This window comes from Thunnus albacares, chromosome 10, assembly GCF_914725855.1.
Source record: "Thunnus albacares chromosome 10, fThuAlb1.1, whole genome shotgun sequence".
NCBI classification, from domain to species: domain Eukaryota; kingdom Metazoa; phylum Chordata; class Actinopteri; order Scombriformes; family Scombridae; genus Thunnus; species Thunnus albacares.
The window spans coordinates 32,223,347-32,295,435 of record NC_058115.1 but is presented as its reverse complement, the minus strand read 5'-3'; the positions used below and the strand labels follow the sequence as shown (position 1 = coordinate 32,295,435).

Here is a 72,089-nt window from a genome sequence, read left to right as displayed (position 1 = left end):
AAAATCTCTCGTTTCTACCGATAAAAACAGATTGTAGTGAAATTAAAATAAAGAAAAAAGATTAAATGAAAGAGCTGAGGTCAAAACCAGAGGATTAGAGAGAGAGAGAGAGAGAGAAACAGCTGTTTGCTGCACACACACACACACACACACACACACAGAAACAGAAACACACACACACACACACACACACAGAAACACACACTGAGAGCTAAAGTGCTGCATTTGAGGACCCGACTGAAGCCTCCTTAAATGCTTGAATGAAGATCCGCTCCACAAACCAAACCCACTGATCCCACGCATGAAATATTTATAAAAAAAATAAAACGTGCAGAGGAAGTGAAAAACATACATGTGCAGCACGATGTAAACGCTGCCCGTAACAATCAACACTCATAAAGCTGATGATGAGGAAGCTGTGGATGAACGCTGCAGCTTTGGGGAAATTTAAAATAAAGCTGACATCATGCTAAAGAAGTGATCCGGGGTTGCATAAAGAAGTGATCTGGGGTTGCATCACCCCCCCCCCCCATGACATGACAAATTAATAGGCACTGACTACCGTTTTTATGCTGATGATACGCAGCTAAAGGTCCCGGTGAAGCCTGAAAAAACCTCCCTAACGGCTCGTTCCGCCCGTAAATGAGTGTCTAATTGACATTTAAAAAACTGGATGTGTGCTAACTTTCTGCAGTTAAATCCAGATAAAAGTGAGATCATTATCATTGACCCTGACAATCTGGATACAGATTTAAAAAATCCCCTTTTTTTTCCCAGAACACTATGTCTTCTGTCAGAAATCTCAGTGTCTCCTTTGATTCCTGCTTTAATTTGTCATCCGTTCACGTCAGAGCTTCAGAGACACATGCTTTCATTTCCTCACATTTAGATTACTGTAATAGACTCCTTCCAGGCATAAATCAGAAAACACTTCATACTCGACTCCGAATAACGCAGAAAGCAGCAGCCAGATTACTGACAAAAAAAAAAAAAAACAGGAGAAGATATCATATTACTCCTCTCTTAATGTCTCTACATCGGCTACCAGTTTATTACGGGATCGATCTTCAGATTCTGCTTCAACTTTTAAAAGCACTTCATGGCTCGGCTCCAGACTGTATTTCTGAATTACTCGCCCTCCTATCAGCCTGCACGTACTCTCAGGTCCTCAGACAGGAATTTGCTGGCAGATCTCACCTCAAGATGTAAGAATGAAAGAGGACAGAGCTCCACAACTGCAGGAACAACCTGCAGGATGAACTCAGACTTATAAAAATCAACCCACTCTGCACTCTGAGGTCTATTCTTTTTCTCTTCTCTGTTGCGTTTAGTGAAGCGTAATCTGATGTTTAAATCACACAAATACACAGCTGAACTTATTAATCATCTATACAGTGATGTGCACCATCATGGAGGCGTCTGATCATCATGCAGCAGGACGACGAACCCAAACATCCAGCCAGTCCTGCAACAGATGGTCTCAACATCACGGAGTCAGTCTGTGATTAACATGAAGAGACAGAAGAAGAACTTCTCCAGGATGCAGGACCTGCTGAGTCCCCGAAACACCGAGGAGAACTTTTAGGCAAAGCTGCTCACAGCAACATATTGATTTACTTTATGTTTCTGCTGTTTACTCAACTTTGCATCAAGTTAATTGATAAATAACATTCTTTAAAAGCATCCTTGCTTTACTTTTAGCGCCTAAAACTTTTGCACATTATTGATCCATCGGCTCCTGGTTCCCCCTACAGGCAGATTCCCCTTCGATCGCTACGGCGAGCGAGCGGGGAAAAATAAAATCAGTGAATCGATAAATACAAACACTGTTGATTTGTTCGTGTGGAGCCGACACGGAAACTATTTTAGTTCAGTAAACTTGTGCCGTCGGTCAGCAGCTCACACGTCTCGCTCACTGTGTAGATTCCCAGTGTTTTAAATCCTCGTTTACTCGTTCACTACTTCCTATATATCAAACAACCAGCAGCTTCCTCAGTAGCGTGCAGTAAATTAAGATTTCGGATGTTATTTTGCAGAGTGGGACATGTTGGCAGCAAAAACACTGAACTCCCTCCTCTTTATATTTATATATATATACATATATTTACTTTATATTCTTGTGACTGGATACAATGAAGAGGAAGAGTAGGAAAAGGAAGAGGGAAGCGTACGGCGCTGAGTGAGAGGATGAGGAATGGCGAGGAGATAAAGACGGAGAGGTGATAAGAGGGAGAGATAAAGAGAGAGAGAGAGAGGGAGAGAGAGAGAGAGGGGGAGGAGGAGACGAGTGTTTCCCATCCAAACAGACACTTCAGATGATACGCGGAGAAAACGCCTCGTAAAGAACGACAACATCTCTCTCTCTCCCTCTCTCTCTCTCTCGCTCCCTCTCTTATCTCCGCTCCACAGTCTGAGCGGAGGAAGGAGAGGTGATTCAAGGTGAAGAACGAGGCGGCCATATTAAATAAAAAAAAAAAAAAAGTAGAGGGAAGGGAAGGAGGGGGGGGAGGAGAAGAAAGGAGGAGAGACGGAGGGAATAAAAAGGATGAGAGGAAGAGAAGGATAAGGAAGAAAGTGGGAGAGAGAGGAGAAGAAAGAGAAAGAGAAAGGAAAAAGAAAGGAAGGTGAAGAGAGTAGAGGGAAGCGAGTGAAGGCAGGAAGGAGGAGAGGAGACAGAAGGAAAGATGTAAAAGAAAAGAAAAAGGACAGGTGGGAAGAGAAAGGAGAGAGGAAAGGAAAACAAAAAAGACAGAAGAAAAGAGGAAGGAAGGGAAGGAAAGAAGGAGGAAACAGAAGGAAAGAAGCAGGTTACGATGGAGGGAGGATGGAGATCCTCCTGTTCTATAAAACCTCTCTGAGCTCAGCCGACCGCTGCGTCATTTTCTGCCTCAGCGCTGAAGCAGTTAACCAACACACACACACACACACACACACACACACACACACACACACACACACACGCAAGCAAAAACACACACACACAAACTCCTCTGCCAGTCATAAAATCCCTGGACCCTGCAGGGCAGAGCATGACGAGGGCAGAGGAGGGCGTCCCAGGGTGTGTGTGTGTGTGTGTGCATGTATTTCTGTGTGTGTGTGTGTGTGTGTGTGAGTGTGTATTGCTGTGTGTGTGTTTATATGTGTGTGTGTGTGTGTGTGTGTGTGTGTGTATTTGAGAGAGAGAGAGACAAAGAGACATATAAACTAGTTGAGAGGTAAAAACAGTATTTACGGTTAAAGTCTGCAGAGTGTAAAATCCTGCCTGGCTGAGAGCAGAGGAGGAAGAGGAGGAGGAGCAGGAGGAGGAGGAGGATGAAGATTAATGGGGTGATGAAGATGAGGATGATCATTTTATTAGATGGTAAGATGATGAAGATAAACACGACGAAGTTGGTAAAGACGAGGAAGTAGAGAATGAAGGGGGGGTGATGAGAACAGAGGGGAACAAGATGAGGAGGATGATGAAGACAAATATGAGGAAGATTAGAGTGATGTGCATAATTAAGATGTAGATGAGGATGATGAGTAAAACATCAGGCCTCATGCAAGAACATTTTCTTCTTAAACTCTTAAAAACTGACTTTTTTTTTAAGTGCCGTTTGCTTCAATAAACTCTCTGAACGTCACAAACTCGTAGTAAAACTCTGCAGGATGAAGGTCGCTCGTTCACGAGGAGCCGAACGTTCACGAGCATCATCAACACCCCTAAAACGTCCATACGAGGCGACGTGCTCCGCTCCGTTCGTGGGCGAGTTTCAATTCACAAAAATGTTCCCAAAAAGACACGTTTATCAGCAGTCGTGTCCCACTTTTAAATACGAAGTACGAGAAGTCTTAAATCACTCTTAAAAACGACTCTGTTAGTTTAAACGGTTACTGCAAGAGGCTCAATGAAAACAAACAAAACGAGAACTTTCATCGTAGCGACGTTTGCAACAAGATGACGTATGAAGACGTAAACAGAGACAGATTTTTGAACACTAAAAGACTCTTATCAAGTCATTATGTGTCCTAAAAGTCTACGTCTTTCAAACACTTTATTCTGAAAAAAAGTGTGTTTGTATTACAAACACTTGCAGATTATTCCGCTTGTTTAAAGAAACAAAATACTTTGAGGGTTTAGTGATAAACAGAAATGACATGATACAGTCAGGGAAGGTCATATATATATATATATATATATATATATATATATATATATATATATATATATATATATATATTTGTACAAACAGTCAGAGTTCCTGTTTGTTTGTGTTTAAATCAAACAGTAAAAAGATGAACTCTGAGCAGACAGACAGTGATGATGAAGCCGCTCGCTGATTCTGCTTCTTCTTGTTTATCGGCTGTGTGGCGGAGAGAGTCCAGAGCTGCAGGAAGTAAACACTAAACAGGAAGTTACAAAGACAAGGTACCGCAGCAGACCCGCATCACGTGATCAATTACTGTACAGAGACGCTGTTCTAATTAAATAAGACGAAGGAAGGGAGGAGCTGCTGGTCATTATGTTTTATTTCCTGATTGATTAAGTCATGTTTGCTCTTTCTCTCTCTCTCTCTCTCTCTCTCTCTCTCTCTCTCTCTCTCTCCCCGGTAGCTGTCACTTCCCTCGCAGACACCTGTCAGTCAGGATGCAGACGGAGGCGGTTGCCGCGGTGACTGCCAGAGACTGTACACTTGGCAGAAGGTCCTCTAACACGCTGAGTTGTTCTGTCACTCTCTCCTCGCTCGCTGCTGACAGTCCTGATCGTCACTTAGCATCTGCTGCAAATTACTGCACTCTGTACCCTCAAATACTGTATTACTACTAGTACTGTACTAGTACTACTGGTACTAGTACTACTGGTACTGATGCTGATTTCGGTACTGACACTGTTAGTGTTAATGATACTGATATGATACTGGTACCGGTACTGTTAGTAGAACTACTGCTGATACTGACTCTACTACTTCTACTGGTACTACCTCTACTGCAGTGAAACTACTACAACTAATATTGCCACTACTGCTGATACTAATACTGATACTACTACTGTTATTGGAACTACTACCACTATGACTACTACTGGTATTACTACTGTTAATGGTACTACTGCTACTGCTGCTACTAGCGAACCTCTGCATCTAATACTGCCACTACTGTTAGTACTCCTCCTCCTGCTACTACTACTACTGTTAGTACTACTACTACTCCTGCTACTACTACTACTGTTAGTACTACTACTACTCCTCCTGCTACTACTGTTAGTACTACTACTCCTCCTCCTGCTACTACTGTTAGTAGTACTACTCCTCCTGCTACTACTACTACTGTTAGTACTACTCTTCTTCCTCCTGCTACTATTACTACTATTAGAGGAACTACTTCTGCATCTAATACTGCCACTACTGTTAGTACTACTACTCCTCGTGCTACTACTACTACTGTTAGTACTACTCTTCTTCCTCCTGCTACTATTACTACTATTAGAGGAACTACTTCTGCAACTAATACTGCCACTACTGTTAGTACTACTACTCTTCTTCCTCCTGCTACTACTATTACTACTGTTAGTACTACTACTACTGCTACTCATGCCAGTAAAACTACTACTATAACAGTAAAACTACTACTGATACTATGATTATAACCAGTGTTGCTGCTACTGCAACTGCTGCAAATACTACTGCAAGTATTACTACTGTTAGAGGAACTACTTCTGCAACTTATATTACCACGACTCTTATTACTACTACTCTTCTTCCTCCTGCTATTACTATTACTACTGTTAGTACTACTACTGCTGCTATTCATGCTAGCAAAACTACTACTGATACTAGTATTTATACTACTGATACTATGATTATAACCAGTGTTGCTGCTACTGCAAATACTACTGCAAGTACTACTACTACTACTGTTAGTGGAACTACTACTGAGAATACTGCTGCTGTTGCTGCTACTTCTAGTACAACCTCTGCAGCTACTACTGAGACTATTACTGCCAACACTACTACTGTTACTGCTTCTACTACTACTAGAACTGCTACTTGTATTAATACTACTGCTACTACTGGTTAAACTACTACTAATTCTGCCACTACTGCAACAGCTTAAATCTGCTTTTTCATTTTTTAACACATTTTAGTTTCTCTTCAAACTGGAAGAAGCTGAATCAACACAAAGAATCTGAACTGATTAAATATAAAACAACCTTTTGTTCTTCTGTATTTCTGTTCTCTTGTTCTGCTGCTGTCCTACAAAACAACACCGTCACACTGCGAGTACATTAATGTTAGCAGCATCTGGACCGCTGCTGCTGCTGCTGCTGACAACAACACGCAGCCATGTTGTCTCTGCATGTTTGTGTGTGTGTGTATGTGTGTATGTGTGTTCCTGCAGACAGACAGAGTCCAGCAGCCCAGTGTACAGAGCAGCTGTACAGCATATGACCTCTGACCCCACCTACAGGTGTGCGTGCATGTGTGTGTGTGTGCATGTGTGTGTGTGTTTGTGTGTGATGCAGGGCAGTGACCTCCTCCTCTCCTGAGTCATACCACCTGCTACCAGCCCTGTTTGAGACACACACACACACACACACACACACACACTGAGCTCCTCTCTCTCTCCATCTGTACGCATTCATGCCCCATTAATGCATGTTACTAACTTGGCATCTTCCCCGGAGTTTTGTGCTTTCTCATCTCGCAGGTGACCCGTGGCTGCCGACCGCCTTGCTGTCCTCTCGGTCCTGCTTGACGCCCACTGCTACCACTATTATCATTAGTCACATTTCTATTGTTATTGTTGTTATTGTTATTATTATTGTTGCCGTGCACCTGTGTCTTTCTCTCTCGACCCGACCGGTCGAGGCAGATGGCCGCCCACCTAGAGCCTGGACCTGCTTGAGGTTTCTTCCTGTTAAAAGAGAATTTTTCTTTGCCGCCATCATCGCCGAGTGCTGCTCATGGCCGAATGTTGGGTCTGTATAAATTGAAGAGTACAGTCTGCTCTATGTAACTTCTGTTATGATTTGGTGTTATATAAATAAAACTGACTTCCAAAACTTGAGGTTAAAGTATGTAGAAAAGCTGCCTGCAAGTCAAAATCCAGGGTTTAAACCTGCCCTGAACACTTCATTTGCAACGTTTTTTTTCTATCTTGCTGATGAGCTGATGTCAGATCGTTGCACATGCTCATAAATGGCCTTGGTTGCTAAGGTTGTTGCTAAGGTTTTTCCATGTGTTGTTTGCGTTGTCCACTCTCATATTTCGGATTGGACTCTGGCTCGAATATGTGCGGATGTATTTGAGAAGTTGACTTTTTGAGTAAACAACGAGAAAAAGTAGTGACATCCAGCTACTATGGTTTGTTGCATGGTTTGTTGACGTAGCCTGTGGATGTCTGCCGAGGGGCAGCTTCCAAGATCTGACCAATCAGAACAGAGTGGGCTCCTCGGGAGGCGGGGCCTTAAAGAGACAGGAACTAAATTGGCCTGTTTCAGACAGAGGCTGAACTGAGGGGCTGCATAAAGGGCCAATATAAGATAAATAAGGAGTTTTTTGAACTGTGAATCATGCAAAGATATTCTAATAGAGCCCCAGAATGAAAGTATAGAGCTTTAAATGTACAGAAAATGTTGCTTTTCAATATAAAGTCAACAGGTTGTGATATGTAGTAGCATGACAAGCTAGCAATAGGAAGTGCTACTGCTATTATACTGCTAATACTGGTTAAACAATTACTGTTAGTACTACCATTACTACTACTACTACTACTACTACTGTTAGTGAAACTACTAACTACTGCCTCTAATACTACTAGCACAACCACTGCTGCTACTAGTGCTACTAGCTACACAACAAGCTAGTGAAGCTGCGTTCCTGCACGTGTTCAGTGACGTCTGCCTCCAGAGACTGACTCTTCATGATGAAGGAACGTGTCACTCAGTGCAGCGGTGCGGCTCATTGACGTGTTTTTAACAGCTTTTGGACGACGACGGAGGTCGACGGCACAGAGGAATATTGTTGGTTTGGTCGTATCCTTTAATGTTAGGCTTGTAGTAATCGGGGCTGAATGAATGTAGAGCTGCGACGATAGATAGACAGAAAATTAACCAGCAGCTATTTTGATAATGGAATAATTGTTTTTGTCATTTTTTAAGGAAGAATGCTAAACGTTTGCTGGTTGCAGCTTCTCAAATGTGACAATTTTTCTGTGTCATACATGACATTAAACTTTGGATTTTGGACTGTTGATCAGACAAATCGACATATGATGACGTCACCTCGGGCTCTAAGAAATAATAACAAACATTTCTCACTATTTTGTGACATTTTATCAATGAAGAATCACTAGTCGCAGCCTTAAATGAATGTAATGTCCTCTGAAGTGATGGAAACACAACTGTATGTGTGTGTTAGGTGTTTTGTACTCCCCTTCATCTCCTCCTCCTCCTCCTCATTTTCTCCCTCTTTACCAAACCCACATTCCCCCTCCTCCCCCTCCTCCTCCTCCTCCTCCTCCTCCCCCTCTTCTCTCCATGGTATCTCGCCTGTTTTGTTCCTGTTTATTTGTGTGTGTATGTGTGTGTGTGTGTGTGTGTGTGTGTGTGTGTGTGTGTGTGTGAACCCTCAGGCGTGATTCCGTTCCACTTCGCTTGTGTTGCTGGAGCAGGTGGCAAGACAACACGCACACGCACACACACACAAACACACACATACACACACACACACACACATAAAGACACACACACACACACACACTGAACACACAATAACAAAATTATGTTTCTTGTGTTTTTGATTTCTGGCTCCACATAAAAGTAAAACACACACACACATACACACACACATACACACACACACACACTGATCTTTGTATTGAGTCGTCTCAGTGGCTCAAACACAATCACAGGCCTGAGGGGGCGACCGAGATAGACAGAGACAGACAGAGATGGAGAGAGAGAGGCTGAATAGGAGAGTTCCTTCACAGTTCTCGAGGTTCTGTATAGATCGGTTTAAATAAACCGCTACATCTAAATAATAGAGAGCAGGCTGAGAGAAGAGGTTTTTTTTTTGTTGTTGTTGTTGTTGTTTTGTTTTCGCTTCATGTTCTATTTTTTCCTCCGACGTTCTGCCTCTCTGAGAACATGTGTGTACAGTATGTTCTCGTGAACTCTTTGCGTTGTGCTGCTGGAGTCACAACCGATCTGACACGAGTCTCAAGTCATTAAACACGAGTCTTAAATCGTTCGACGTTAATCTGGAAGGTAAAATATTTGAGGTGATGTAGTATTTATCTATTTATTTATTTATTTATTCTGATCTCCTAGAAACACCTGATTGTCACGAGCATGCTCAGTGAAATCGCATAAAAGACTGTTTACATGATACATTGTCACCTGTTGAACAGATTCTGATGCTGCGGCTTCATTCACCTGAGCCTGTAAGCTCCGCCCACTGCCGTCTGACAAACACCTTGCTGTCTGACACACACACACACACACACACACACACACACTGAGGGCTGAGAGGATTACATTCTGCTGAGTGATGTCGGTGTTCAGGAATGTGTGTGTTGTTGGAAAAATAATGTCGCTCTATGTGTGTGTGTGTGTGTGTGTGTGTGTGTGTATTACAAAGGCCCCTTTGTGTGACCAGGTAACCCCCCCCAATCCCCCTCCCCCTATCACCACTGGAGATAAAGCATGTATCTCCATCTCTCCATCATACCTGTTCCAACCTGTGAATACATACATGACCTGACTGGGTACAACAATACTACTCCACTACTGTAAATACTATAAAACTACTACTACTACTACTATTACTACTACTACTACTACTACTATTACTACTACTGCTACTACAGCTGCTGGTATTATTTATTCATGAGCTGAGTTATGTTTTAGATACATTATCCAATAACAGGTAGATCAAGACATTTACATCAAAAACTGTAACTAACAAAAGAAACATTAAATATTATTATGCTGCTTCTAATAATAAGTATCATATAATACAGTAATATTATCATAAGTGGGGCTATTAAACTAAATTAGTAGGCGGTTTTGCACATTCCTGTCTGTCAGATTGACCAGATTAAAATCTTTCTTTCAGATGTAATTTTCCTCACACACACAAAAAAAAAAATACAACAACACAGAGTCATTGTGTAATATTTTGTAACTCGCATGAGACGTGTTAATGGACTTTGGAAAGGAAAATGTGAGAAGGTGGAACAGAGGTCGACAACGGCAGAAGTGATACTTCTGAGTTTTTCAGTTTCAGTCTCAGTTTGTTACCATGTTGAAGACAACAAGTGCTGGTTTCATTTCTCTGGATATACATATATATCTATCTATAACTTGACCTCTTGACCTTCTGGTTTCATGTCAGTAACTGAAATGTGAGAAGTTTAGAGGGGGAAACGTCTCTTTGACATCTGAAACTACACACTTCGTTTTTTTCTTGTAAGGTGTCACAAGCCAAAAATACTTTATGAATGTATTGTATTTTGTAAACTTAAAGTCAGTACAGCTGTCAGATAAATATGGTTATAATGTGAAGTATAAAGTATCATAAAATGAAAACACTCAAATAAAGTACAACCACCTAAAAGCTGCACTCAAGTCCGACACCGACACGCATCACATTATCTATAATGGCTGATAGTTTCTGGGTCTTTCATCAGGACCAGCAGGTTCTTTTTGAGGTAAAACCTGAACAAAGGAAGTCCAGTCTGCTAACTGTGAAATCAGGAGAACTGCTACTTATTCTGTCCTGGTTTTACTGGTTTTACTTGTTATTCAGTGTACTTATAAGCCTTCTCTGCTCACTAAAAGGTTTTTTTTTTAAATTTTTCTTTTCTTTTTCACACCCTACCGGGGCTAAAGAACCAATTTTCATTCTTGTTGCGTCCATTTAAAAAAGGCGAGTAGATGTGACGCGTTTAAATGAAGATCTAATTATTTTAAATTGATCTACGTTTCCAGCAGTATTTGTACTTGAGCTGGAGAAACGTCCGAGTATTAGTACTTCACACCTTCCTCTCAGCTGTATCTGACTAATGACGGACACTTTCTTGCTGTCTGGACTATTTTTTTAGCCGCTGCAGTGAAATTACTGTAATTTTCTGTGGAGAAAAAGCTGCTAGCCAGCCTCGGCTAATGGCTGCCATTACATTTTCTTTTTTTTTTTTGTCCTGACAGCTGGACCGCAGAAGAAACATAAATGTACAGGAAGTCTTGTGTGTGTCAGACTGCAGAGCCGCCAGACGTTTTTCATTAAAGAATAAAAAAAAAAACCTGTTTTAAACCAGTGATCATTTAATGGACTGAAACTGTCGCTGAGCAAACTGATTATGAGTATTTAGTGTGAACATTAACAGGTCTGGTGACGTGGAAAATACTTTATCGAGGTTTAACTGTAGCGCCGGGTGTTTCTGGGTGTGTCGCTCTGCTGTTGCTCATTTAAAAATATTAACCAAAACCATTTTTCCCAGAGTGAAAACTTATGAGGAGCCTTAACTTGACTTTGTGAGAGCATCATGTTCTTATTGTCAACAAATCCAAGCCTGATATATCTTCTATATCCTCCAAAAACTAGTAACTAGAAAGACTGTGGAGCAGCTCAACTTATTAAAAAGTGATGAAATTGAACAGTTTAACTCCAGATGCTGCATTGAGAGTTAGCGAGCAGATGAGTCCAAACAGAGACATAGTTAGCATAGTTTAGCTTTCAGCTGTTTATAACAGCTGGATTTCATTTTAATTGCGGCGCTGAATTGTTTTAATTTTGTACTTTGTAACACTCTTAAAATATGCTGTATAAATCCAGTATATTATTCTAATTACTATTATTACAAACAGATGAAACAGTTAGCTAAACGTAAATCTCTAAAAGTGTTGAATAAACGGTTAAAATAGTTAAAAGCTAAAACTGTTTATAACAGTAAAAGTGTTTTAATGCTACAGTATGTAAAATACTTTGTAACTCTGTGCTATATAAATAAATAAAGTTCATTATTATTATTATTATTATAAACAGTTTAACTGTTTATAAACAGTTTAACTGTTTATAATCCATTGAAATAGTTTTTCTTGATGGATAATTGAAACTGAGAGGCCTGTATGTCGTTATGGTTACCGACTCTCTCTCTCTGCCTCCCTACACGGCCAGAAAAGAGGCAAAACACACAATAAACCAAGTTAAAGATGATTTGACTGATAACATTATATCTGAGTTTATTTTGAATTCTTTTGGCCAAGATAATCTGATATCATGACGGCGTTAGAAGGATCCAAAGATCTCGGAGCTGAAAGCCAGAAACTGTTTAGAGACGAGAACGTTACCGTTTTGGGTCTTTTTTCATCGGAATCGTTGACGATAATAAAAAATATAGAATACCAGTGAACTTCATGTTAGCCTACTTGACCTTTCCGCAGCCTGACTCGTACGGTGCTCAGATACCGTGTAGCTGTGCTCGCGTCCCGTAACACATCATGAATCAAACAAAGTAAACAGCAGAGGGGGAGAAATGACGTGATCTGTTCTCCTTCAAACAGCTGATAGGCAGCGAGATATGAAGCAGGAACTGTGGTTCATATGCTGGTCAGCAAAGAAAGAAGTCGTTCCAAGATTGTTTGAAAAAAAGGGCCTGACGGGGGACTTTTAAACATTTTTGGACTGTGTTTTGCCTCCTATTTGCTGCAGCTCATTATGGAAATCTGCAAAACAGCCAGAGCTCATATCACACACATCGATCTCTGTATTTGTGCACACACACACAAAAAAAGGAAGTTTAAACACTTTAAAAAAAGGTGTATAAATGTTTAAAACGCTCTTTTAAATAATAAAACTGAAACATTTTGACGTTTCTCTGATTGTTTACATGCAAATATGTCACTTTAAAATCATGTAATCATAGACTTTATGTGGGAGAAGAGAACAAACACTCGACTCAGGGCTTATATAAACTGACTGACAGGCAACACACACACACAAATACACACACACAAATACACACACACACACTCGTCTCCTCAAGGGCAGAGCTTTGTGTTGGACTGGATGGAGGCGGCGGTGGTGGCGAGGAGGATTGGGAGGGGAGGGGTAGAGCCCACATTGCCAGGACCCGTATTTGCACACAGCAGCGGTGAAATAACTTAAAAGTACTTTACAATTATTCCAGATAAGCGTATTCATGTTCACTGAGCCGTGTGTGATAATTTACAGGAAGCTTTTGACACCAGCAGGACTCTGGAGCTGCAGATAGCTATAGTTATAGCACCAGTTATAGTAATAAATGCCAAAGAATGAAATGACTCAGCACAGCCGTGGGGGGGGGGGTTGAGGGTTCTCCCCCCCAATAAAATTACATGTTATTTGACTAAAAACTGCATTTTCACATCACATTCAGTACACTCAGACATTAGCGAGAAGAAAAGAGAAACGAGTATGCTCACTGATGGAACGACGTGCGATGAGGTCATCCTAATTCAGAACAGGATTAGGAATTGATTTATATTTAAAAAATATAACTAAATATTGTTTCCAGAGCTGCAACAGTTATGTTTAGAACAGCGAAAGTCACTTTATAAACTGAATATCAGTAAAATAAATAATATTTCTGACATGAACATGCTGTGTTTAGAGAGAATGAGTCAGTATCAATCCTTCCTCTTCCTACTCCTCCTCCTCACTGGTAGAGAGGGGGGGGAGGGGGGGGGGTCTCAGCCTGTAGCTAAGTTCACAAGAATTTGCGAGAGTTTTAAGATACGTGGCAAACTAAGATAAACCGTTAGAGAGCGTTTAAATACAGACAGCGTTTGTTTTAGCTTGTTCGCACCAATTAGCTATTAGCTTAACCAGTGTGTTGTGGTTGTGTGAAACACACACACACGGCGGTAGATGGGAAAGCCGTCGAAAATATCGCTTTTTCACTGGTTTATACTGGTTTACAGGTTTTTACTGCCACTTACAGTAACGAGCGTAGTCGTCAGTTGGTTTAAATCGTTATGTTTCACTGATAGAACCTGGTTCTCCACTGCGGCCTCTCTGCTGCTGCCCGCTCTGTGTGTGTGTGTGTGTGTGTGTGTGTGTGTGTGTGTGTGTGTGTGTGTGTGTGTGTGCTTTGCATTCGTCGTGATTGTTATGTACAATGTGAAATTTCAGCGGTGGCGACTATCATTACGCTGCTGTTGAAAGCATATAGTGGAAACACTAAGGTCAGCACACGCACACACACTCACACACACACACACTCACACACACACACACACACACACACACACACACACACACACACGTCGTCGTGTTACCATAGAGACGGCTGAGTTGGTCAGTATAAAAGCAGGAAGGACGCTGCTGGACTATTAATGTGGCGTCCAGACAGGCGAGGGAGTCAGAGAAAGAAGGGGGGCTGGTAGGACTGTGACCTCATTAACCTTTGACCTCTTCACTCTTCGCCGCTAATAATTGTTTCTGAGTGATATTTGACCTCTGACCTCCGGGTAGGTTCTGCACCTGCTCTGTGTTGTTTTGAATTCTGTCCTTTGTGTTGTTTGCCGCAGGTTCAAAGTGCAACGTGTGTGTGTGTGTGTGTGTGTGTGTGTGTGTGTGTGTGTGTGTGTGTAGGCTACATGCCAACAGGTAGGATCTGTAAATTTAAAGTGACAGACTCAGACAGAATGGGTTGATGGGTTCATATGGAGCGTTGTGGAGAGAAAATGCATTCAGAACAGGTATATTAGGCCCAGAAGGAATGAACTTCAATTTGAAATCACCTTTTTTGGTCTGAAAGCAAGTCTGCAGCTAACATGCTAACATGCTAACATGCTCACAATAGGTGTGTTTCTATCTAACTGAGTGGAAACACTGAAAATTGTCTGAGGTGTAAAGATAGTTGAGTGGATAAAAAGCAAACAGACTGAGTGAATAAATGATGACGTACATGAATCATGTGACTTAAACGTCACTGAAGAGCTGAAAACATCAGATCTGTGCGGAGCGATGATGAAGAGATTTAATGGCACCGACTTTTAACAGTAGTGGAAGAAAATGCGCCTTAATTTGATTTTTTTTTCTGAAAAAATTGGTTTAAATTTGTACTAAATTTGGATGGAAACCAAACTAAAGACAATGCTAACATGCTGATGCTAAGCAGGTGTAATGTTTACCATGGTCGCCATCTTAGTTTAGCGTGCTAGCATGCTAATTTGCTACTTAGGACTAGAAACAAAGTACAGCCTTTGTTGTTTTTCAGGTGTTTGTTCACAAACCAACTTAAATATTTGACCATATGATAGCGCTAGATATCAAATCAGAGGATCAGTAAAGTTTTTACAATCCATCCTGAGGGGAACATGAATATCTGTGATCCATCCAGTAGTTTTACATTTTACTCAAAACCATTAATGTCAACATCATGGCGGCATCAGAAGAAAAATCAGGCGATCATCAGTATTATTCATCCTCTGGTGACCGTTTGTGCCGAGCCGCTGAGTTCAGTAAATCCTTACCTTGAGGTCAGGACTCCTAAAGGGGGTTTCAAAATAAATCTGAGTGGTCACAAGATTCTGTTTTTAGACTTTCCTCATATTGTTGCTTTTTTTTCATGCAAAGTACTGGACATTTTCCTCTTCGTCAGAGCTCTAAAAGTGCTTTTAAATAAACAAATTGAGGCAAAAACTCTGGTTGAACCGCTCACACTGAGGCCTTCATCTGCAGGGGGGAAAGTAGAGGTCGGTTCATGGACGCAGTCAGACGCCAAAATGGTTGAAGACCACTAATCAAGTAGAAATATTTAACTTGACTTGTCATTCTGGAGCACCACTGCCATCCGTAGAGCTGGCTAAAATAAAATTATTCTTGATTAAGGCTGTGAATATTTTCCTTTTTTTTTTTAAAAACAAAGTAAAATATTCAGTTCACAGGAGGCACAGCAGGGAAATATATAATATTATTCTTTGTGGTAATAAAATTATTACAAACCTCACAAAGAGGAAAAAATCTAAAAATGTACTTTTAGTCAGATTTAAAATATTTAAACATTCATCCTGTGGTGTAAATGTGTGACAAACACATTTTCTCTCCGTGTGTGTGTGAAGGATGGAAATGAAAATGGAATACCAAACCAAACCAGTGAATGCACAGAGAGCGGCCACTTTAACATTTAAACATGATGTTTATTGAAATAAAATCTGCTTTTAGCTGTAAAAAAAAAAAAAAAAAAAAAAAACCAAAAGAAAAGAAAAAAAAAAACACTGTACATTTATTTCCCCAGAGAAGAAGAGTACATGATTGAGCAGAGTTGATATGAGCTTTAAATCCGACTAGAATGAAGTGTGACGCCTGCGGGTTTGTGTGTTAACAGGCTAAATATTAACCCAGCAGGAACGCTAGCGAGCTGCTAACACTAGCAGGAACTCCGCTACACCCACTGAAACAAGGAAACAGTCTGAACTTCAGCTTCATATATATAAGATGGTGATGACAGTGAGTACGCAGGTGTGTGTGTGTGTGTGTGTGTGTGTGTGTGTGTTTGAGTCTTTGGTAACGGTATTTAGATGGTGAACACAAGAAGTCAAGGGAGAACAATGAAATGCCTCGTGTTAGCGTGCGTCACACACACACACACACACACACATACGCACATGACACAGTAATGTTGCAACATAAACAGCAGATGACAAAAAGCACAAATTAAACAAAATACACACATCGTTCACATATATGTACAGTCTGAACATCACTACAACACCTTAATGTGATTGTGATTGTCTCCACGTTTTTTTTTTTTTTTCACAGTGTACGTGATGGCCCCCATCTCCACCCCAAACCCCCAACCCCCCCTCCAACCCCCCTAAACCCTTTTTGTACATTAAATAGAATAGAGCAAGGCACTCTGGGTAAAAGAAGGCGAAAGCGGGCGCCTGGAAAATTACCTGCCATTAATCTGTGCAAACAATTGACTTTTTAGCCCCGGTGATTGGGAACACGGCAAAATTAAAAGTCGTATTTCAGCTGACCTGACAGGAGGTTAAGAAATGGTTGCATTTAGTCTTAGTGTACCTTTTCCTTCATAGTGTAGTAGTTTTTTTTTTTTACAACCCCCACCCCCCCCCCTTCCCTCCCTCCCTCCTCCCTCTTTGTCCCCCTTTTCTTTCTCTCTTCACTGCTTGGCTCCCTGACCGAGCTGGAATTACCTTAAATTGGTCTGAACTGGATGGTAACACTCTAAAGTGCTGCTCAGCCAGCCTAGCTTCTGGCCAAAGAAAGCCAAGAAACAATAAAAAATGGGTAAAAAAAAAAAAAGGAGAAACTAACTCAGGAATTCACAGTCACTCTTTGTCACACTTCAACAAGCTGATCCGGCCATAAAGCAGCTTTAAAACTCGAGTCAGCTCTCTCTCTCTCTCTCAAAAAAAAAAGAAAAACACATTCAGACTTAATGAGGATGTCAGCATGAACCTTTCAATGGTCGCACAAAGAACTCCAGAATCAAAACACTTGTGAATAATAAAAAAAAAAAAAAAAAGGGGGGGGGGGGAAACTCATAATCTTCTTCATTTAAACCACCGTGAAAGGGAGAAACTAAACACAAATGAAAGGAAAAATATATAGAAGCTTAAGGATAGACCGATATGGGATTTTTCCTACATCCAACATATCTGCTGATATACAACATAATGGTGCAATTTTCCTTTGTGCTTTTCTTAAGACTTGTAACTCTCAAACTCTTTGGTTGTAATAAACAGAAACTCCTAATTAAATACTGTAAGTAAGAACTGAACATTTTGATGTACAAGTGGGGAAACACGAACAAATGCATCAACACAAACATTTAAAACCGTGTTCAGGGAATGTTCTCAATCAATGAGAGTTCATTCAAATATCAGCTGATAAATATCGGTAAACCCATATGTGGTCTATCCCTTCGTGTAATCCTTCATGGTGTGAATATTGTGATGTCCATGTAGAGATGAAAACAAATTAACGGAACAAAAACAGAAATGGTGAACAGAACCAAAAACAAACCAAAAAAAAAAAAAAACCAAAAAGGGGAATATCAGCCGTTTTTGGAAGTGGGTGCTGTGCAGGGGTATCAGTGCAGCTTTGGTGGAAGAATATCGGCTGTGCCAAATAAGTCCCAGCGTGACTACCACACCCGGTTGGTCCAATAGATGTCTCTGTTGTACATTGCCGTGTTTGCATACGGTCCTACCTGTTTGTTGCTGTATTTGGGCGGGTTGGCCTTGTAGCTGTAATCCGAATATTGGTCGGAGCCCGTGGAGTTGTTGTCGCCTGTTCCGACGAAGGTGTTGGTAGCGGGGAGGTCCTGAACGGCCTGGTGCTTCTTGGAGGCGGAGGGTGACTGTGGCTGCAGCTGGATGGAGGGCAAGGGGGAGTTGGAGCGGTAGTGACGACCCAGGTCGGGGCTTCCCGGCGGGTAGTTAAGAGGCAGGTGGATTCTGGGACTGTCGTTGACGTTGTCGTTGATGAGGTTGAACTTGAGGCCTTTCTGGAGGCTGGCCTCCTCGTCCTCCTCTAGTGGCTTGGCGGGTTTGGGAGCTTTTCCCTTCTTGCTCTTTTTCCCTTTGCCATTTTTGGGGCCTTGCTTAGGAGCGTACAGGTCCTTGCTCTCCTTCTTGCCGGCCTGGTAGCCGCTCTTGGTGTCCTTCTGTAGCCGATGTCTGATGACCACCACGGCTACGATGACCAGAATGACGCCCGCGATACCCGCCAGGCTGCCATACAGGATGTTACTGCGCTGAGCGAGGGCGTTGTTGGGATCTCCGGCAATGTCCCTATCGAGAGGGGTGTAGAGGCTGTGTCCCACCAGAGCCTCGATGAGGGAGACGTTGGCCTTGGTGTCGTTGACAAAAACGTGGACCAGGGCGGTGGTGTGGCGGGGAGGTTTGCCTTTATCGCTGACTCTCACCACCAGGCGGTGCAGCCCATTGTGCTTGCCGGTGAATTCCTGCGCTAGTGTGATCTCCCCACTGGTGGGCGAGATGTGGAAAAGGCCATACGGGTTGCCGCCAGTGATGGTGTAGACCAGCTCAGCGTTGGGTCCATAGTCAATGTCCTCCGCCTCTACCACCTCCACGCGAGTGTCTGGAGCGGTGACAGGTGTCAGGTATGTGTAGGAGGAGTTCGCTGGTTTGGTGACATAGGGGGCGTTGTCATTCTCATCGAGGACATTGATGGTCACACCCACATAGGAGGAACGAGGTGGGTCACCAGCGTCCACGGCCTTCAGGCGGAAGGTGTAGGTGCTTTCCTTCTCGCGGTCAAAGGAGATGCTGGACAGGATGGTTCCCGTGCCGTTCTGGATCACAAACTTGCCATTGTCCGGTTCTACAAACAGCCTCACCCTGGCGTTCTCACCCTTATCAGCATCGGTGACCGTCACTACACCAACAGGATTCAGCGGAGGCATATTCTCGATGACAGAGAAGCTGTAGCCGCTCAGCATAAACTTGGGGTCATTGTCATTGCGGTCCAGAACATTGATCACCACCGTGGCGGTGCCAGTTTTGCTAGGAAGGCCCTTGTCTGCTGCAGCCACACGGAACTCATAACGCTCCGTCTCTTCCCGATCCAGCAGGTTTTTCACACGAACCTCTCCGGTGTTGCTGTCAATCTCAAAGAGCCTGGAGGCCGAGCGCTCGATGATGCTGTAAGCCAGCTCTGCATTGGTGCCACTGTCTGCGTCTGTTGCCACGACATCCAGCACCTTGTCACCGGGCTGGTTGCCCTCCGCAAAGTCCACCTCGAGCATTGTAGGTGAAAAGCTTGGCGTGTTGTCGTTCATGTCGGTGACCTGAACTTTGAGGGAGTTGGTGCTGGACAGGGCCGGGTTCCCAGAATCCACGGCAACAATTTCAATCCTGTAATCCTTCACACGCTCATAATCCAGCAGGGTAGTTGTCTGCAGGAAGTACTTCCTCTTCCGATCATTGGCAGACTCGCTCGCAGGTCGCAGCTGAAACGGGACGTCACCAGCGACCACGCATGTCACCACCGCATTTTCCCCCTCATCACGGTCCGACACCTGGACCAACGCCACTGGTGTACCAATCGGCATGTCTTCAGAGATGTTGGCCACACCATCCTGGTGCGTCACCAGGCCGATACCTCGGATCTCGATGGCCGGCGCGTTGTCGTTGACGTCCCTGACGTTGATGGTCACCAACACTTTGGAGTTCTTGGAGTTGGGCCCGCGATCTTTGGCAACCACAAAGAACTTGAGGAAGTTCTCCTCTTCGCGGTCCACCAGACCCTTGACGTAGATGATGCCAGTGGATCGGTCGATGCGCAGTAGCCTCTGGACGGTCTCTGACGCCTGATGGAGGCTGTAGTCAATCTCTCCATTGGTGCCGGTGTCTGCGTCATTGGCTCTGACCTACAAGAACAAAAACGAAGATTTACCCTTTCATGATCATACACTGTCCTGCTAAAACCGTGGATACTTTAACACACATAAAGGTTATTCATAGCTTTAGCCTGAAACCTTCTGGCGAGATGAAAGTCCCTCCAACTGCTATAAGTATTTTTAATTTTAGTCAACTGTCAAAAATAATATCAAAAATTCAAACCCGGTCTGCCAGTCATGACACATGACCTGCACACTTCTAGTTTGTTTTTAGCACACGTTAGCTAGCGGCCTCCGCCTTACTGAGTGCTTCCTGTTCATCTTAATTTATCCAATCTTCAGACCTTTGACTTCACAATAAAAGTGTTTTAATTTTTGCATTTTTGCACTTCTCCACTTCTTGTGTCACAATTAGAGCTGCAACGATTAGTCAATTAATCAACAGAAAATTAACTATTTTGATAATCAAATAATCATTTCAGTCATTTTTAAAGCAATAATGACACGTTTTCTGATCTCTGTTGCTTTTCTTTGTCATATATGACAGTAAACTGAATATCTTTGGGTTTTAAATTTTAAATTATAACAGACATGTTTCACTATTTTCGGCCAATTGATAGACTTCAAAACTAATGGATTGATTGAGTGGCTTAATTCATAATAAAAATAATCATTAGTAGCCCTATGTACCATAAAAGTTTAAGTCTGACTCCAATTTGAGTAACTTCTGTCAATTTATAGTCACAATTGATGGTTTATGGCTAACTGGCAGCTTTAACGCACCTCATTATAACCTCAGCTACATTTTAATAGATTCTGTGACTTACAAAGACTCATGGTCATTACTACAACACTACAAACATACAACACCACAAAGCCCTTTGTGCTTTCCTGACAGGGAGGAGTTTTTCTGCTGCGTGTGAAACATAATAGACGATCAAAGCTGAGTGCGCACACCCACACAACAACATCTAACGGCCGTGCAGCGGGTCATTGGCATCTAATGGGCAGATGAGTGAATGTTAATGTTCCTCTCATTATCAGAAAAGCCACGGCTCCTTGGGGCCCATTAGGAGACCGGAGAGGACAGACCAACATGGCCACGATCCGGCTTCAAACGCCCAAATCCAAAGTAAACGGAGGTAATTAGTCAATTAGGAGGTACAAGCAGTCAGCAGAATATCACTTACGATGTACTCGTTAGGACGCCTTTCTATCTACACGTCTAATACTTTTTAATTGCTTTTATTCAATGCCACGGTTGCTGTTAGGAAATGTAGGTTGGCGTGTAGTTTCAAATGAACTCGCTGTTGAACAGCTGATTTTAATGTCCCAGGTGCTGCTGGTCCAGCCACAGATTTCACTTAGAGTAATGTAATTTGGGTTTTTAAATTTTAAGGCCATTATTTCTTTAAAGCAGGACTGGATTTGGACCAAGCTTGTACTAAATCTGCCAGAAGAGGTGAGATTATTTGAGCTTGTTCAAACAAATAATTAAACTCATATTGTTTAGGTCGAGGACACAAAAATATAAATCAGAGTTTCCAAAGTTTCTATTCACTTTCTTGCAAGTTAGCTGAGAAGATCTATATCGATTTCATGTCTGTACGATAAATATGAAGCTACAGCCAGAAGCGAGTTAGCTTAGCTTAGACTGGAAACAGGAGGATGCAGCTAGCCCGGCTTTGTCCAAAGGCAAAAAAATAAATGTGTCAACATTCTGTTACTAGCTAATAAAAAAGTTACGTCTAGTTTGTTTAATCTGTACAACAACCAAAGTTGTGGTTTTATGGGGGGTTATGTGTGGGACTATTTTTTGGCTAGGTGCACTGATTTCCATAAACCACAACTGCAGCTAATGATTATTTTTTATTATCTATTAATAAAATTTCCCAAAGCTTAAAGTGACCTCAGATGTTGTTATGTCTCCTCCAACAGCCCATAACTCAAAGACATTCAGTTTACTATCATAGAGGACTAAATAAACCAGAAAATATTCACGTTTGAGACGCTGGAGTCAGAGAATTCTTTGTTAAAAAATTAAAAATTTGGACGGGGCCAGGCTAACTGTTTCCAGTCTTTATGCTAAGCTAGGCTAACCATCTGCTAACTCCAGTGTGGTATCAATCACCAATTGATATTCAATAAAAAAATGAATAAGGCTGTTTCCCAAAATGTTGAAATCTTGCTTTAAGATTCCAAATATATCAGGTTGAGTTTTGATTTCCATGTAATGCAAATTTTCCATTTGATGGGACGGTGCAGCCATAAAAACATGTTGAGTTTGAATATTTCACTCGATATAAACATCATACAGCTTCAATAAAGAGCCAGAAACCATCTTTGTATTTCTCACACAAGCATTTAAGTGAACATTTACGTGGAAATCAGAGGTTTTAAAGGTTAATGCAGTCAACAGGATCTCTGAGGGATTTTCTTTCTAACACAGACTCTAGTTCGTACTGACACATAATAAATATCTGGTTTCCTGCTTGCTCAGGATCACAGACTGTGACAGACCGTCACCGGCACCCAGGTGGGTGGGGGGGGGGTGACCGTGGAAGTCACTGATCCAAGTCGGAGAGGTTAAGGTTAAAGAAAGCATGAAAGTGAAATTATAATTTCTCCTGCCCATTGATTTCCTTTCCTCCGGTGCGGCTTCACGCAGCAGACATCACCAAACAGCGTTGAATTATTGACAGCTTCTGAGAATTGTGTATTGAACAGTCGAGCTGCTGGAGCGCAGTGCCGCTGTGATGAGGCCAGAGCTGCGCTGGCTGCTCTCCAAGGCCGCTCTGTCCAAGCGAAGAACAAATATAAACACTGTTTATCTCCCGGTTAACAATTAACCAGCGAGACTGACTTGGTTTCTTAAATGAGCGGACCGGTTTTTCTGCATGTTTTTGGCTTTTTTTTTTTTTTTAATACAGAAAAAAAAAACAAATTTCTCCTGTTTTTCCCTCTCCAAGCAGCAATTTGTTTAACTTCATTTCTATTAAATCAGCTTGTACAAACTTGACACTTCAGATGGATAATCCATCAATTTTAATACCCTGACAATTACATTATAATTGTAGTTCAGAGTGTGTAGACTCTTCAAGTCATTTTTGAGCTGCCTCTTTTCAGATTAATGATTAATCAGTTGGTTGTCAAAGAAACATTTGAAGTGTTTTTATCATTGATGAGACTGTAGCTGTGAGTCATTACTGTAGAAATGACTTGACATCTGAATACTATTTACTTGTGTTCTTTGTTCTTCAATAAGCTCTTGATTTGATGGAGGAACAATATGACACATTTGTAAGAAATGTCATGATAATCAGTCGATTAAAGGTCCTGAAAACCTTCCCTCCTCTCAATAAGACTGTTGCTACGGTTACAATCTGTTACTGTTTAGCGACTGTTAGCGACGTGTCCTATATATGAACGGAGGTGTTTTTCTCTTTGCTTTTCCTTACCGGTCTGGAGTGGGCGGGGCTTAGACAGAACAAGCTGATGTCACATGCACCTGTCTGCACCAATCAGGATTCAGCAACATTTGAAATTCAAACAGCTGAGAGTTTGTTTGAGATGTTTTATGCTGACTGTAACGTCTGGTGCTGCTTATTTAATCATGAACATTTAATTTCATTTGCTGAGGAATACTGTGAGATGTGGTTGAAAGCTCCAAATAAAGCTAGTATTATGATTTCTTTGTCAAATTATATATTCATTAAAAAAAATAAATAAGCAACAGCCAAAGTTGAAAGCTCCAGAAAAAGTGGACCTTGAGATAAGATTTTTTTTTTTTTGTCACAATAAAGTCTCCGAGGTCAAAAATGAATATTTAAAGTCATGAATATTTAATGCTACCAAGAAATACTGTAAGAAAATAAATAATGGAAATAAAAACCGAGCCCTCCGGGGGGTTTATGATGCTTTTGTTTACATTTTTCTTTATATTTAATCATCTGTTCATTTATGTTATTGTGGTGGAAGATGTTCACTGCTGCTAAATGACATATTTTGTGTTTATTTGTCTGTTTTAAGATAAATATCAGAGATAAAGAGAGTGAAAGAAAGACCTGATGATGTGAAATGAAGTGACTGTGTGGAAGATGGAAAATCAATCCAAAAAAAAGTGATTGTTTGATTTGGATAAATGGGAAAAAAGCTGTGTTATGCTCCTTTTTAAAGAGTAACATGTCTGCGCCGCCATTGGACGATTTAAGCAGGTCAGGGTCGTCAGTCAGCGCCGTCCCGCCGGCCTCTAAAGCATCACTCTTCAAACGCAACGTTAAGTGAAATGAATTCTGCGGCTCTCTGAAATGCAATGAGCCACATCCAGAGCAATAATACCAATAAGCCCCGTGGATAATCTCATGACTGACTCAGATTAAGTCATGCACGGCTCGCTGGAAGCCTGGCTGGTCGCACCGCAGTCATGGGAGGGATGGGAGGAGGAGGAGGAGGAGGAGGAGGAGGAGGGTGGGAGGATGATACGGCGGAGGTGGGGTTCGTCAGGACGTAGAGGAAAGCCAAAACCCTTTTCCCAGCTCTCTCTCGCCGGCAAAACCTCCAGTTCCCGACGCCTCAAAGGCGGGCTCAAAGGTGAAGTTGAATCAGTGGTTAATATGTGACTACATGCGGCGATCCCACGGCCTGCTTCACCTCCACCGCACCATCTGTCTGTGTACGGATAATTGAGCAGCATATTATGTGCAGTCACTGCGCCGTGTTGTCCTGCAGCTTTCAGTGTTATCACCGACAGGGCCAAAGGTTCTGTAGCAACGTTTTGGTGGACAAGAAAAACTTCCTGAGCGGCATCAGAAGCGGCGGCGCTCAGACATGACGAGGGGGCAGATTGTTTACATCTTTAATCCACAGAATCCTCATTTATTTATTGTCATAAGAGTCAAAAAACAACATGACAACTAAACACAACAGCTGGATTATCAAGACGTCTGTCGGCCTATCAGGTGTCGGCTGTTGCCTGTTTAAGGTGGCGATGGTTGTGTTTACTTCCTGGGACTGATTTTGGTTGTTTTCTTGTCTGTCATGATGATATTTTGCTCGTTAACGTCGGTGCAGAGACACGTGTGTACTGTATTTATGTGTGTGTGTGTGTGTGTGTGTGTGTGTGTGTGTGTGTACTGACCTGCAGCACCGAGTGTCCCAGCGGGCTGTTCTCCGGTAGTTCGGCCTCGTAGTGACTCCTCTCGAACTTCGGAGCGTTGTCGTTCTGGTCGGTGACGGTGACTCGCAGCAGAGCGCTGCTCGCCCTCGCCGGCCTCCCGCCGTCCACCACCCGGATGTTCAGGTCGTACGAGTCCTTCTTTTCGCGGTCCAGGTTGCCCATGACGACCAGCTGCGGCAGCTTCTCCTCCGTGTCCACGGCGACCTGCAGGCTGAAGAGCTGGTCGGCGTCCAGCCCGGTGCTCAGCGAGTACTCGGCCACGCCGTTGGTGCCGGAGTCCCTGTCGGTGGCCATGGGGATGGAGAAGAGGGCGCCGATGTGCGTGTTCTCGGGGATGGACAGGGTCAGGATGGGCGAGGAGAACTGCGGCGTGTTGTCATTGATGTCCAGCACCTCGATGCGGCCCTCGATCAGCCGCGGGCCCGAGCCCATGCCTTTCACCATGTCTGTGATGGACACCTCGAACTCCAGGAAGCATTTGTCGCCGTCAAACAGGTTGCGGCAGTCCCTCAGCGTCTCGCGGTCGATGGGAATCTCGGTGGTGTAGATGTCGCCGGTTTTGCCGTCCACCCTCAAGTACGGCGAGCCCACCTCCAGCTTGTAGAGGTGACCGGTGTCGGGCAGGCCCTGGTCCGCCGCCAGGCTGCCGATCAGCGTGTTGGGCGGCTGCTCCTCAGGGACTCGATAAAGGATGTCAGATGGCGCGGCGCCGCAGGAGACCAACAGGACCGCCGCCAGGAACAGCAGAACCTCCCACCTCAGCGCCGCCATGTCTCCGCCAGACAGCACCGCTCTGAAAGACACAAACAAGAGAAAACAGATTAGCCAGACCGCCCGTCACTCATCCTACATATGGCGTCCAGACAGCGCCCGAAAAACAGAAAGTTGACTCGGAATCAGCAGAGCTGCTCCTCATTCAGATTTATGTCGGCGCTGCTCAGGAATAGATTGTCGAATTTGTCTCCTTGGGGCACTAAAAGTGTCCAAAACTGTTATTTGCGAGACCTGAAGGCGACGAGGTTTCGGGGCTTCGGGCTGCTGTGTGTGGAGAGCAGCCGAGCAGCAACGAGTGATGAATTCCTCCTGCTGCCAGTCCGCCGCTCTGACAGGAAGACAAACCGAGCGCTGCTGCGGGTGACACTCCACCAAAAATACTGACGAGAGGCAGCGAGAAGGAACGGGACACCTGTGAGTCTCAGTAACTTAGACTGAGGACTTTATAAGCAGGAAAACATCATGGAGGAGGAATGCACTCATTCAGACAAAAAACAGAGCCGAACAAGTTGATTTTGTTATTTATTAGATGATGGACGTGTTGTAGCCCTCTGCATGAGATCACTGTGTCTAAGATGAAGGTTCAAATAGAGGTGAGTATTTTAATAGGTCCACATACAAATACATTTTAAAAAGAGGGAGAAAATACTAAATGATGATAAGTGGAAAACAAAACCAGATGGAGTTCACATTAAAGTAAGAAACACTACATTCATCATTCAAGTCACCGAGTAAAACGCTACACAAGATCCAGTGATTTTATTTTGAAAATCACCCCAAATGACCCCCCCTGCATTTCAGAAGCTGAACAAGTCTGTTTCCCTGTTTAAGGCGGGAACGTCACGCCGTCATTCCGTACGCAAGGTAGAGACGTGGATCGCCATAACGACGGCTCTTCTTTCTTTACGGCGGTATTGAAGGATCTCCTTATAAAAAGGAGGTCAAAAGTGTTTTTTAAACGAGCGATACGACTTTTATGGAGCCTGAGGACGGAATAAAAAGTGAATGAGATGTTTTGAGTTGTGACGTGAGTTTTGATTTTCGAACCCTTTGGATGGATCTTCAGGATCGTGTGAAGGAAATTAAATTTTTTATCACCTTCTGACCCATCAGGCAAGAAAAAAACTAATTTGCTGTCTGCTGCTGTAAAGTTTCTTTGACTTAGATTTAAGACGTTTGAATATTTCAGCGTGGTCTTGTACTTCATACATCAGCGAAGGCCTTGAAATAAGCCTTTATGTTTATTTATAGTAGATTTGTCCAGACTCTCCCCTTTTTTTTTTTTTTTCCTCCTACCGAGCTGATGAGCACCGGCTTTCTGATCAAGGCTGAATGTTTTACTTACAAACTGACTTTTCACCCGCTGTCTGGTATTCATAATGCCACATTTGAGTCTTACTCTCTCTCCTCCGTCCCTCCACCTCTTTCTTCTCTCCCGTCTCTTCACTTTATATTTTCTTTCTTGGCAGTAATTCATCTCAGACACACACACACACACACACACACACACACACACACACACTCCGCTGTAGGAGTTTCTCGGCTGCAGGTCGTCGGGGTTAATCTGAAGAGAGCTTTTTTTTTTTTCTTCTCCTCACGTCCTTGATTTGGAGAGGAACACACACACACACACACACACACACACACACATATACACACACCGACATGGACCAGCATACTGAGCAGGAAGCAGGAAGTCTTGGTACTCTCCTCCTCCTCCTCCTCCTCCTCCTCGTCCTCATCCTCTGATGACTACAACGCTGATGCACAGAGTTTACTTGTGTACTACTGAACGACGTGTGCGAGTGTGTGAATGTGTGTGTGTGTGTGTGTGTGTGTGTCTCCTACAGAGTGAGAAAGACACGTCAGGCCTTTCAGCTGCTTCTGTCATTCACACAACCGACATAAAACCAGGAGAGTAAAGTTATTTCAGCGCAGTAAAGACGACAGGTGAGCTATTTTCAAAAGTTTTCTGTAGCGGAACATAAAAACATAAAGAGATAAACAGATTAAAGCTGCAACTGGTGATTTTATTCTTTCCGTGTAACTGATTAATCATAGATAATTATTTGAATCAAAGGTAATTAAGTTGACATGGATACAGAGGAGAGAAAAAAGCGGTAAAAATCCTCCATTTGTGGAGCTGAAAGCAGCAAATGTTTGACATCGCCGGTGTTTGTCGTCCAGTTGTTCTTCCACTCTGCTCCCTGCTGTGAGTGACAGACACACACACACACACACACACACACACACACACACACACCTAATTACCCCTGCATGAATGTGAATGAGTGTGTGTTTGCATGTGTGAATGTGCATGTGAATACCTCTATGTGTGTGTGTGTGTGTGTGTGTTACAGTGTAAACTATGCGTGTGTTGCTTTTCTCACATTTTTTCTCCAGAGCTGCCAAATACCCCAAATCCACTAACCTCTGACCTCTGACCCCCCCTCCCTCCCCACCCTCCCCGCTACATTTCACACAGCACCGTGGAAACGGAGCTGAAACAGTTTACTGGCTGACGTCCAGTCTGCCCAACACAACAACAGTCAGTCTGCACAAAACTACACCGAACACACACCCTGTATGTTGTAGATAATGAGAGCAGCGGTGCTCTAATTTAAAAAATATCCGTCATGCATAATTCCTAAAATAATTAGCCTATACTATGATAAGTTCAATAAAAGAAAATGTAAATGTGAGCTCCGTAAACCGCGTTTTAAAAGCAACAAACAGCTTTAAAATGACAAATGAAGAAGAAGAAAACAAACACAATCACGTCCGTGTTCATCACACTGAATGAAGACCGAACACGCTGTTAGAATTATGATCCATGTCCATTTGTATGCCCATTTGCATATTTGCATGAGGCCTCGCCGTCCTGACAGCGGAGTTTGTTTAACAGTGACCTCATGTTTTGCCAGCAGGTGAAAATAAACCAGGACGTGAACGACGTGAGAGACGAGTCGAGCTACAGTCAGTCAGTCTGTCTGTCCGGTAAAACTGGATCAGACAGGAATGCGTTCAGGATTCTGACTGTATCACATGTTGCATAAGATGAAGATGAGTTATAGGATTTCTACATTGCATTATTCCAGTAATGTGCCAAAAATATGTTATCCTCAGGAACTCTGGGATTTTAAATAAAGTTATGGCTCCACAGAACAAGACCGGAAGGACCGGCGCTGCTACGTTACGAGCGGATATCGTAAAAAAAAACGTTTAGCAGAAAAGAAAAAGAAATATGTTGTAACTCAACATTTCACTCATACGTTCAGTATTTACAACGTTAACTAACAACATTTTCTCATCATGGTGTTGAAATTTAGTTGCATATAAACATAAAAGTCGGCTGGATTCACCTGATTATCGACTTAGTTCATGGCTAATCACTGGAGAAGAGTTTTCAGAATGATATAATAATAATTATCAGATATATTTGTATTTATAGGTGTGGGATATTTACATTTTCATAATAGTAACGCTGACATGACAACTGAATTTCAGTCCTGAAACTACTTTTTTTTTTTAACACCTTACTTTGAGAAATATTAGCTTGTTTTTTTCTTGAAAACACTTTTAAAAACGAGCCACAAACAGTCTAAAACTCACAAAATTGTGAATAAAGTCTGGTACAAACTGATCACAATACTGACGGATCAAAATACTACTGAGCTCCAACACACAGGGCTACATACATCTTATTAAAGATGCTATCATTTACAGAAAAATCCATTTGAAGCTCTTGAAAACTAGAAAATAAAACCGTGCAGCTACACATGACCTCATATTCATTGCTATATGTGTAAATCAAGCTTCCTGTCTGTCATGTAAACTCTAACATGTGGAACCAGAATGTCTGGCGGTCATGAGAAGTTCGGGGTTGAATGTCGAGAAAACAAAAAAAACCCCCAAAAAACAAAAATCAAAGTGCAGCGAGTTCCTGTTTGTTGATGTTTGACCTCACAGCTGACACGTTAGCATGTTAGTGTATGTTGTATAAGCATGTGTGTGTGTGTGTGTGACTGTGTGTGTGTGACTATGTGTGTGTGTGTGTCCTCGGGGACGGTCTCGGGTGAGCCAGAGATCGTCCAGCTCGGCCTTTTTCCCACAGTCTGAAACTTTCTCAGCGACCGGCCGCTGAGTGTGTGTGTGTCCTTCAGTTGTGTACGAGTGTGTGTTTGTGTACAAAGAGGTCGAGCCAACAAGCTGCTGGAATCGGTCTGTGTGTGTGTGTGTGTGTGTGTGTGTGTGTGTATGTGTGTTACATTACAAAGACAGTAACATTTCCATGTGTAAGGGAGTCGGACAGTAACTGTTTGACTCCCGCTCAGAGCGTCTGCTGCTGCTACTGCTGCTGCTGGGACGGGCGAGAGACAATGACTCACAACAGCGGATGTAGAAGAGAGAGAGAGAGAGAGAGAGGGCGTGTCCAGACATCATCATCTGTACATTACAAAGCAGCTCAACGGCCTCGTTACCACCTGCTGTGTGTGTGTGTGTTCACTATTGATATTCAGATTGTGTCTCCATGACGATGCCCCCCACATACATTACATCACTTTACATTAAACTACATTAACCTGCCACTGTACATATATACAGTATATGTAAACACATACACTATATATGTATGTAAATATCCAACAAAGGTCCAGGTGAGTATTTAAATATTTAAAATTTGCAATATTTACTCCATATTCATGTTGTAGATGTTAAAATTTTATGTCAAAAGTGATCAGAAAATAAAATAAATCACACATTTGTGCACTGAAATTCACTAAAGTACTACAACGAAAATTCATCGCCGACTAATTGACAACTGATTCATTATTTTGAGTCATTTTTTTAAGGAAAAACACCCAAATTGTCTGATTCCAGATTCAGAGAGCGTCTCCATGTTGATGCCCCCCACCTACATGATATCACATTATATCACATTACATCACATTACATCAGACAGACGAGCTACTGAGCTGCAGCCGCCCTACATTAAACTACATTAACCTGCCGCTGTACATATATAGAATATATGTAAACACATATGCTATATATGTGTATAAATGCCACACAAAGGTCCAGGTGAATACTTAAAATTAGCAATATTTACCCAATAATCATGTTGTAAAAATTTTAAGTCAAAAGTGATCATAAAATAAAATAAATCACACGTTTGTGCACTGAAAATTCACTCGAATACTACAACGAAAATTCATCGCCGACTAATTGACAATTGATTTCATTATTTTGAGTCTTTTTTTTAAGGAAAAACGTTCAAATTCTCTGATTCCAGATTATAAAATGTGAAGATTTCATGATACTAAACAGAATATCTTCATGTTGTAGCCTTTTGGTCTCCACTAATATAAAAAAAACTTACTGTATTTAAGAGATAAACATCTTGATAAAAGCAAAACATTGGCTGACATATTGTATAAATCACCAAATTATCAGACTAGATACTCAACAACAACAAACTTTAAATTTCTAGAGAACATTAACAAGCACATGACGCTGACTGGACTCATAACACATTAATTGCACAATAATTATCTACTGACCTTTGCTTTGTTTCTACTGAGCTGATCAAACTGTAAAGATCCCGTGACACGAACGGCTGAACTCTCCTTTTAAAACTGTGCATCTTCCTCAGCGTCCACCTCCTGCTGCACCGGTGGGAGGAGGGACTAAAAAAAGGTCCAACCGGCTCGTCCTATCAGATAAAAACTGATGTCTCATTGGTTTACTTTGTACCTCAGGACACGTCACTGACATGCTGAGGTTTCACGTCACCATTAAGGAAGTTATGAAACTGTTTATGAGAGCAATGAGGCATCAGCATAACAAATATCTGTTATCATGTTTTAGTGGTTTACAGTTTCAGTGATGCTCTGACGAACTTTAATAGCTTTTTAGTATCAGTTTAAAATGTGTCCAACGTCTGGCCAAAGTTTTCATGTAGTCATTTTATCTTCCAAACACAATTTTGCCAAATTTTAGTCAGTTTTCTTGCTTTTGTTTAGACGACATCTAACATTTGAGCACTCAGAGTGAGTCTGAGAAGATTGTGAACAACAAGCGTCTCTACCTCACTTTATTTCCACTAACTACTTTCTTTTCAGTCGGATCTGTTTAAACTGGACCCTTCTGTCATCTGTCTCATATAAAAGCTTGAATAACTCCCGGGATCGTTTTTAATTGCATTAATGTGTTCAGTAATTACACAGGCACATTAACAAACAAATTACAAACCATTCAAATATGACAACTACTCTGCCAACTCTGGCCACTAAAAGCTGCTGGCTGGTTGCCAAACTGGGAACCAGTTCTGAAAGTTTCTGGTCTGGCCTCATAGGTATGTGTGTGTGTGTATACCTCTGTGTGTGTGTGTGTGTGTGTGTGTTCTTTATATAAACTACAGTAACCTGAATGTCCAGCACTCCTTGTTCACACACATACCAACCCTGGCTTGAACTGACTATGACACACACACACACACACAGAAAATCAAAAGATGCTTTGATGGTTTTTTTTTTTTAGATCTCAGAAGGACAGGATGTTCACAGTCGAGGTGATCTCTCTCGCGACGGTCCAGCATGTGTGTGTGTGTGTGTGTGTGGTCCCCCCCCCCCCCTTCCACCCCACCCTGCAGCACAAAGGGGATTACTCTAATGACTCTATTCACTACCATTGTTTGATCCAGATTAGCACACACACACACACACACACACACACACACACACACACACACACATCCTCCCTATTCAGATGCAGCAGCCAACTGTTGCCGTCCTCTCTGCCTCCTGACACCACCTGTATCCACCACAAAAGAAATAGTTTAAGTTCTAATCGACTCAAAAAGGTATTTATAGTTTGTTGAGAAAAACCGGCGTAATGAAAACAAGACCGAGTGTCACAGAAGAAGATTGTTTAAATATGGGAGGATGACATGACGGTGCACATTTGCAGGCTGTCTGTCTCTCCTGGAAAGGATTAGTAGTTTTGCACTGTTATGCATGAAAAGGGGACAAAAAAAGTTCAAACATGAAAACGTGGGAGGGAGAGGGGAGAGAGAGGTTTACGAAGCAGCTCTGGTGGCGTTTACTGTACCGTTACGTTGTGTCGTCCGATCACGTCGAAAGGTTTTCATAAAACTGTCGCCACAGAAAAGAGGGAGACGTGATGAACTGTACGAATGGGAAATAACTGAAGCCAATATCACAAATAAAAAAAAACATCCTGTACAAGATACGACACCCTCGAGTCTTTAGACTCTTCATTCCCATAAAGAAAAATTCTCCCAAACGGTGAAAAATCAAGACTAAAAGTGACAGAAGTGGTTGTGTGAAGGATGAAATCTCTGCCTGAAGACGGCAAAATAGTCCGACTGTCGGTTTTGAAGCTTCCTGTTCCTTCCACCGAATCAATATTCACAACAACAAAAAAAAAAAACATCATATGAGCATCAGTGGAGGGAAAATATATAGTAGAAAGGAAAGCTGAGTGTTGCTGGTAATCTCTTCAAAGCTGAGTGTCAGTGTCGATAACTAAACTACACTTTCTTTTCAGGAGCTCTCTGTGAGAAATAAAAGTTTTTCTATGAAATATCTCCTTCGACAAAAGAAGCCAAAGTTCTCAAATATTCAATATTATCCAACTAAACAACAAGCAGGTGCACAAGAGCTTTGCCAAAACAGTTCAATATATGTGAAAAATGGTGTTTCAGTCGGTACCAGAGAAAGTTCTGAGCATTAAACGCAACATTAAAATCTCTCTTAAGCAGATGCAGCAACAATCACATTAACTACAGAACTACTCACATCACAAACATCAGTTATAATTCATACTTTCCAAATGTATAACACGCCTCCGCCTCTCCGCGCAGGCAGCAGGTGTTGCGTCATGGTTTATGAATGCGCCCGCACCTTAAGTAAATAGTCTGTGTGTAACAGAAAAGAATTTATCAGGGGCCGATAATGAAAAGAACGTGACTTTTCTCTGAGGCACGAACGCACCGTGTGACTGAGACCAGCTTCACATGACGGATGTTTTACTGTCAGACAGGAAAAAGTGGATTTTCAGACGCTGACTCACTGGTTTTAATGGTTTCAGTGTATTCTGCTCATCCTGTTGTGTGTTAACGCAGCTTGAAAATCTTGCTCGGAGGCACTGCAGCAGTAAATCTGACCGGTCCAGGGATCAAACCTGTGACCTTTTACTGACAGGAAGTGCTGTCTGACCTCACTCACACTCACTCACACACACACACACACTAACACACACTCTGATCCTCTGGCAGCAGCAGCAGCAGCAGCAGCAGCAGAAGGGGATTATGGGAGTGGATGGCAGATGAACAGCAGGCTGGTATGAAGTAAAGATCAGGCATCAGAACGCTGTTTTAAATCCACGGCAACATATTTATTCCACATGTCAGACTACGGCAGGAGCAAGAGGACAAAACAAGGACAAACTCCTTCTGTGTCAACAGATCCGACAATCGAACCGCCGCTCAGACCACCACGATAAAGAGCGACCGTCACGTTTGACCAAACCGTGACGTAAGTTTCATAAAACGGTTTAGAGTCGATTAACGATCAGTCAATCAAAGAACATCTATTAAAACAGACGCAGTGACGGTGACATCACTGTGGTCGCTGTAACCGCAAAAATTCTCCGCTAGCATCTTTTTAAATGTGAATATTTCAAAGTTTTCTTTGATAATAAACTCAACATCTTTGGTTTTTTTTGACTTTTGGTCCAACAAAACAAATCATCTGAATATCATAACGTGGGTTTCAGTAAATAACCATCAATCTACTGACATTTCATCCACTGTAAACAACAAATCAGCTCAATATGAACGACAACTTGTAACGTCTTAAAACTCGATTGTCGACACAGAGTCCTTCTTCTAGACCAGGACCATATGATGCGGGACTGAGGTCCTTTCATAGTTGATGTGATACTTGAGTGGTACAAATTTGTGATTAATAAAATGATGTGTAGTGAACTTTTACCTCAGGAAGTCCGGCAACAGATTTGATAATAGATTAATGATTTTAGCTGTTTATCAAGCAAACATTCCCTGCTTTTCTTCATATATATATATATTTATATATATACATATATCTATCATATATTGCTGTAAACTGAATAACTTTCAAACATTTTGACACTTAAAGACATTTTAAGATGAAATTATGATGGAAATAATAATGAGAGCGAGGGTTGGTCGCCGCCCTGTATATCAGGTGATTAAAGTTCAAACTCAGCATATGTGGATGCTGCTTCACGTTATTCATATTACAGCTGTTCATGCATGATTTAAATATGCAGAGATGTTTCGCACGACGGTGTGAAATGACACGCGGTGCTCGGAGTTTGAGCAGGCGGCGAGTTTCAAACATCACACTTTAACCTCGATTTCTACACAGAGAGAGAGAGAGAGAGAGAGAGAGAGAGAGAGAACACACAAAAACACCAAAATCAATAGAGCAATAAAACATCCAGTCAATAAAGATGCTTTTAACAGCAGGAAACGACGACATCTGTCCATCTGTCCAACATGAAACTACCTGTGGATGTTTACCGCTCCCTCGGGACGACGCTTCTTCTTCTACCTATTTTCCTCGTTTTTTTTTAATCAAAACTAAAATGACGACAGTCTCCTCGGGTGAATGACATCAGATGTTATTGCAGCTTTTGGCTGAATTGGATTTAGTTGAGTGTTGAGTGTTGAGTGGCAGCTGCACTCCAGATCTCATAGGTAAGATTTTACTTTTTTTTTCATCATTTCCTACAAAAAAAAAAAAAACTTTCTCTCAGATTTGGTAAAAGCTTCTACTAGCACCACCGTCAGGTCAAAATCTGCACTCACACACCCGCGCGACTCAGCGAGCGACGTGACGGTTTCGTGCTCCCGAGTTCTGAGACGTGACTCCTCAGTCTGCACCCGTGTTTCACTGAAGCCACACACACAAACAACAACACGTCCGATTCTGTGAGAAAACAGAAAACATGGAGGAAAAACGCCTCGACACCGTTCATCCTAATATGAAACATGCATCTACAGCCTGAATGACTGTAGCTTCAGGCAGCATGTTTTAGCTGTAAGTTAAAGACCTCAGTGGAAAAAGACCCGGATACAAAACAATGACATTAGACATGATTATAGACGTGATTAGTTGATGTCACTGATCACACACACACACACACATATATATATGTTCCTCATTTCCTCCCTCTGGTTATTTGGCAGATCTGTCGCTGGTATAATTAAAGGGAGCTGTGATTCCAGTGTTCGTTCAATAACCCTTCAAGGGATCCAAAGATAATTTTGAGGGGGTCACCAGATACTATAAAATACATTTCATCTGTTTTTTTGTTTTATTTTTCTTGTGAAATACTAGATTCTTTCACCTCTTCAGGCCTCAAAATCAAACAATGTTGAACTGTCGGTGACTCGTGTCCAAACATTAACTGTAAGAGGTCACAGGTTGAGTTGATTTAAAGGGCTTATGAGCCAAAGAGATTGCACGCAAACGGTCGGAAAGTCATGTGATAGGTGTTCAACTCACCTGTTCAGCATCTATTTGAACATTAATCTTGTGGTTTTCTGGATAAATAAAGACACCAGATTGTTTTTTTTTTCCCTCCATGAATGAAAATCATAAAAACTTGAGCTACTCTGAAAAGCAAAGTGTGTTTGTGAATATTACCGAGACGCCAGAGATGTGACAAAACAGCTCAATGAAAAGATTTTGAAGATCCTAACAGCTGATTAGTCGACCGATCAGCTGAGTCATTACAGCTGAAGGTGAACGTCAACGCTGCTTGTGTGAGTCAACATGACTTTTTGACTTCCTCATTCTTCTGGCTTGTTGTCACACCTGAACTCAGAAAAAAAAAAAAAAAAAAAGGAGAAACCTGCCGTGTAAACTCTTCAATCGGAAGCGTGGACGCCTTTTTTTTTCTCCTGCGGTGAAGATGTGAATGTGTGTGCGTGCGTGTGCTTCCATTTCACACACCGAACCCATTTCCACTCTCCCAGCTCCCATTTTAATGACGGGCATTAACAACACGGCTCGCTCAGATCTCCAATTTTTACGCAGAAATGTGCAGAACGGACTCTGTTCGACCTCCCTCCCTCCCTCCTTCTATTCCTCCTCCTCCTCCTCCTTCTCCTCTCTATTTCTTTTTTTTCTCTTCATGTCATCCTCTTCCTCTCCCCGCTGACTAATCCTCCACTTCCAACCCCCTCGCCTTCCCACAGAGCCATGGGTGACCCTGACGTTTGTCTTTGTTTTATCTGGTCAAATTTGAACGGATACGCCTCCAAATTACAGGAGAGGCAGAGAGAGTAAATCCCGGAGCCCCGGTATCAAACCTCAGACCTCACCCTCGGCTCCGCGGAGGCAGCGGCTTGGCTCGGGTGACAGCGTGGCACCGCCGTCCAAACCGGCCGCAAACCTCAGCGAGAGTATCTCCACTTCAGCCACTTCTGCTGCAAAATAAACCTCAATATACCAGAGTGCATGTCTGACACCTTTGCGCAGAGGAAACCCCCCCAGAAGCTGAACCCTCAGGAGCTTTAATGAGCTTTTTATGTGTTTGTAAAACATTTCTTGAGCAGTAATATGGAGGAAAGATGTCATTTTAAAAGCCACAAGCGACACGTCTATTTTTTTTGAGATACAACCAGATTTAGAGAGATTCAGATTCTCGTTTTCGACAGAAACGCTAACGACACGGTGGCTGAGCTCCGCAACGTCTCTCCGTTAAGACTGGTTTTGATGTGACGAGGAGGTCTCTCATCAGCCGAGTCTCAGGTGTTTTTTTTTTTATGTCAGAAACGATAAGGAGCGGGATGAAATAGGGAAACCGGGTCAAAGGTCAAGCGTAGGAAGTCAAGTGTAGGAACAGAAACACAACGCCCGTTTCCCCCCCCCCCCCACCGGCGCCCTACCAAACATCTGGCGGAGAGCAGAGTTCTAGAAATTTTGGATGTTTGAGAGTGCACCACGGTGGCAGCGTTTACTACCAGAGCTCACTCTCTGTCAGGGAGAGGCAGATGCAGTTTGCATGTAAATACCCAACTCCCACACCCTCCCTCTCTCTCTCTCTCTCCCTCTCTCTCTCTCTCTTCCTCTCTCTATCATGTAGAGCAGGTCGGACGCCCACCCTCTTTTTTTTCCCCCTCCTCGCTGTCTCTCTCTCCATACCACAGCAGAAGGAAGGAAGGCGGACTGGTAAGCCGGAGACTGGAGAGACCGGACGGACTGGATTCCCCGGTAGTGACGCACCACTGGCTTCGGCGGAGGAGATTCATCATACACCTGCCTCTCGTTCGTCCCTGCTTTTACAGTTTACACTGAAACTCCTACGCCTTTATTTGGTTTTAAGCTCATGTTAACAGCACACACACTCATTACAAGGGGAGGGGGGAGGAGGAGGAGGGGAGGGGGGGTAAACATGAAGGGAAGGGGTGTTAAATTTGATGCTACAGGTGCCCGGGAGGCCTCAGGTGCTGTGTGAGGGTTTACAGAGGAACAGATATGGAGAGAGAGAGATACGTGCTCCCTCGCCTGTGTGACTGGTTTATGAGCAGCCTCAGATGAATGGACTGTTGTATTGTTGCTTTAAGCAGCCCCAGGAGTCCCTGAAGGAAGATTAGCTCTAATATTACAGTGGGAAGACAAACCTCTGATTATAATGACGAGCTTTTTTTTTTATTTATTTATTTATTTATTTATTTTACTGCCGTTGTATATTCTTCTGTATAGACTGAGGGGTCCCTGCAGAACTCTTAAAGCCTCAGATGGAGCTATAATGACACCCCACTGTGACGATGCTCCTATATGCACCATAGGGAGCGGTGCACATACAGTAGTCCCCTCCTGGAAATGCATTATACAGGATTACTGTAGTGATTTTTCAGTTTCAAGAGAGGTTAGGAAACCCGGAGTGACCCACAGGAAGCTGTATTTTATTACTGTCAGACATGGAGGTAAGGTTGAGGACGGAGAGGGATCGATACGGATCAATAGCACTATAGTGTAATATAGGTAAAATACCAATCTGAGGAGATTAGACGCTGGATATGAACATCATATCGGTTTAAATGGTTTATTTTTACCAACAAGTGTTTTAAAAACAGCTGTTCGATCGTTACAAACGCCTTCAGAGATTGATCCTCCATCGAGTATGTGTGTTTTTTAATTAAGGTACAAGTGCTCATCCAGATGAAATTGGTAATAAAGTGAATATAGTCGTCCTGTTCTCGTGCGTAAAGCGTCTCCTAAAGACCAGCAGACTGGCTGGAGGATTTTGATGAAAATGTTTGAAACAATTTCTATGAATGTGCATATGAATAAGATGATCTGGTGAATGATATTCTGCGTGGACCGGGGTCTGTGGAGAGAAGTTCCTACCTGGACCGGGTGAGAGCCGCGCAGTTCCCCAGCTCTGAGCGCTCCAGCCCGGCTACAGGCGCCGCTACTCCTCGGTACCCAGACGGAGCCGCTCCAAACCTCCGGAAAGAAAAACCCCGAAATTAAAAATCCACAACGTTGAAAAAAAAAAAAACAACACCTCAAAACAAATCAAACAATCCAGTCGGATAATTATCCCTCCAATTCCTCTCACAATTTCTGTCCACTTTTACTGTCGTGACCAGCGCTGCGCGTTAAACCGGCGGTCCTTCCTCTCTCCGGGGGAACGGCTAGAGCTGGAGCCCAGCCGGGGGAAGACCCGTCCGGACTGGGGGGGGAGGGTGGGGGCGGGGGACGGGGGGGTCACTCACTGCTACTCCGTGGAGGGGTGACTGTTACCACCGGGCGGTGTGTGCCGACAGCAGCATCCTCCGCTGATGGCACGCTTGGGGAGGTAGTGGGGTGGAGGTGCTGGTGATAGTGTAAGCGGACGGAGCACCGGGATGAGGGAGGAAAAAATGTACAAAAAAAAAAGAAAAGAAAAAAGACAAAAAAAAAAGAAAACGGTTAAAAATCACCCAAGCAAGAAACACTAGGTCCGGTAGGTCCGGGAGTTTTACCACCAGCGGTCGTCCTGTTAGTTTCCACCCCGACGCGCGGTCACCGCTCTGCCGCTACAAACTCTGTCCGCCTCCCGGTCCAGCACGGAGCAGGTCGCGCGGCTGTACTGTCTGTGATGAGAAAGTGGAGTGATTCCAAACGGCTGCGCTCGCGCTTCCCTCCCTCCCTCTCTCTCTCTCTCTCTCTGCCTCTCTCTCTCTCTCTCGCTCTTCCAACCTCTCCCCCCTCCCCCCTCCCCCCTCCACTCTCTCTATACACTATACAGGGGGGGCGGAGCGAGCATCCACCCCAACAACAACTCTTCATGGATTTCCCAACATTTTCTGTCATTTTACAAAACGATATGGCGACTTCTTTTCGCTGCCATTTGTGAACAACCGGTGCTTGTGTCTTTTTTTTTTTTTTAACCGTCTAAACTGTGACTGTATACGGCAGCTCGGAGCCACAGGTCCGAGTCTCCATCACCTAAAAACATTCAAATAAAAAGAGTGTTAAAGGGATGAAAAACACTCAAATACTCACAGATTCAAACGGTCGAAACCTCAGACTGTCGGATTTCTCTCCCCCTCTATTTCTATTTACCCAAATATACAGTAAATAAATGTCTCTCTCTCTCTCTCTCTCTCTCTCTCTCTCTCTCTCTCTCCCTCTCTCTCTCTCTCTCTCTCTCTCCACCGCTGTATTCCTACCTCTCTCATCCTCCCTCTCTACCAGCTCCGTCCTGCCACAGAGAGGCGGGAAGGAGCTGTCTCTCGCGCTCTGAGCGCCACCTACAGGCGACAAGCGGCACGTGGCGTAAGGGCTGAGTGAGGCAGAGCACGAAGCTCAAGGTGCAGGCTTTTTTCCCGCCACTGTGAAGCAAAGAGCAGCAGGGGAAATGTAAGAAAATAGAGTCCGTGGTGTGAAATATACTGATATTTATATTTTTACTGTTGTTCCACCGGTGGCTGTTATATGAACACAGCACAGCATGTGGTGGATAGAGGCTGTTATCTAAAGCAGCTTACTGTACTCTAACATTACATACAACACATATGGATTATGATTTTGCATATGGCTGCCTCCGTTTTGGCGATCTGCTTAAAAAGCTAATCCAAATGCATCATTGAAAAAGAATTAAAGCGTATTCTCTAACACTTAATGTCACCTTTTGCTCTTATTAGGAATAGATAGAAAGATAGATAGATAGATAGATAGATAGATAGATAGATAGATAGAGTACTTTATTAACTCCAAAGGGAAATTAAAATGTTACAGCAGCCACTTGACATCAATCAAAATACAAAAACAATGAGGTAGGTGAAAGACACAAATACAATTAAAAGCTAAATTATATACAACAACTATTAGAGACATAACCATAATTATAATACTATTTGCTGAGTATTTAAACTGATCAGTGATGTTAATGTGCTATATAGTATAATACACTAGTGCAAGTCAAGTGGGTGAAATATCCTATCAAGTGCTTTTTATCTGAATTTACTCGTTAAAAAGTGAAAAAAAAACCTACCAGTGCTTTAAAACTTATTTTAGCATGTCCCTGTAGCCTAGATACCCGACAAAAAAGAATAGTAATGTGGGTTGCGGCACTAGAATCGAGAAAAATACAACCTGATTTTATGAAAATATTTGACACAAGTTGGATTTTAATGGAAATACACTATAATAATATCACTGAACCGCAGTATTTTCTATCACTTCAAGTAAATATGCCTTTTCGACACAACAACAGACAATGGTGACATTGACATAGGGCCTGTAGAAGAAAAAGTAGCGATACCATGATGTAAAAAGTAATAGTACAAGTTCTACATTCAACATTTTACCTAAAAGCACAGAAATATTATCTACAAAATGTACTCAAAGTGTCAAAACTAAGAGTATACATATTGCAGTATGGCCCCTTTCATAGTGTCATGTTATTGAATTACAATTACTGATGCATTAATTTGCAGTTAGCATTATAATGTAACTGGTGGTGCTAATTTCAACAACTTTATTTCACTGCTAGATGGTTTTTCTTTAGTTTGTCGCCAGAATAATCCAATTATCACATGTTTTTCTTGGGTTTCCTGATTAGCTGTATAATATATATTTAACTCTCTGGAGAGTTATAAACATTAAATACCAGTTTCTAAGTGGATTTCTTTTCCTTTTTAGCTTGACATTTCTGAGCGATGTTTACTGTGTCTACTTTGCCGCCTGGCTAATCAGGTCTCTGTAAATAGCAGTTTGTACTTTTGGTTAATTACAGAGACATTAAGATCACAGAAATGGGAGGGTTGATGAGCATAGCTGCGGCTCATGTGCCAGGATTCACACACCCTTAATTTACCACGACATGCATGATCAAAATATTACATCATACGCTGAAGCAGATGCAGTTGTCATCTCTGTATTTTAGTGGTTTTCTTATATCTACAATCTTTGGTTGTTTGGAGCAAATCACAGGGTGATGAAACAGCAATACATTGATTTTGGATTTTTGAATTTTAGAGGTTGTTTTTTTTGTGTTTGGGGGAACATTTTTAACTGGATATGTTAACTTATTTAACCATAATACTTTTGTGAAAGAAGGATGTGTATGATTTGGTTAATGAAATGTTTTTGTCTTTTTTTTTGTTTGAGTTTAGCAGCGAAATTAAAGGACGGGTTCACAATACTTCAAGTGAACAGTGAAATATGTTTTTCTTGCTGCAATCATTCCTCCTGTTCACACTGACCATTAGAAGATCCCTTCATAATGACCTTATCTGAAGCTAATATGAAGCTTCAGCGTCCAAATGAGTCTAATCAAGTTGATATCTTTCAACGTTACAGTCTTTTTAGTGCCAAAGTCCTTCTTTTTGTTACTATACTTCCACCTGCAGCTCAACAGGGAAACACAAAGAGGGAATCTGACGCTAAAAAGACTGTAAATGTGGCAGATATCCTTTGAAATGACTAACTCACACTATCGTATCTCACTTCCTGTTTGCTCATTTCAATTTCTGAACCAAAATTCATGAGAATCTGTCTGTCAAATGTCAAGAAGTATCACATGTTCTTTTAATAGCCGGTATTACAGCGAGCAAAACCTCTTTCATTGTTCATATGAGAACCTGACGGTTGTTTAAAGACACACTGGAAAAAAATGATGAAGTATTATGTGGTCAGACATGGTTATATCTAAACAACAAACTGCTGCAAGGTCTCCAGTATTTCCTCTACTGTATTTGTAATGAAAGAAATGTGATAAAGTCCTCTTTCACTGTCATTGTGAACATTTACCTTGCTTCTGTTGAACACAGTGGTGCGTCTGGGCTCTGTCTGTTCTCTCAGTGTGTCAAGGTTCACTTGTACACCAGCAGAAAATACATGTTACCTTTTTTTTTAGATTTTTTTTGCAATTTCTGACTCACTTTTCCATTTTTCTTTCCTTTGTTCCACTAAGATAATGAAGTGTGTTTCTTTTGTGTTACAAAAACAATTACAACGAGCAGTTTTTTTTTTCCCAGGATGGTAAGACAATAGAAGACAATCATAGAGATATAATAATCCAAGGTAAAATTGTCTTCCACTCAGTGCATCTTTATTTTAAATCTTACAAGGAAGTTGAAGACTTGATTATACATATTTACAGGGTATTGGAGCCGCAGGCATAGAGCTTCATTTTCATTAAAACACATTGCCCAGTTTTTCCTATGAAGAGGCCCAGGGGCAAAAACATTTTGCTACTAGGCCCCTATTGACCTCCCGCTTGTCAACCCCCCCTGAGCCTTATGTGCATTGTGTGAGTACAGTGCACCGAAACATCAGTACTCCTGTTTATGTGTCTATTAGTTTGTGATAACTTGGTTAAAAATGAATAAAATGAATGCACTGGCCAATGCATTAATGTTATTAAGAGATCATTAAGACACATGCTATATAACTATAACGTCCCTATAATGAAAAAATATTAAAAAAAGAAAGAATGAATGTATTCAAGGGTGATGTAGCATGTTCCAACTAAAGTAATGAAGGTAATTTTATACAATAACCCTTTATAGGACTGAACCACAAGATCAAGTCTTAATACAGGGCCCACTTTAGGTTATTTTGAGACCAGGTCACACCAGAAAGTGGCACCAAGTTCCAAGAAAAAAAACACATCAGCACTAGACAATCACAATAGTTCTCCAAGCTGCTTTCTTTCTCTGTACTGTGCAGTTTACTGACATTTTGTTCTCAGGATTGTTACATCTTTTCATTCAATACAGTTATTGAAGGCTGGAAAAAAAAAAAAAAACGCTCTCAGTGTCAACAAGCTTTGCTAAATGACAGTTAGCAAACTGGCTAAATTCACACAGTTTGTTCCAAAAAATGTATCTGTACTATTGACTCCTGTCTCTTAACTGTCTAAAGCACATTTCTTCTTCGGTGGAGCAGTTTCTACCCTGACAGAGGAGGGTTCAAGACAACTAATGAGTTCACAAATTTGTGTGACGCAAAATATTCATGTAGATTTACTTCACATATCCATCGATTGTTGGCAGTTCAATTGTAATAAAATGCTGATGTGATCGAGACATAATGATGCAAATGATCAAACAGCAAGGTAACGTACGCCTCTGGGTGGATGCCTTAACCTCAGGTGCTGTTAAGAAATGAACTGAAACACAGAATTTCTTTAGAATACTTTAATGTCCGTCACGAGGAAGTGAAAACTTGTTTTATATGACGGTGACGTTGTGAAAGAAAATTGAATAGTAGGTTATCATTTTATAAATCTTTTGTATATATGTTACAAATGTTTTCAAACTACGGGGTCAATGTTTGTTATCAACTGAATGTGATGTAATGTCATTGTCATTTTGGGGACACATGTTGGTGAAGAAATCCTGCTCCTAGGCTAGTTGAACTCTTGAACCTGTTTCTATCTGAGAGTTGCTTGCTGACCTCTGGGGTTCGCTAGAGATATCTTTGTCTTAAGCCTGCTGTTTTAGAGACCATGCTTGTTTGTAAGAAGGTGTAATGGTTTGTGGAAGTGTCCATTTAGGAACCAGACTGTTTTTTAGCTTTGCTTCTGGAGAGGTATAAAGCTGTCAAGTTTGAGTTCACAATCTTTAGAGAAAGGGCCAGCTGAACAACATGCTTTCTCTCCAAAAATACAAGATGATTGTATTTCTGTTTGTGTTTGGACATTTGTATAATTGTTACTGACGATGTGATGGATTGTACAGTGTTTACAACTGCTTCAACAAGTAACAATGTTTAATACTTTCTTTATGTCTCTGTGTGCCTTCTCTTTCTCGAGAGAACATTTCCACAACAACGTTAATCTTAAAAGTGCAACATGACGAAGCAGAATGAACTAAACCAAATAAAATACATGAACATTATACGGGTTGTTTCCAGATGAGGATAAATATATATTTTTTTTTTTAGTGGATGTCTATCTGTGACACTGTCACTGGTGTTGTTCTGTGTTAACAAACCCCACCCGTCTGGCGCCAACAGTGAGTTAAATCAGAGCAGAAAACGGTGTTGTCAATACCGTTTAGTCTCTGTCTGTTTCCTTGGCTTGTTTTTCCTCATTGTCTTCCTGAAGACACGCTGTGACAGATTTGTCTCCAGAGGAGTTTAAAACCTCGGCGGTCGCCTTCGTTTCCCAGCATCCCTCTCAGTAATTAACCCTCCGGCCTGTGTGGACCCTGACTGATCAGCTGTAATATCCTTATCAATATTCTCTGTCTGTCCTCTGCAGATCAGCCCCTGCTGCACTCACACTCATAATCATAGTTATGAAGTTAGTTCACAGTGTTGAAAGTTTGCTCGGTTCTTAAGTTATAAAAGTGATTCCAGGAGTTATAACGTCCATTATTTATACTTTCTAATAGTTAGATATGCACTATCTAATCATCTGATCCTACAAACTGTCCTTTAATCATTTTCCAGATAGTTGCTGCACCAGTGATGACGTTCAAAAGCGTCTGTATGTCCACGCTGACATGTCACTAACCGAGCAGAAACATTTCTATTTCAATCAGTACAGCTGCCTCCACAGGTAATAGCTCACATTTCGCTCACGCTTTACGTGCGTAACCGCAAATTTAAACTTCAAAGCTTCATTTTTTTTTCTAATGTAAGTTCAAGCAGGAAGACTATGTATTACTCATTCATTCTCACCCCTCTCTCTCTCTCTCTCTGCCACCGCCTCTCCTGCTCTCGTATCAGCTGATCAGAGGCGTTACTTTGACTTAACAAACCAGATTCTGACTCACAGTTTCCATCGGCTTGTCACGTCTGAGCTGCCAACTTTTAAATGTGTTCTTTTCTCCGTCGATGTCAGCTGTCATTTCACCTTCACCTCCGCTTCGTCACATCAGAAGCCTGCTCCTCTTCTTCTCATTATCCAGATCCCAGTATTCCCAGATTCATCACCACCACCAGTTTACAGACTCCATTCCTCTCACGCCTTAACTTCCTCCTTGTGGATATGATGACATCACGATAGGGTCTAATCGCCAAAGACTTTTCACATTTTCATCTCATTATGCATGTTCAATAAAATGAAGTCTCTCCTGATTGAATTTTACGTATGTTACTACACCGATTATGGATCGGCCTACGCTCAATAACGAGCATGAACGCATCGTGTGTAAACACAGACGGGAGACTGAAGCTGCAGCTGATCTGCAAACGATGCTGGACGACTTTCTAACCCAGAAAAAAGTTTTTTGATCTCTAGAGTGGATAAATCTGAGCAGCAGCAGCAGCTTTAGCGTGGATGAGAAAAACCCTGAGCCTTCGGTGACGTCAGGTCTGCTCAGACATGGCCGAGGGCTGTGCGGCGATGTTGCTCTTAATCCTCTCTGTAAGCGCTTTTCCATCCACCTGTGTTTGTCGATTTGCATGTTTAAAAACCTGAGTGGAAACATAGAAAATTTGCAAAAAATGCTTTTAGGGTTGGTACAGTTTCTGGAAATTCACTTAAAATCTGCACTAAACTTGGATGGAAACCTGGCTGGTAATAACTCATATTAAAAGGTCAGATGTTTAGTTCTTTGTTGACCAAAAGAGGACAAAAAAAAAGAAGATTTAAGGCGTCAATATGCTTCAAATGTAGGACTCGGTGGGATATCTACCAGCCTCTGAAAACATCTCTTTAGAGGACTGCATCCTACAAGTTTTGTAAGTTTCCCAAAAAAAAAAAGGCCTGATATTCACATCCACACTTCACACAACTACTTCCGTCACTTTTCATGTGAACGACCGAGAGCAACACCATGATTTTTTTTTTGTGAAACTGTCATAAAGTGTGCACTGTTATCCCCACTGTGCGATTGATTGCGTCTCGTCCCACTCTGTGAAAACAGGCCCCCCTCCCCCCCTCCTCCCAACTTCAAATGTGACCATTCAGAACAGATAGAAAAACTTTTTTTTACCATCAGATACCGTCGGACGACACGTCGCGGTTAATTTCAAGCAAACTGAACTCTTTGGTGTTTTTCCTCTCGTTTATGAAAAACAAGCTGAAGACACAATTTGTTGTTTTCACACGTTAAACAGCTTTGCAAGTTTAGTGAAGATATTGTGTAATTCTCTGTAATATTAGTTGTTCGTTTTAACAGTAATAACAGTAATTTTTCTAGGAGCGGTGATACAACTTCTATTAAAAAATAATAAAGCATCAGGTTTGTCATAGAAACGAGAGAAAAACAGGTAAAGAGGAAGGACGGGAGGTTTGTTTTGCATTCTTACTGACCTTACCTCCTTTTTTTTTATTAGTTTCTTTTCATAGTCGTCATTTTCTGTGTGTTTCCTGTGACAGGAGGCCGAGGACAGCTGTCAAACCTGCAGACAGACGGACTGGAAGCGACACGAAGCAGGAAGAAAACACACCGACAGAGGAAATTAAGCTGATTAAACTTGGTATAAGAAAAACAACAAGAATCATTATAATCCTTCCTCAGATAATCATCATTAATCATCAAACAAAGAGAAACTGTTCCGATGAAACAATTCTGCTTCGTTGATTTGAAAAAAAAAGAAAGTTGAAGACTATACTTGAGGAGAAAAGTGAACTATAATAGTCCCAGAGAGCATTGCTGTAGGAAACATCCAATCAGAGCTCCAACAAAGTTAAACTGCATTAATCCAAGTGGGCCAAACTGAGGGTGTCAAGGGGACACGGACAAATGGAAAGAAGCTGATAACAATATTAATTATTGAACTGAATTATTGAATTATTAATGGCGAGGGAACGGACAAAGTAATTCAATGGTACAATGTGCGAAAGCGAGGCGAAAAAAATAAAAAATAAAAAGAGTCCCAGATGAGGATTTTGAGGAATGATTTGTAATTTCAGTGCACAAATGACTCATTTGAAGGAACCTTTATTAAAAAAAAAAAAAAAAAATTCCCTCCAGACACCTGCAGTCTGAATGCACCCATGTGGTCTGAACATTTAGATTACAGCATATCCTCAAGACGCACTTTAGTGCTCCGCTACACGGCCAAAAGTATGCGGATGCCTGATAGTTTAATGCGATTCTGACGCCACAGGCATTAATCTGCTCTGCTATAACAGTCTCCACTCTTCAGGGTTGCCAGCAGACGTTGAAACCTGGCTGCAGTTTTGCTCCTATTCAGCCACAAGAGCATTAGTGAAGTCCAGCACTGATGTCGGGTGATAAGGTCCGGCTCGCAGTCGGTGTCAGATGAGGTTGAGGTCGGGGCTCGGTGCGTTTCTTCCACAACAAACTGGACAAAAATGTTGTTGTGTTTTTTTTTATTGACCCGGCTTGTCATGTATAAACAGAAAAGGGACAAAAACAAAATGTTGCCACGAAGCTCCCTGTTGTCATCTTGGGGTTGTGACCCCCTCCCTCCCTCCCCCTCCTCCCCCCTCGCCCCCTGAAGGCCTCCTGAGATAAAAACTGAGAGCTCGAAAAAAAATGATTAAATGAATAAGAAAGAAAGAAAAAGTCTGTTTTGTTACTTTCTTTTCTTTTAATATGCTGGATACTTTCACCTCCTCTGGCATCTCTGGCCTCTAAAAACCCTTTAAAATCAAACAGTCTGAGAAGGAAGAAAAATCACTTTTTGGCTCACAGCTTCATGTCCACACCGCTGTGATATTACTTGATACTAAGAGGCCACAAGCAAGAAAAGATCAGGAGCCACTGGTTTAAAGTATCATGTTATGCTGTAGCATGTCCCTTCATTGGAAGTAAGAGACCAAACTAACAGCCCAGAGTGGACACACACACAGTATACAGACATACATATACATATATATATATACATACATACATTTTTAAGATGCTAAGCACAGATTTGGCTGCTGTGAGGGTTTGGAGGAAGGCTGTCTATTGTCTATAATCTTTGTTTGTTCTGGACTCTGAACATTTCAGTCAGAAGTAGGAATGTTTCTTTAAAGGGGCGTATTCGCCAACACCAACTCATATATTTTTATTTGAAATATTTCTATATTTGAGTGCAGAACAGCTCTGATTTCAGAAAATATAACCTGCGTTACAGGTTAGAGTGAGATACAGTATTTATTGTGATATGGGAGGAGTGTCAGTGTGAATCAGCAGTGGCGGGAAACTTTGGGAAAGACTTTGCTTTTCATCTCCAGCAATAACAAAATACTGAAGTTTAGGATGTGTTTTTAACCAACAGCAGAATGTTAGCAGTCAGGTTCACTTGTGAAATACCACAATAAAGAGTGTGGAGAGGTTGATCTGATAGGTAGGAGCCCTTTGTCTCATAATCCATCCATGATTGGAAACACATAGAAGAAACTCTTCTCATCTGACTCTGGGTTGGACAAAAAACACTCGCTAAAATGCAGGAGTCAAGGAGCCAGATGCATAAATGATACATACACACAAAATCCATGCAAATGCACATAAACTGGTTTTTATAAACAGAATATGTGGTGAGATTGAGGACACCTCATGCATGCTTTAGACCTTGGGCAGGGGGGACGTCCGGCCTCCGGGTCGTATGCGGCCCACAAGACCGTTTGATCCGGCCTACGAGGCTAGTCATAAATACAAAAAAATATCTCTGGACAAAAGTGACTGTTAATCATCCATGTAACAGTTACGTGTCATCGCTCACATGCATCATGGAGACTGTCAAGAAGAGAAAAGAAGATGCAGAATGTTGAGCTTTCCAAGAGAAATAAACAAACGATTATTTATTTGTTGAAGTAAAAGGAGAGTCAGTGTACCTAGTTTGTGGTGATGCGCTCACAGTGATTAAAAAGCGTCATTACAACTCAAAACATGTTCAACTGGATGACTTGCAAGGACAAATGCATTTGGATAACGTTTCGGTGTCCAACGAGCAGCTTTCACAAGCTTTGTGGTGAACGCACCGGACAAAGTTAAACCGATCCAAAGTGTCAGTTTGTCTCGAAGAACACGCATAACACACGCTGCCAAACCAGCCGTTTTTATGTGAAGGATTACTGCCGAGTTTGATACGAGGGAGGAATTTGCCGTCTTTGCAAACCATGCATGGCTCTACCGAAGGTGAGGATTAGTTTCAGCAAGTTGTTTTGGCTGTGAACACGTTTGAACAACCGTTTGAAAAGTTAAGTGGCCTTACCGCAGATGGAGCCCCGGCCATGGTCGGTCTGCAGAAGGGATCAACTGTATCGGCCATAAAAGAAATGAGTCGTCTCGGTCTCGATGTTGTGATTTAGTTGTATGCTGCCATATTATACATCAGGAGAGTCCCTGAAGTTCAACAATGTAATGACAGCTGTCGTCTCCCCCGTGAACTTTATCAGAGGCAGAGAGCTAAACAGCTGCCAGTTCAAGGAGCTACTGAGTGAGCTGTAATCACAGTACGGAGATCTGGTTTATCATAATGAGGTGCGACGGCTGAATCACCGAAATATGTTCACACGGTTTTACAAACTGACAGAAGAAGTAAAACGATTCATGGAGACGGAGGGAAAAGTTGTCGTGGGATTCAGAGATAGCTCAAAGTTCCCGACCGGCTTCTCAGCTTTCTGCTTTCAAAATTAAAGTTGTGGCAAGCGTAACTATAAAGGTGAAACACTGTATTTTCCAACTGTGCAAGAACAAAAGCCTGCTGTGACATCTGAACATGCCGGCGAGTGTGTAAAACTCCTTCAGGCATTTGGCGAGAGGGTTTCAGGACATGAAAAGTAAACAGAAGGATCTGAGCATATTTGCTACGCCCTTTAATGTGGAACCAGCTGATGCGCTTGACAACCTACAACACCAGCTCAAAGCCAGGTACAACAACCTCCCTCTGCTCCTCTTCCATAAACCGTATGTACATCCTGAGGATTTTCCCCCCGTTCTGAGGAGAGACATGCATCTCTCTGTTTGGGACAACCTACTGCTGTGAGGCAGCTCTTTTCCAAACTGACTCTTGCAAAGACTCAGAACCGCTCAAACCTGGAAAAAACAGCCGCGAGCATCATCATCATCATCATCATCATCACAACCACCTGACCTCAAACGCCTCACCAAGAGAAGCAGTTCCAGCCGTCTCATTAGAAAGCTTAGTTTGACCAATAAAAAGCATGTTAATTCAATATATTTTACTACATTTTAATAATAATAATAACTGTTAACATTAATAATATTAAAATATTAATAAATGAGCGATCTGAGGATGATGTAATGAGGTGAAGATGAGATATAAGATGAAAAAAGATAAATGATACTATGACAACCAGCTACACTGATTGTATGATAAACGTAACATTTATTAATTACTTTTGTGTGATTAATTTTTATCATTCTTTTAATTCACATACGAGTCCACATTTTATTTTGCTCTTAATGTTGTTTTTATTTTATCCTGAGTCGTGTTGCACCTTGTGATGTCGATTTAGTTTAGTTTAGAGCGCTGCAAACGAATCATTGATTACATTTACATACATTATATGGACGGTATAAAGAGCCAGAGTAATGATAGAGAACCTCACCGGTGCAACACAATCTGTGAAACGTCACTTCTTCTTTCCTGTTTGTCTCATCGACAGGCGTCCAGACCGGTGGAGCAGCCGGCGAGTTGATATGAAAACGTCCGGTTCAGGACGTCTTCATCCGTTTATGACTGATTGTTAGAGTGGAAATGAGGCTCCTGCATGCGTTCATCAACACATCTTTATAAATCTGATGTATATTTCTGGCTTTGTGCAAACACACAGTTTCATGCATCCGGCTCCTAGCCCTCCAGACGAGTGTCTCCTTTGACCTGAAGTCCACATGGAGGTCAAAGGTCACCGAGGCAGGAAGGCAGACAGCTCAGCCGAGCAGCTTCTTCCCTTTAAGCAGAAGCTGCTTTACATTCAGCGAGCTTGTCTCGTCTCGCTTTGATGAATAGACTGTAATCTGTAATCTGCGGCGGCTACCTGCTGCTAACGAGCCAAATTAATTAGACACTGACAGTAAACATCTATCGATAAGATCAGATGAAACTTTATTGATCCCTGAGGGGGGAAATCGGCGCGTTGTAGCAACAAACAGTAACAGGAAACCACAGAAGCAGCGAGCAGGAGAGACACAGCTACAGTGAGAACGTACAAACTGAGAAAAAAAAAAAAAAAGGAAAATAAATATTAATCAGAGCTTTTAGTGTTCAGTGTTACAGAAGAAGAACAATGGAATGAAAAAAGACCAAAGCTGTGACAATTAATGAAATACTTGCAGTATGAAAGAGTGACAAATTGCTTGCAGAAACACACACACGCACACACACACACACACGCAGTTGACAAATTAGATTAACCTCCAGAGGTTTATTTAGAGAACCTTTGGTGTGTGTGTGTGTGTGTGTGTGTGTGTGTGTGTGTGTGTTTGTATGTATTTGTGTTTGAAGCATAAATAACGAATCACTGCTGGAAGTTGATAACACTGAGGGCTCTGGGGTAACCGCAGCGGGATGTGAGGTATCATGACTTGTGTTTTTGTGTTTGTGGTATCTCTGACGCTTTCACCATATGGCCAGAAGTATGTGGACACGTGTCTGTTATATTTTCTGTTCTTTCTGACTTTTTTCCTGGTTTGATCTCCTTAGTTCCCATGATGATGTTATTTTTTTTTAGACAATAGTGTATTTCCAACTTTGGGTCAACAGTTTGTGTTTTTCTCTTTCCTGTTTCAACATGACAAACAACCTCATGTATAAAACCAGGTCTATAAATAAGAATAATAATCTTTTGTTGTACAAGTGCATCACACAAGGCAGCAAATTAAAATCAACAAATTATGAAAAATGTATTTTATTTGAAATTTTAATTTGAGTATAAATCCCTTGTGAAGCACCGTCTCGTTTTCAAAGGGGGTCCTTCAACACAGAAAACATGAAAATGAAAAAAATAATTGAACAAACAAATAAATAAATAAATAACTGTGATAATAACAAAAATAATTAAAATGCACAAAACAGCTGATATAATAAACTCAATAAAGCAAAAAAAGACAAGAAAATAAAGCTTTCATAGAATCAAAACAGCTTTATAACAAGACTAAAAAAATAAATAAATTTCAGACTAAATAAAACTGTCAGTAGTAACGAGTCTACCAATAAAGTAAAAGGGCAAAATAGTGAAATAAAAAAAGAAAGGAAAAGAAAGTAAACTGATAAAAAAAAAAAAACAATTCCAGTAATGTAAGAACAACAAAAGAAAATGAAAAAGAAATAAAAACTGAAATAAAAGACATTTAAAAGACAATAAAAACTCAACTTTGCCTTCAACCGGGAGGAGCTCGGCGTCGGCTGGAAGTAGCGTTAGCAGCTAACGCTAACAGATCTCACCTCGCGTTGAAGCTCCTTTCAGTAACTTTTCTGTCAGTGTAACGGAGTTACATAGCTAGTCATAGCTAACCATCTTGCCATGTTTTGTTATTGAATACGCACTGAATCTAATGTATTATTAGTTACCAACTCTTTTAATATTATGTTATTTACTTTGTTACTCTTACAATGTGTAAGCTACTACAGAATCTTATTTTTGAGTGTGTGCTTGAACGCCTCTTGAACGGGCCCTTGCAGACTTCGCGGTTGCACCACGTGTTCGGTCAGCAGTCTGCTATGCCCAGTGCCCGTACTAAGCTCCGTTCATGTATTTTATAACTTTGTTTTATGGGTAAAAGTGTGTTTTATAACCACAAGTGTTGGCAACAATGTGAACCAGTTATCGGTGATCTTGCTAGCTCAATGTTAGCTCGTAGCTACTGCTCGTGATGCAACTGGATATCGGCAGCGAGTAATTAATTTTGTTTTGTTTCGGTGTGTATTTTCTGCGACCAGAGTTGGCTGTGGAGAGCTAATGCCACTGTGTTTGTTACCAGAATAAATCCGGGACGGAGCTGAGAAGCGACTGTGTGCTTGTCATCCTTAACACAATGCAAGAGAGAGAGTACATCACTGCTACATCAGCACACACATCGCCTTCATGAATTAGTATCAAGATGGTTTGGTTCATGTTTTATGATACCAATGTGCAATTTGAAGACTGTAAATGTAAAATGAATCTTGACCAGGACACTCTTGACAAAGAGACTTTTACTGTCGATGATGTTTTCCTGGTTAAATAAAAAATAAAAGCAAAAAATAATGCTGGGATGCTCCATTGTCCACATACTTTTGGCCATGTACCTGTCTCTTTTCCCCATTTTTCTTAACATGTTGTGTCTTTCTGTTTATCTTCTGCTCTATAAATAACATTCACTTGCCTGTACTGAATTACAAACCTATAGTATCCCCCCTTTTTCTTATTCTCTCCGTGTGTTTTCAAGCAGCCGAGCATGTACAGATCATTACTCAATAGAATAATCTGCTCCCTCTGAAAAACAGTTGAAAAGGCTCTTAATGAGTCACATTATAACGAAGCAGTAAACTATGAGCAGCGGCAATCAGCGTTATTCTTTCTCATGTAGTTGAAGAGAATGTGATGCCATGGGCAGCAACGGGGGGTTGATTGAACTTAATATTGTGGATTGTGTGTCACATGCCTACATGTGTGTTCCCGGGTTGTTCTTTTTGTTTTCATGGACCCCAGGAAGGGGGAACCGTCACAATGGTGCATTAATGGGGTTTTGAAATAATATTAACAAATTATCAACAGTAGCAGTTTATCTACTGGAACGCCTGGTTCACAGGAATCTTTGAAGATAATAAACACGGACTGAAAAAGCTCTCAAGTGCTCAAATTTGCATCAATAAACCGAAACGGACTCATTCTGAACACATATGTGACGGGCACCCATATAGAAGTGGGAGAAACATTTTCCTGATATGAATTTCAATTCCTAATTTGTTGTTTAATCCACTGAAGCCAACAAACACAATGGTTCTCTTGCAAGAAAAGTACTTGTATGAACAGATTTGTTCTTAACATGGCCATATTCTGCATATTTTTAGGTCTATATGTTTAATATGAGGGTCTACTGGAATATCTCTGCATGATTTAGAGTTAAAAACTCCTTATTTATCTTAAACTGGCCCTTTATGCAGCTCCTCAGTTCAGCCTTTGTCTGAAACAGGCTCCTGTCTCTTTAAGGGCCTGTTGTGGAAAATCTTTAGATGGGCCAATAAATCTTCAGGTCACCCACAACTTAATATTAAACTCAAAACTTATAAGAGAAAGACTCAAAGAAATACACTGGAAGCTGGTAGAGTTCAATGTGAGTATGTTTACTCTGCATAAAGAGCAACACAAAGCAAACCGAGGCCTTGATCCTGGGATAAAGAACCTAATGAAAAATCATAAGACATTAAATTATATACCTCTCATAACCCCTCCTAATGTGGGGCTTATTCACTGAACCCCACCCTGTTTGATCTTAACACTTTAATAATCCAAACATGACTCATCTTCAGAAACCAACGGTGTCTCACACTTCTCTAACATGTATCAGTTGTACTTGGTATCTTCCGCATTTCTCCCAATACACATGGCCACGCACAGAAAATTAAAATGTGACCTCACTGATCCTCCCCTTCCGAGTTCCCTTGGGAACTATCTCTTATTGACATAAATGTTATCTTTGCACAATTACTGGCCTATTCATGGAAAGGCAGTTTTCCACCACAGGTCCCTTCCTGAGGAACCCTCTGTGTTCTCATGAAAAGTGAAGCTCATGTGCCTTAATGGCCAGCAGGGGGCGACTCCACTGGGTTCAAAAAGAACTCTGATTGTATAGAAGTCTATGAAAAAATGACCCTACTTCTCACTTGATTTATTTACCTCAGTAAACACTTTCCTAATGAGTTTATGGTCTAAATCGCCTGTTTCAAGTCTTCTTCTATACAACATGATGTTCATTTTGTAAATTACTGCCCCGTTTAGAGTAAAATAGACGATAAAGCAGCGTATGCTTTAGGTTGTGGCTACCTGCACTAGGACCCTGGGGAGCTCCTCCACAGCTCTACACTCTCGCCCAAATATGGTCACTTCTCATCGCTTCTGGCTCCATAAAACGAGACTTCAAAATGTGAGTCTACAAACCAATGGGTGATGTCACATCACATCTTGTTTTTTGACTACCTTACACCAAACTATCAAGATTACGGGAATGCACCACAACTCTATCAAAACTCATTGAAAATTTGTCTGCAACAGTGAAATCGTGAAGTTGTTTGGTGTAAGGCCGCCATAAGTCTTGGCTAAAAAGTCTTGTGTCCAACTACAAGTCAACACAACCCCTAACCCTAACCACCCTAACACTAACCAACCCTAACCCTAAAACAAATCATCATGCACATTTTAACTAATTTAATGCAACTACAGTAAAGGTCAGAAAATCTTCTTTGGTTCGAATTTAGAAAACAGTCAGAAAACTGAATTTCTAGGTAGATTTTTAGACCTTTAGAGCAGGAAGCTGATATTTACCATTTCCCCCAGATGTATTGAACGCCTCAGTATCTCGGAGCACCCTCAGAAACAGGAAGTGAGGACTTCTCTTGGCGTCCCATTGAACCCTGGAGGTTTCACACTGGTTGAGCGTTCAGGAGTGTCTCAGGGGTCGCTGGGTCCATCAACGGCGGCAAGGACGTCTTGCCTTCAGTCCGCCACATGAAGTGTCCCCCGGTGGAGCCCACGCTAATGGTTCCTGGATGACATTTAGATAAAGGTGAGAGGGAAAAGGTTCAGCAAACCTGCCGTCGACCTTTAACCTCCCACTCGGGAAGTCAACCTGCAGCCAGTGAGCCTGACATTTCCTCTGCGGAGCACTTCATTCAGCTAATTAACCCGTTAGCCGGATGACCTGCAGCACAAAAGGAGGAGGGAAGAAAAGATGAGACGGAGAGAGAGACAGAGAGACAGTCAGAGTCAACTGTTGTTGGTTGGTCGTTGTTTAGTCATTCCTTTTTATTTATACGGTTGATTTTACCTATTTACACGTATTATTTTTCTCTTCTTGTATTAATTGTGTATTTTTTAAGTATTTATGAGTCTGTTTTATATGTTTTGTAACATCTACGTTCTATCTTCTATGAGCTGTTGCTGTCTTGGTCGGGACATTCCTCTGAAAGAGATTTGGTCCATCTCCATCTCCCGAGATTTGTCTTTAATACTTTTTATATTTCAGCCACTATTGGATGGATTGCTATGACATTTTTTTTTTCACAGACATCCATGTTCTCCACACGATGGATCCATCCGACTTTGGTGATCCCTTGACTTTTGCTTTTGTGCCACCATGAGGGTGACATTTGTGTCTTTGAGCGAAATGTTTTAACAATTGTTGGATGTATTGGCATGAAATTTTTGTTCCCCAGAGGATGAATTCTAATAACTTTTGGTGATTTTCACTTGTCCAAGACTTGGTTTTTGACGGAATACCTAGAAAACTGATGACATTCCCATCAGCCTCAGTTTTCCTTTGTGTTGCTGCTAATTAGCAAATGTTAGCATGCTACCATGCTCAGTGATGATAGTGAACATAGTAAACATTATACCTGCTTAACATCAGCATGTTAATATTATCAGTGAGCTCGTTAGCGTGCTGATGTTAGTAACACTGTGTCTGCTGGGTGTGTAAAAAGGTGAATGCAGCTTTACAAACTTCACATTATTATATCTCATAGTGTTGAGTTATTTTCCAGTAATCAAATCCAAAAATTATACTTGCAAAAGTCAGTAACTTCATATTTAATTTCCAACTCTTGTCCTGGGTTCGGCGTTTGAACAGAATACCTACAAAACACGACCAAAATATCCTTCATGATGTCCATGTTTGATTTTTCTGACAGTGAACCTCATCAGTACAACGCTGTTCAGCAGTCAACTCACAAAGCTTAAAATTATGCACCTAAAGGGATTTTTAAAAATCAGTTCCTGCTTTTGAATTTGATTAAAAGTTCATGGATTATCTTGTTGCAGCGAGTTTCAAGTCTCTCAAACTGATTTTCAAATGTTTTTTTTGTTGTTTTTTTTTTCTTCAAAAATAACAGCTGCTTGGAAAGAAAGAAAATTAATTCATTCATTCTTTATTTATGAAAGGTGGTCCGGTGAGAGCAGAATCACTCAGCTTTTTTGAACATGTACACAGGACAATAATAACAAAACTGTCACAAAAGCAAAAAGAAAACATTTGGACAAACATTAAAACTTATAAAATGCAAATAAAAGATAAGGATGAAATGGTGAAAATAAGAACCAGAGTCAACCAGCAGCAACAGACAATAAATCTAAAAAGTTGTGCTGAAAAATACTCAGTTTTAAGAGTAAAAACACCAGAATGCTCCTTTAATGTGTTGAAGTTGCAGCTTCGACGTGTTAAATCAAAAAGGTACTGAATGAGTGCTATTTTATTGGCACAGTAACCATGGCAACAGTAGTCATTTCTGCAATGAGGGGTTCGTGTGTTTGGTAAAGGCACATTTAAAGTATGCAAATAAGCATTAATTTGTGTGTGGAGAGAGAAGGCGAAGTGGCTTAATTAACAGGGTCAACCAATCAGACGACAGGAAATAAAACAGCAGGGTGACGGTGGGCGGGGCTCATGTAAACAGAGGCAGGTGTAAAAATAATGGTTGACCCCCCCCCTTTGTTTGTCAGGTGACCTTGGATCCCTCTTAAATGCGCCCTGTTCACCGTCCCATTAGTACTGCAAACACTGGAAACACAACATAGACGCACGCTCGTTTATTCTCTCTGATGATCGCGACTGTAAACACACACGCAGGAGCATTTTAAAAGACATTGAATCTCTTTCTTCTCGTGGTAAGTGGGCCTGAGAGCCATCATGTACTCCCACATGTTCTCACATAAAGAAAATAATGGAACACATGAAGAAACACTACATGTTGTGGTGTCATTTAGCTTCATATTTTAAATGAAGCGTTGTGTTTATTCTGTTTTAAACCCATGTGCATACACAACACGATCAAAAAATAAATAAAAGAAAAGAGATAATTGTGTGCATACAGTAGAAGTCAAAAGTTTAGATGCATTTACTTATTCAAGGGTCTTTATTTTATTAGTTTAAATACTGAAGACATCATAATGATGAAATAACACACATGGAGTCATGCAGTAAACAAAAACATGTTTAATATTTTAGATATTTAGATATGTTTCATATTTGCACACATGGAGCGGTTTTCAATTAACATTTTCTTGCATGAATTATGACTAAAGTGTTTTTATTCTCCTTTAGGAAATGAAATGAAAAAAATATTTGAACTTCATTTTTTTAAACATTTTTCAAGGAGTTTTTCACATCCACTCAGGTAGACAGCATGCGTTTGAGTTTTCAACTTTAGGAGTATGCATTTAACAAACCAGTGAATAAAATGATATATTATTTGAAAACTATAATTAATAATTAATACTTATTATAATATTTTCAAAGCTGTTAAACTAATGTTAACATATTTCAACATATTCTAATAATGTTCAATGCGATGCAAAAACACTGAACATTGTTCCTGACTCCTCAGCCTCTCTGCTCTGTCTTATTGCATTTATTAGCACATGAGCTACAGATGACTTGAAATGCAGAAGATCCTTCTTTTCTAATCCAGACAGTCTTGCCGGACATTCACTCAGCTCCCTCAGCATCCTCAGCATCCTCAGCTCCCTCAGCTCCCTCAATATCCTCAGCTCCCTCAATATCCTCAGCATCCTCAGCTCCCTCAGTATCCTCAGCATCCTCAGCATCCTCAGCATCCTCAGCTCCCTCAATATCCTCAGCATCCTCAGCATCCTCAGCTCCCTCAGCTCCCTCAATATCCTCAGCATCCTCAGCATCCTCAGCTCCCTCAGCATCCTCAGCTCCCTCAGCTCCCTCAGCTCCCTCAATATCCTCAGCATCCTCAGCATCCTCAGCTCCCTCAGCTCCCTCAGTATCCTCAGCTCCCTCAGTATCCTCAGCATCCTCAGCTCCCTCAATATCCTCAGTATCCTCAGTATCCCCAGCATCCTAAACTTCCTCAGTATCCTCAGCATCCTCAGCTCCCTCAGCATCCTCAGCTCCCTCAAAACTGCAAGTTACATTTTAATAACATAAATCAATTGATTTACAGTCAAAAAAAGATACTGCAGATGAAGTATTTTCAAGAACAACAAAGTTGCAGTAATAGTTTAATTGTAGTTAAAATATAGTCAGTGATGCATGTCGTCCAACTTAGTGGACAGATGATTAATCGTTATTTTCTCCCAACATACAATCAATACTCGGAAATTTTAACAATTGTATTACTCCTTAGTTGTTACAAAATTTTACTTACCTGCAAGGATCTATTACTATAGAAGGACTGGCAAGATATTCCTGAGCTGCTGAGTTTTCCGGCCGGCCGGCGGCCATCTTGGTTTTGAGTAATTTGTGTTGCACTTACAAAGGCTGGCCAGTGGATGGCAGCGTATGGGACGACACACTAGAGTCCACTGTGTTGGCTGATGTGCAACTATACCATTAAAACCCCATGCATATATAAGAAAACAGCTATTGAATAGCTGTCCACTGACCACTATGCATGAAAGGGTTAACAGGTGTGCCTTTTTAAAAGTGGCGAAAAATGAAAATTTGTGGGATTTCTTGCCTTTAATGTGTTTGAGACCATCAGTTGTGTTGTGTTGTGCTGAGGTAGTGCTGGTAAACAGCAGATAGCCCTGATCCACGACTGTAATAATCAATATTACGGCAAGAAAACAACAGCCCATCATTACTTTAAGACGTGAAGGTTCCTTCAATCCGAAAAATTTCAAGAACTTTGAAAGTTTCTGCAGGTGCAGCAAGCAAAAACAATCAAATGCTACGATGAAACTGGCTCTCCTGAGGACCGCCTCAGGACAGGAAGAGCAAGAGTAAAATTAGGTTCGACATCACACCAAGTTAGTCTTCTACTTTCTGACAAGTCCTGCGAGTGAGAGAGGAACACCGAATAAAGGATCAGGAATCGCCTCCTTCTCTCTCTCTCTCTCTCTCTCTCTCTCTCTCGTCTGCAACTCAGTTTTGACGTGTGACACAGGTGATCAGATCAATACCTATCAGCAGAAGGATCACAGCTGATACACAGTCGATACAGTTAACTAGATGGGACTGTCAATAAAGATTCTGTCTCTGTCTACAGCTCTGTCACACACAAACACACACCGAGGACTCAGCCAACATACAAAATATGTGTGTGTGTGTGTGTGTTTATTTCTCATATATATGTGTGTATGTTTTCAAAATACATCTAAATGTCTATGTGCTTATATAAGCTGTTGAAACAAAGGATATTACTCGAACTAAGCTTCTTATAACTTGAACTAAAGCTGAACAGATGCACTCTAGTTAAGCCGGTGAAACATCAACATACACAGATGAATTTTACACTCACATATTGATGAAACAGAAGACAACACTGGAGGACAAGTACACTGTGATTGAGAGTCACGTTGCTATAGGCAACCACCGAAAAATTCCTGTGCAAACACCAGTTCTCCTGTTTGACGGTAACAAAACAGAAAGAGACATCTATCTGTCTAACAGTTTGTCTTGTTAATTTTATGCTGACATCTGTGTGGAGAAGGAGAATAAACTGAAGCGAAATGTTAAATTCAGATGAAGAGATGACTGTAGAGAAACTGGACTATAAATACACAGGGAGTGATTGCAAATGAAACACAGGTGAGGGGGAAAACGAGACACAGGTGAGACACACATGAAATCATCAAACACAGGAAGTAAAGTGGCCAGACACAAGGAGGAAATATTTCAAAATAAAACAGGAACTAAAGTAAATAAACAGGTGACACAAAAAAAAACACAGGAGGAACAGACAAACCAGGAAACAAATGCAACACAAATGAAGGAGTCCCTCAAAAAGTCCAACTAAAAACAGAAAAAGTCTGAAGGATAACAAAAACCAAGTCCCAGTAGGACATGACACTATCATCAGTTTTTAAGTTGATATGTTGAACTTGTTAGCAAACAGTTGCTTATTTCCACATCCAGTAGTTACGGAGCAACATTATCATTCATGTGGAGTCGTGTTTCTGTCCACCTGGTGAATGTAAGTCCAATATTCACTCTCTTTTAGCTTCTGTTTTTACTCTCTACCAACTCCTGAGGAGAAATATCTGGCTCTTTAGCTGCTAAATGCTCCACTATGTTCACCAGCTAGTCTACAGCTAACTGTGTCTGTTGTTTGGTTCTTTATTTTACTCTTTGGGAACATTTTTTGGGAATGAAAACTAATCCACAAACAGAGCAGAAGAGGTCGCCTTCTGTGGACGTTTTAGAAGTGTTGATGATGCTGTTGATCACATCTCAGGAATGTTCACCTGCTCGTTAACAGGTGACGTTCATCAGGCTGAGAAGAGCGATTTACAAGAAGTTTTCCAAGTTTGGAGAGTTTGTTGAATCAGACTAGGAACACTCATATGAGCAAACCTCACAGAAAAAAGTCAGAGTTTCAGGAGAACAATAAGAAATGTATAAATGCCATCTGGTGAACAGACACTGATCAGATGAAAGTCATCCTGCACCAGAAACAAAGTGATTGGTTGAACTGACACAGTTGGTGGTTGTCCTCTTAACATCACTTGTCCTCAGCCGAGCCAAGCCTGGGCGGACTAATGTTTACAGATTTTATCCTCTCTGGAGAGCGTTTTCCAAAAAGCTTCGTTTTCAGGTGTGATAGACGGCGTCGTGGTGTGAACAGAGAAACAGAAGAGACAGAGAGAGAGAGAGAGAGAGAGAGAGAGAGAGCGGAAGAGAAGATGTGTTTTAAAATTTAAAACAGCTCAGTAGATGTACTCTCCTTCTCTGTCTCCCTCTCTCTCTCCCTCTCTCTGTCTCTTGAACATCTGTTACCATGGCACCCATTGGAAAATATTGCCAATCAATCTGGCTGCTCCGCCTCTAACATGAAGCACAATTACACACACACACACACACACACACACACACACACACACACACACACACACACACACTAATATGCTGCCAGCTACAGAGCCCTTATGCTTGTCTAAAATGAAAGGAAACAAACACACACACACACACACACACACACACACACACACACACAGAGCTATTTAGCATCCTCTCTATTGTGTATGTTGTTGGCTCCATGGCCACAACAAGGTAAACCATCAACAGAGAGCTGATTACCATTAATTATTATTTATAATTCATCAAGAAGGCTTCATCCTCCACTCTATCTATCGATCGATTTATCTATCAGGCGTCATATGACGGCATCATCTGGCATCGTAATAAACTAATTCAGGGTTCCTACAGGTCTCGGGAATCCTGATTTATGTTATGCAGCTTCGTCTGGCCGCAGCGTTTGTCTGGCGGCACTGTGAGGCTGTAAAATAAATAAAGAAAGAATCAAAAGATGGTTAAAAGTTGAGGTCCAAATTTGCTCTTGATCCTTTATAGCAATCATTGTGGAGTAAATTAAAAAAAAAAAAAAAAACCTGGCCAGATGGTGATGTCAGATAAATGAGCCCTTTATCAAGAGGGTTTATTATGCTGTGAGCATATTTAACAATGGTGCAAGACGACAGTCTGTCTGTTAAGCCCCTTGTGGGATTTTATGATATCATCTGCAAAGTTATTACAATCAATTCAGTCGGGAACATAAATATCTGTAACAAATTTAATGGCGATCCAGTCAATAGATGGTGACGTTGTTTGCACCTGCCTGTGGCGCTAAAGGAAAAGTCAGGTGATCACCTGACTCCGTCCGTGGGATTCGTCCTCTGGGGAACATGAATATCTGCACCATAAATCGTGCCAGTCCATCCAGTTGTTGAGATATTTCAGCAGCTGGAACCAAAGAAGTGGACTGACGTTGCCAAATCTGTCACTAGTGTGCTATTTAACAACCTGATGTTTTTATTTATAGTCAATTACTTTCACAACTGATTTATCTGCAGAACATTTTCTCAAGTAATCAGTTAATAATTTGGTCTATAAACATAAAAATTTCTAAAGTAATGGCAATTGCAAGTTCCCAGAGCCCAAGGAGATGTCTGCAAATTGCGTCTTTTGTTGGATCAACAGTGAAGAACCCAAAAATATTCAATTAACTATCAAGTACACAGAAAAGCAGCAAATTCTCACATTTGAGAAGCTGCAACCATCAAATGTTTGGCTATTTGGCTTGAAAAATCACTTAATTGATAATCAAATAGTGTCAGTAGCTGGAATTTAAATGACAGGTTCATAATGTTTCCAGTAAAACAGCAGTCAGGTGTCCATATGAGCAGTGAAAGAGGTTTTTCCTCGCTGTAATCATTCCTCCTGTTCATACTGGATAATAAAAGATCCTTCAAATGTTCTTTCAATGTAAGTGATGGAGGCCAAAATCCACAGTGTGTCCACACAGTCATTTAAAAATCTGTGTGAGGCTTCTATTCAGCTTCAGCAGTCTGAGTTAGTCATATCAAGTGGATATCTGACACATTTACAGTCTTTTTAGCATCTAATTCCCTCTTTGTGTTTCCTCGGACAGTGTTTCCCTGTTGAGCTGCAGGTGGAAGTATAATAACAAAAAGAGGGACTTTGGCACTAAAAAGACTGTAACGTTGAAAGATATCTACTTGATTTGACTCATTTGGACGCTGAAGCTTCATATTAGCTTTTAAATACATTTTTGCACAAAAGGAGGACTGTGGATTTTGTCCCCCATCATTTCCATTGTAAGGTCATTATGAAGGGATCTTCTAATGGTCAGTATGAACAGGAGGAATGATTACAGCGAGAAAAAATTAAACATATCTATCTATATGTATGTATATATACATTTACACACATCAGTGTTCATTTAAAAGCTGCTGTCAAAGGTTAATTAAGACTATAACTCATCAGAGTGAAATTCATCAACAAATAAAATAAAATCAGCTGTTCTTTACACAAGAATTATACATTTCTTACTTCTAGCTCACTTGAGGTTGATCATGAGCCATTTTTCTGTTTTCTGGTGTGTTTTTAACTACAAATATGCAACAGAGCAACAGCACAGATGTTAGCTATAGCACACAGGGACTTTTACATGTTTCTAGCTAACTACGGCTAATGCTAAATACCACGTTTCAGCTTTTCATAATGAAAGAAATTGGACTGATAGAAAAAGAAAAACATCATCCGTTCTCATTCTTACCAAGAACGTCTAGTATTTCTCTGTGTTATTCATGCTCACTTTCATTTCAATACATTATTGATGAATAGTAACTGACCATGACCTGAATCAATAACCGAGAGCTCTCTTGAGACATTTTTTATTTATGCTTAGGCCGAGATCCTCCAGAGCATCCTTGATCCCACGTAAACTGTGATGAATCCTTCCTGATCTCCATGTGTTCATACTTCATTCATTCAGTCCGCTCATTTGTTTTCATGGCTAACATTTCATATGCAGCCACTCGCTCACGCCACGTTATCACCTCCTTCCCTTCACCTGGTTTGCCTCATTAGTCCCTCAGCATATATAGGGGAGAACGGGGTAAACCGAGCCACCCCCTTTATCTAGGTAACCATAAGCAAAAGTAATCATGTGACCACAAATTAAGACAGTACAGTTCACATTACTCAATCCATCATGCACTCAAGCACATGGAGAGAGGGTTGTCAGTAAAACAGAGTCATGCCAAGTGAATTCATCATGTTACTAAAGTTATCAGTCTTGTATCTTAGTTAAAAAAAAATGTTTTGGATATTATTACATGTTAATTGAAGTCAGTGTAAACTACAAAACAAGGTCATAAACTCAGCATAATTGTGGATCTGAGCCCCTGTGTGAAACAGTCAAAATGGAGGTAGTGGAGTAAAACATGCCAGTGATGTTGGGGCAAGTTGAGTCAATTTACCCCTCAAAATGATTTTCTGATATTCTAAAGACTAGAAACACTGTTGATCCCTGTTACAAGTGCTAAGATGTTGATGAATAAATACCTAGTTGTTGACTAATGTTAAGTTTAAGCCACAAACAAACATGTTGTACATACAGACGGGTGAAAAATTAAAGGAAAAACCAACATGAAGTGTCTCGGTAAGGCATCAATGTGCCTTGGCATTGATTCTACAAGTCTTGGAACTCTACTGGAGGGATGAACATCATTCATCCTCATCTGGTGTTTTGATGATGGTGGTGGAGAGCGCTGTCTAACACGTCAGTCCAAAATCTCCCATAAGTGTAAAATTGGGTTGAGATCTGGTGACTGTGAAGGCCACAGCATATGATTCACATCATTTTCATACTCATCAAACCAGTCAGTGACCCCTTGTGTCCTGTGAATTGGGACATTGTCATCCTGGAGGAGACCACTCCCATCAGGATAGAAATGTTTCATCATAGGATAAAGCTGATCACTCAGAACTACTTTGTATTGATTTGCAGTGACTCTACCCTCTAAGGGGACAAGTGGACCCAAACCATGCCAGCAAAATGCCCCCCAAAGCATAACAGAGCCCCCAGACCCCCTCACTGTAGGGGTCCAGCATTCAGACCTGGACCAGATTTTCCTTTAATTTTGAAAATGACACAAACATATAATTTTACTTAAAAGTTGTTGCCTTTATTAAATTGATGGCATTAATAAAGTTCAAAATTATTTTTAATTTTATAATTAATTTGTTTGATTTTGTGTAATTTTTATATCAGTATATAATGGTACCACTGCTCATTTTACCCCTACTTTGGGGTAAATTGTGCCATTGGACTGACTTTTTTTGATGGCTCATTGGTCTTAAACCATAATAATTAGATCACTTTTTTTAATTTCCATGGGTACACAACAACCTGAAGTATATATAGTAACTATTATTTGAAACAAATACACTTTTACTTTGCAGTAAAATCATCAAATGTAAAAAGTGGCTCATGTTACCCCGTTCTCCCCTACCGGTCCATCTCCACAAGATCCAAGCTTTCAAGCACTTAGTACCTGATTCCTGAACTTCAGCCTGGTCCACTGGATCCTGGTTCTGACCCTTTCCTGTTTACCTTGTGAGCTTTGATTTCTCACCTGATCGTTTCTGTGTCGTGACTCAGTGAGAGTTATAGAAACCCCCGTTTTCTGCTTTTACTTTCACAAAAAAAAAAACAATGTACTACACTGATGTCTTTAACCGTAGTGAATGAAATCATTCAGCCTTTATTCTATAGTCATCTTAGGAATGAACTGTACTCACTGGCGATCAATAACCATCATGTTAGAAAATTCTATCCATCTACAGTGTTATTCGCCGGTGTCATGTTGTCATCGTTGTTCCTCCTGGCATGAAATCATTTAAACATCACAGTCTGGAAATGTAACATGTGTGCTGCATGCTGGAGAGAAGGTTTTATTTGAGATACTGATACTTTATTGTAACTACCGTATTCCCCCAAATATAAGACTAAACTAAATATAAAATAACCTCCAACACCTCTTTGTAAAACTACATTTTTTTAAGATACAACACACTTTCACACTCGTTCTGTTGTCGTCCTCCTCAAAGACTTTTCTCTCGTAAAAGTGAAATACTTCCATTAAAAGCATGACGTAAATCTAGATTCATGTGTGTCTTGTCACTCACTCACACTCTCTCCTGTCGACTTGTTTTTGTCTTTTTGAGCTCCTCGTCATCTGTCACAGCGGTACAGAATCATCAGTCTTCATTCAGTCTTCAGTCCGTTTAGACGTAAGAGGATGTTTTGGACTCATTTTCACTTGTCATGAATTTATTTCCTCCACAGCACAAAAAAAAAACATTAAACGAGCCTTCAAAAACTCTTGTAGGTTAAATTGAGCTATCAAAACACTTTTAGTGCTGATTGACTCTGACAGACTCAATGTAAACAGACTGGAAGAAGCTCGCTAGCGTAGCAACATGAAGGCTACAAACTGTAGGAGCCTCCATTCAAAGAGGATCTCTGATCTTGTGGACATGTATGTTTCTAGTCCTCAAACATATTTTTTCTCATATTCGGGTCAATACAGTAATTTTTAGCCATGCTAGCCGTGTGGCTCCGGGTAGCAACATTGGTCAGTTCACCACTTTGGTGAAGACCGAAATATCTCGACAACTATCAGATGTGTTGCTATGAAATTCACCTCAGACATCGATGATCCTCAGAGGATGAATCCAACTGGACTTTGATGATCCTCTGACTTTCCCTCTAGCGCCACCAGCAGGTCAAAGTTTATATTCATGCTGTGATATATCTCAACATCTACTTGATGGATCGGCACAAAGTTTGGTTCAGACATTCATGATTCCCAGACGATGTGTTCTAACGACTTTGATGATCCTCTGACGTTTCCTACAGCGCCACCATGAGGTTTCTGATTTGATTTGATTAATATCCAAATGGCGTCATCATCTGGGGATCAAGAATACTGATCCACTTCTGATTACAGTTAGTTGTAGTTATAGAAATATCCGTCTATCTGTTGCTCGGCCCAGTGTAACCGGTTGACTCTGCGTTGTGTCGTAAGGAGGAGGCTCAGACGAGGGTTTCGTTGGAGGCCGCCAATTATTTCGGCAACTGACAGAAGTAAATGAAAAGAAAATATCCTCCGGTCAGTTGTGACGCTAACTCAGGCTCCTCTCCCATGAATTATGACAACAAAAGGGGAGAGGTAAAGGGGGGGGCACCCACAAAAGTGAACGTTGGGGTACAATGAACTGAGCCTTAAATGTTCCACCTGTTGACCCTGGACGATTAGCACGTCAGGATTTAACTATTTACAAATTTTGTGTAATTATAATACATATGCTGCACAGTTGACCCTGTTACACTAGCAACAACCTGAATCCATGCCCCGTCTGTTACCTCTGCACTCCATATTTTACTACATATTCGCTCACGTAGCGTTACCGTTATCGCAAAATTCAAAAACTCAAACATCCTTTTTTACCTGTTATCCTGCAGCTGGTTGCATCTTCAGAAGTATTTTCATGATCTGACAGACGTCGACAGTCCAGCTACAATCATGTTTTCATGATGTTGACAAGGCAAATAACATATCTTAGCAGTTAAGACATAGTATTTGTGTGGTGCAGCAACCATTGACCAGTGATGCAGACTGTGTGTTTCCATTCAGGGGGGGAAAACCTGCATTCAGCATTACAGATTTGGTGCTGTGAGCAGGATCTTTTGGTTAACAGGTGACACATACTGGTGGTTAACAACACGCATCAAAACATCTATTTTCTCTTCAAGAATCCAAAGTGAGTCCAGTGTTGTCCTTGACTCAGCTCTTTTTTAGATATTAATAACAGAGATTTACATGATGGAGTCATAACCTTTAACTCAGTTTGATGCTGAAAGAAAAAATAAAACATTTTTGAGTACACACACATACACACACATTTCTGGAAGCCATTTTGTTTCTTTGGGTCTCCACTGACAATATGGCTGTCAAGATGACTGACAGCTCTCTGTGTGGTGGATTGAGGCATCAGGTGACGCTCTGAGACAAGCTGACAGTGTGTGTGTGTGTGACTGTGTGTGTGTGTGTGTGTGTGTGTGATACCATCAACAAGTGTAAGTCTGTCAGGAGTTGACATGTCAAGATGCTCTGACAGCGTGACACACTGAAAGCTCTGTGGTCTCTGTGTGTTTGGTGGTTACATCATCCGGCTGATTCTGTATTTTTATTGGAAAACAGAAGCTTTGCTGTTCAGCTGCAGGAAACTCAGAACAACATGAACCAAAAACACGAGGAGCAAGACTTCTCTCTCTCAGGATTCTCACCTCCAGATTTACAGATTAAAACATAGATGGAATCTTATTAAGCTGCTACACAAATGTGAATTTAGGATGCTTTTCCATTTACAATTTACCCGACATCTGGGTTCTGTTAGATACTGCGTGTCTACTAGGGATGTGTAGAGATCTCAGTATTTGTATCTGTATTTGTTGAGGCAGCGAAATTATTTGTATTTGTTTTTGTATTTGAATAAAAGTGGAAAGAGACTTAAAAATCCTGTTTTTGTTTTTATAACACTTTTAATTTTAGAAAATTATTATGATTACTGAGCTAAAACTTTACTCATCACCTCACTGCAGCCAGACCTCTACCTATTTATACACCCATAACACAGAGACAGCACACCGTGTAACATGTAGGGAGGAACTTCAAAGGCGATTATTGCTTTGCATTTTTCATTTATTGTCTAATTTTTACAACCTAACTTTGTGGAAAGGAGAAGGGGAACAACACGTTATGGAGAGTCTCTTGGGAGCACTTTGCTTGTGCCAGTAGCTCAGCTTTATGTCTGGGGAACAACTCCAACAGATAACTTTTAAGATATTTGTATGAAACAAATATTCGTATAAAACCCACTATTTCTGCTTTGCTGAATAATGTATTTGTATTTGGGCACAACCCCTAGTATCTACATTAAGCCGGCTAAATTCTAAAATGCTGTTTTTGTGCAGAAACAAAACCAGTTGTATCAGCTTGTTTCTGCAAATACCTCTGTCCACTGGGTTCAAATTTTTACCCAGTTTGGGTCAATATGTAGCACAGATACAAACTATGCTTTAACTTTACTTGACCGGTGTTACACACAACAAGCTTGAGCTAAAAACTGTCACAAATGTTTTGTTTCTTGTGCAAAATGATGTACGTAGGACATTCAAACAATAACAAACTGTGACATGTACATTTTTAAAAAAGTATAGTGAATTATAACAAGGTCTAGTTGTTTATCTAATGTTTATAGTGTAATGTTTGCAGATTAAAGGTAAATATTACTGTGAAAGTTTCAGCATAATGGTTTTATACTGATGTTTTATGTTTATATCTGGATCCGATTTAAGTGTTTAAAGTCCATCATTTCAGCTTCAAGTACAGCTGAGTGTTGCTGTAACTTTATCATAAAGTAGCCTTGAGTCACTTATATAGAGGTGATAATATGTACTTGAATGATGCTTGAAGGAGCAAACTGTAATAATTACACAAGAAATGTATATATATATATATGTGTGTGTGTGTAGAGAGAGAGAGAGAGAGAGAGAGAGAGAGAGAGAGAGAGAGAGAGCTATGAAGACATTCTCTGAAATGTTGTAGAGCAACTGGATTGTTAAATGGATGTTTTAGTCACAGTTTTGGGCTGAAACAGAGACTGACACTCAGAGAAATGTTGTGTATTGAGTGAGGTGCACTTCCCAAAAACTGAGGCAATTATCTTTATCATCCAAAAGAGGAGCCAATTCAAAGTTTTGGTAGTTTTTGGTAGTATTTACAGTCTAAATTTGTGTGTTTTTTTAATAGTATGGACCATTTGAAAGCCAAGTCAATCTATGATTTTTCA

At 41.2% G+C, this 72,089-nt stretch overlaps 1 protein-coding gene and 1 long non-coding RNA gene across 4 annotated transcripts; both read right to left on the bottom strand.

Annotated features, from left to right (window-relative positions):
• Window positions 1–17,124: 17,124 nt before the first annotated feature.
• Window positions 17,125–40,970, bottom strand: LOC122989857 (protocadherin-1-like). 3 transcript variants are annotated; one of them, XM_044362887.1, is made up of 4 exons: window positions 40,885–40,970; window positions 39,742–39,840; window positions 25,499–26,330; window positions 17,125–20,391 (listed from the first exon to the last, which is right to left on the bottom strand). In XM_044362887.1, the coding sequence occupies exons 3-4, from the start codon at window positions 26,306–26,308 to the stop codon at window positions 18,142–18,144; spliced, it is 3,060 nt and encodes a 1,019-aa protein (XP_044218822.1). In that variant the 5' UTR covers window positions 26,309–26,330; window positions 39,742–39,840; window positions 40,885–40,970; the 3' UTR covers window positions 17,125–18,141. The 3 variants fall into 3 exon arrangements, with proteins under 3 accessions (XP_044218822.1, XP_044218821.1, XP_044218820.1); XM_044362886.1 differs by lacking the exon at window positions 40,885–40,970 and adding an exon at window positions 39,956–40,528; XM_044362885.1 differs by lacking the exon at window positions 40,885–40,970 and having other exon boundaries at window positions 39,742–40,528.
• An 11,557-nt stretch (window positions 40,971–52,527) lies between these two features.
• Window positions 52,528–62,453, bottom strand: LOC122989864. The gene is made up of 3 exons (XR_006405187.1): window positions 62,167–62,453; window positions 57,227–57,602; window positions 52,528–52,584 (listed from the first exon to the last, which is right to left on the bottom strand). It is a non-coding gene; the product is annotated as an uncharacterized LOC122989864 (long non-coding RNA).
• Between the last annotated feature and the right edge of the window lie 9,636 nt (window positions 62,454–72,089).

Coding starts and splice junctions, on each gene's coding strand:
- LOC122989857 (XM_044362887.1), bottom strand. CDS start 26,308: ATGGCGGCGCTGAGGTGGGAGGTTCTGCTGTTCCTGGCGGCGGTCCTG. Junction 20,392..25,498: donor TGGGACACTCGGTGCTGCAG/GTCAGTACACAC, acceptor TTGTTCTTGTAG/GTCAGAGCCAATGACGCAGA.